The sequence below is a fragment of the Delphinapterus leucas genome, chromosome 20 (assembly GCF_059928025.1).
Source record: "Delphinapterus leucas isolate spDelLeu-1000000601 "Yukka" chromosome 20, BTC_Dleu_Yukka2, whole genome shotgun sequence".
Lineage (NCBI taxonomy): Eukaryota > Metazoa > Chordata > Mammalia > Artiodactyla > Monodontidae > Delphinapterus > Delphinapterus leucas.
In genome coordinates, this window is record NC_143148.1 from 2,890,280 (window position 1) to 2,958,874 (window position 68,595).

A 68,595-nucleotide genomic window follows, 5' to 3' on the forward strand; every position below is an offset into this window, starting at 1 on the left:
TATGTCTGCATCTCTCCCTTCCTGGCTTAGCTGAAGATCACTTGTGCTTGAGATATTTGCTAGGCTTGACGTATCAGTTTCTGATAAATTACAACAATTTTTCAACCTTTCTTGGGGGGCCAAGGAAATCTAAATATGGACTGGTCACTGGCTGATATTAAGAAATTATTTCATTATGTGATAATAATATTGTGGTTGCAAAGATTTTCTTTATTTCTTAGAGATGCAGGCTTAGGTATTTACCAGTGAAGTGAGATATGTCTGTAATTTACTTTAAAATAGACCTGAATAGATAGCTAGTGGGAAGCAGCTGCATAGCACAGGGAGATCAGATCGGTGCCTTGTGACCACCTAGAGGGGTGGAATAGGGAGGGTGGGAGGGAGGGAGATGCAAGAGGGAAGAGATATGGGGATATATGTATATGTATAACTTTGTTATAAAGCAGAAACTAACACACCATTGTAAAGCAATTATACTCCAATAAAGATGTTAAAAAAAACAACCAGACCTGGAAAATATACATATAGACATATTTTCATGACCTATTTTAAAAGCAAATATATGTTATAAAATGTGGTAAATTTCATTATTTAAAAAATTTTAGGTATTATATTTTTATGTTACCAAAATTATCATTATTATTATTTTGTGTGTGTGTGTGTGTGCAGCACGGGCCTCTCACTGTTATGGCCTCTCCCTTTGCGGAGCACAGGCTCCGGACGCGCAGGCTCAACGGCCATGGCTCACGGGCCCAGCCGCTCCGCAGCATGTGGGATCTTCCCAGACCGGGGCACGAACCTGTGTCCCCTGCATCGGCAGGCGGACTCTCAACCACTGCGCCACCAGGGAAGCCCCCAATATTATTTTTTAAAACACATCTTCGTTGGAGTATAATTGCTTCACAATACTGTGTTAGTTTCTGTTGTACAACAAAGTGAATCAGCCATATACATAAATATATCCCCATATCCCCTCCCTCTTGAGCCTCCCTCCCACCCTCCCTATCCCACCCCTCTAGGCGGTCACAAAGCACTGAGCTGATCTCCCTGTGCTATGCTGCTGTTTCCCACCAGCCAACTATTTTACATTTGGTAGTGTATATATGTCGATGCTCCTCTCACTTCTCCCCAGCTTCCCCCTCCCCTCCCCCGTGTCCTCAAGTCCATTCTCTATGTCTACATCTTTATTCCTGCTCTGCCACTAGGTTCATCAGTACCATTTTTTTTTTTTTAGATACCATATATATGTGTTAGCATACGGTATTTGTTTTTCTCTTTCTGACTGATTTCACTCTGTATGACAGACCCTAGCTCCATCCACCTCATTACAAATAACTCAATTTCGTTTCTTTTTATGGCTGAGTAATATTCCATTGTATATATGTGCCACATCTTCTTATCCAGTCATCTGTCGATGGACACGTAAGTTGTTTCCATGTCCTGGCTATTGTAAATAGAGCTGCAATGAACATTGTGGCACATGACTTTTTGAATTATGGTTTTCTCAGGGTATATGCCCAGTAGTGGGATTGCTGGGTCATATGGTAGTTCTATTTTTAGTTTTTAAAGGAACCTCCATACTGTTTTCCATAGTGGCTGTATCAATTTACATTCCCACCAACAGGGCAGGAGGGTTCCCTTTTCACCACATCCTTTCCAGCATTTATTGTTTCTAGATTTTTTAAAATTTATTTATTGGCTGCGTTGGGTCCTCGTTGCTGTATGCGGTCTTTCTCTAGTTACGGCGAGCCGGGGGGGCTACTCTTCGTTGTGGTGAGCAGGCTTCTTATTGCGGTGGCTTGTCTTGTTGCAGAGCATGGGCTGTAGGCGCGCAGGCTTCAGTAGCTGTGGCACACAGGCCCAGTGGTTGTGGCTCACGGGCTCTAGAGTGCAGACTCAGTAGTTGTGGCGCACGGGCTTAGTTGCTCCACGGCATGTGGGATCTTCCCGGACCAGGGCTCAAATCCGTGTCCCTGCATTGGCAGATGGATTCTTAACCACTGTGCCACCAGGGAAGTCCCTGTTTCTAGATTTTTTGATAATGGCCATTCTGACTGGCGTGAGGTGATACCTCATTGTAGTTTTGATTTGCATTTCTCTAATAATTAGTGATGTTGAGCATATTTTCATGTGCCTCTTGGCCATCTGTATGTCTTCTTTGGTGGAATGTCTATTTAGGTCTTCTGCCCATTTTTTAATTGTTTTTTTTTTCTGATATTGAGCTCCATGAGCTGTTTTTATATTTTGGAGATTAATCCTTTGTCCATTGTTTCACTTACAAATATTTTCTCCCATTCTGAGCGTTGTTTTTTTGTCCTGTTTATGGTTTCCTTTGCTGTACAAGAGCTTTAAAGTTTAATTAGGTCCCATTTGTTTATTTTTGTTTTTATTTTCATTACTCCTGGAGGTGGGTCAAAAAAGATCTTGCGGTGGTTTATGTCAGTGTTTTTCCTATGTTTTCCTCTAAGAGTTTTATAGTGTCTGGTCTTACATTTAGGTCTTTAATCCATTTGGAGTTTATTTTTGTGTACGGTGTTAGGTAGTGTTCTAATTTCATTCTTTTACATGTAGCTGTCCAGTTTTCCCAACACCACTTATTGAAGAGGCTGTCTTTTCTACGTTGTATGTTCTTGCCTCCTTTGTCATAAATTAGGTGACTATATGTGTGTGGGTTTATCTCTGGGCTTTCTATCCTGTACCATTGATCTATATTTCTGTTTTTGTGCCAGTACCATACTGTCTTGATTACTGTAGCTTTGTGGTATAGTTTGAAGTTGGGGAACCTGATTCCACCAGCTCTGTTTTTCTTTCTCAAGATTGCTTTGGCTATTCAGGGTTTTTTGTGTTTCCATACAAATTGTAAAATTTTTTGTTCTAATTCTGTGAAGAATGCCATTGGTAGTTTGATAGGGATTGCATTGAATCTGTAGATTGCTTCTCTGATCTTCCAATCCAAGAACATGGTAAATTTTTCCATCTATTTATATCATCTTTGATTTCTTTCATCAGTGTTTTATAGTTTTCTGAGTACAAGTCTTTCGCCTCCTTAGGCAGGTTTATTCCTAGGTATTTCATTCTTTTTGTTGCAGTGGTAAATGGGAGTGTTTCCTTAATTTCACTTTCTGATTTTTTGTTGTTGGGGTATAGGAATACCAGAGATTTCTGTGCATTAATTTTGTATCCTGCAACCTTACCAAATTCATTGATTAGTTCTAGTAGTTTTCTGGTGGCATCTTTAGGATTTTCTATGTATAGTATCATGTCATCTGCAAACAGTGACAGTTTTACTTCTTCTTTTCCAATTTGTGTTATTTTACTTCTTTTTCTTCTCTGATTGCTGTGGCTAGGACTTCTAAAACTATGTTGAATAAGAGTGGTGAGAATGGACATCCTTGTCTTATTCCTGATCTTAGTGGAAATGCTTTCAGTTTTTCACCATTGAGTATGATGCTTGCTGTGGGTTTGTCATATATGGCCTTTATTATGTTGAGGTAGGTTCACTCTGTACCCATTTTCTGGAGAGTTTTTATCATAAATGGGTGTTGAATTTTGTCAAAAGCTTTTTCTGCATCTATTGAGATGATCATAATGGTTTTTATTCCTTAATTTTTTTATGTTCTGTATCACATTGATTGATTTGCGTATATTGAAGAATCCTTGCATCCCTGGGATAAATTCCACTTGATCAGGGTGTATGATCCTTTTAATATGTTGTTGGATTCTGTTTGCTAGTATTTTGTTCAGGATTTTTGCATCTATGTTCATCAGTAATATTGGTCTATAATTTTCTTTTTTGTGATATCTTTTTTGGTTTTGGTATCAGGGTGATGTTGGCTTCATAGAATGAACTTGGGAGTGTTCCTCCCTCTGCAATTTTTGGAAGAGTTTGAGAAGGATTGGTGTTAGCTGTTCTCTAAATGTTTGATAGAATTTGCCTGTGAAGCCATCTGGTCCTGGATTTTTGTTTGTTGGAAGGTTTTTAATTACAGTTTCAATTTCATTACTTGTGATAGGCCTGTTTATATTTTCTAATTCTTCCTGGTTCAGTCTTGGAAAATTGTACCTTTCCAAGAATTTGTCCATTCCTTCGTAATTGTCCATTTTATTGGCATATAGTTGTTTGTAGTAGTCTCTTATAATCCTTTGTATTTCTGCAGTGTCAGTTGTGATTTCTCCCTTTTCATTTCTAATTTTATTGATTTGCGTCCTCTCCCTTTTTTTCTTGATGAATCTGGCTAAGGATTTATCAATTTTGTTTATCTTCTCAAAGAACCAGCTTTTAGTTTTATTGACTTTGCTATTGTTTTCTTCATTTCTATTTATTTCTTCTCTGATCTTTATGATTTCTTTCCTTCTACTGACTTTGGGTTTTCTTTGTTCTTCTTTCTCTAGTTGTTTAGGTGTAGGGTTAGATTGTATATTTGAGATTTTTCTTGTTTCTTGAAGTGAGATTGAATTGCTACAAACTTCCTTCTTAGAACTGCTTTTGCTGCATCCCATAGGTTTTGGGTCGTCATGTTTTCATTGTCATTTGTTTCTATGTTTTTTTGTTTTTTTGGTTTTTTTGCAGTATGCGGGTCTCCCACTGCCGCAGCCTCTCTTGCTGCGGAGCACAGGCTCCGGATGCGCAGGCCCAGCGGCCATGGCTCACGGGCCCAGCCGCTCCACGGCATGCGGGATCCTCCCGAACCGGGGCACGAACCCGTGTCCCCTGCATCAGCAGGCGGACTCTCAACCACTGCGCCACCAGGGAAGCCCTCTATGTATTTTTTTATTTCTTCTTTTATTTCTTCAGTGATCTCTTGGTTATTTAGTAGCGTACTGTTTAGCCTCCATGTATTTGTGTTTTTTACAGTCTTTTTCCTGTAATTGAATTCCAGTCTCATAGCATTGTGGTCAGAAAAGATGCTTGATATGATTTCAGTTTTCTTAAATTTTCTGAGGCTTGATTTGTGACCCAAGATGTGATCTATCCTGGAGAATGTTCCATGTGAACTTGAGAAGAAAGTGTGTTCTGCCACTCTCAGTTGGAATGTTCTATAAATATCAATTAAATCTATCTAGTCTATTGTGTCATTTAAAGCTTGTGTTTCCTTATTTATTTTCTGTTTGGATGATCTGTCCATTGGTGTAAGTGGGGTATTAAAGTCCCCTACTATTACTGTATTACTGTCGATTTCCCCTTTTAAAAGCAAATATATGTTATAAAATATGATAAATTTCGTTATTTAAAAATTTTTAGGTATTATATTTTTATGTTACCAAAATTATTTTTAAAGGTATTGAATACGGGCATTTATTGTATTTTATACCTTTCTGTGTAATTGAAAATCTCCTAACAAAAATTTTTTTTAAAAGGAGTCCTATGCTGCATTACAACACAGGACAATTCATTGGTCACACTCAGCCGAAAAGCATTCTTCATTCATAACTGAAAAATATTTTTCAGTGATCTCTTTTTCTGGAGCCAAACAAATCACAGTGAGATCAAAATAATCATAAGGAATTCTTTTAATAAATCTTATGCCCAAACTTTGTGAAATGATAACATCCACCTCCCTTGTCTAAGGACACAAGGGGTCTCAGATGATAATGGATAAAAGCAAGACGGAAAACTGTTCCACATGTTACCATTTGTGTAGAAAGGTGTACTATACAACTTTTTGGAATATTTATGTATATAAAAAATCCACATAAATATTTGCTTATATATGCATAGAATGTTCTGGAAATATACCAGGAAACTGTTCGGGGTGGTTGCCTCCAGGGAGAGGAACTTGCTGGCTGTGGGGGAGGGGGAGGATGGGGTAAGATTTTTATTTTTCTTTTACTTTATAAATTGGGGACATATGGATTACATAAAATAATTTTAAAAAATAATTTATTTTTGGCTGCGTTGGGCCTTTGTTGCTGCGTGTGGACTTTCTCTAGTTGCATCGAGCAGGGGCTACTCTTCATTGTGGTGCACAGGGTTCTCACTCCCGTGGCTTCTCGTTTTGGAGCACGGGCTCTAAGTGTGCAGGCTTCAGTAGTTGTGGCACGTGGGTTCAGTAGTTGTGGCTCATGGGCTCTAGAGGGCAGGCTCAGTAGTTGTGGCGCACGGGCTTAGTTGCTCCATGGCATGTAGAATCTTCCCAGACCAGGGCTCGAACCCATGTCCCCTGCATTGGCAGGTGGATTCTTAACCACTGCACCACCAGGGAAGTCCCATAAAATAATTTTGTAGAGGTCATGCCATGTGATTGACACTTGTCTTCCACCGAAACAGCAGATGGATTGCATTAGTGATTACCATGTTTCACTCTTCCCTGTAGCCACACCATTGGGTAGGCCCTTCCTAGGCTATTCCTGGCTTGGCCATGGGGCCTGCTTTGGCCGATGGGATTAGAAACAAACTTGAAGCTGTGCCTGTGTGTCCCCACTCTCATAAATCCCTGCTCTGTCCATGAGAGCACACCCAGGCAAGATGTGAGTCAGCTGAGCCCTTCTGTACCAGCCAGCCCCCATCCAACCCACAGCTGACCACAGATGCATAACTGAGCCCTTCATGTGTTACAGTGGGGTTTCAATGGCCATGCACCTGCTGTGAGCACACCAAGAGTGAGGGTGCTATGGCGCCCCCCCTTCACATGCCCCTTAAGAGTGGTGCTTCGCCCCTGTGGTGGGCTTGGGTTTCTTCCCCATACACCCCCAGCTGCACGCCTCTTGGGCTGGGAAGTGCAGCTTGGTAGCACAGACCCTCTATGTCAGTCTCTCTCTGTTCTGCCTGCTGCCAACCAGCTGCTGTGCTCTCCTCCAAGCTTCTGAGGCTCCCTTTCTGTCCCAGCTGAAAGAGCTTTGAAGGGGCTTCCCAGGGTGCAGGAACCTTTCCTCTTTCACAGCTCCCTCCTAGGGGCACAGGTCCTGTCCTGCTTCCTCCGGTTTGTTTGTTTTTTCTTTCTTTCGTCCTACCCTGCTACATGGTGATATTTCCTGCACTTCTGGTGTCTGAGTTCTTCTGCCAGCATTCAGTAAGTTATGCTATGAGAACTGTTCCACGTGGAGATGTACTTTTGATGTATTTGTGGAAGGAGGTGAGCTCCACGTCCTTCTATTCTCTTCTATTCTGCTATCTTGATTCACCTGCCTCCAGAGCTTTCTTTATCCCAGGAGCTGAGAACATTGTTGGCTCAGTGAATGACCTCACAAACAACAGCCAGGCATAATGCTATTATTACAGTCATCATCAAAAATTCTAAGGGCTACATGCTGTGTGATTCCACTTATGTGACACCCTATAATGTTATATAAGACAGGAAACAAAGCAGTGGTAGCCAGAGGCTGGGGGCAGGAGGAGGAGACTGACTACAAAAGACGTAAGGGAATTCTTGGGTCCTCTACATCCTGGTTGTAGAGGTTACATGCCTGTATGAGTTTGTCAAAGTTAGAATTCTACACCCAAAATGAGTACGTTTTACTGTATGAACTTTTTAAAAAATTTTTTTTATTTTAGTATAGTTGCTTTACAACGTTGTGTTCATTTCTGCTATACAGCAAAGTGAGTCAGTTATACATTTACGTATATCCCCTCTTTTTAAGATTTTCCCATATAGGTCATTACAGAGTATCGAGTGGGGTTCCCTGTGCTATACAGTACATCCTTATTAATTATCTGTTTTATATATAGTAGTGTGTATATGTCAATCCAAGTGTCCCAATTTATCCCCCTCTTTCCCCCGGTAACCATAAGTTTGTTTTCTACATCTGTAACTCTATTTCTGTTTTGTAGATAACTTAATTTGTACCTCTTTTTTAGATTCCACATATAAGTGATATCATATTATATTTGTCTTTCTCTGTCTGACCTTACTTCACTCACTATGACAATCTCTAGGTCCATCCATGTTGCTGCAAATAGCATTATTTCATTTCTTTTTTATGGTTGAGTAATATTGCATTGTATATAGTACCACGTCTTCTTTCTTTCCTCTGTTGATGGACATTTAGGTTGCTTCCATGTCTTGGCTATTGTGAATAATGCTGCTATGAACATTGGGGTGCATGTATCCTTTTGAATTATAATTTTTTCTGGATATGTGCTCAGGAGTGGGCTGCTGGATCATATGGTAACTCTATTTTTAGTTTTTTGAGGAACCTCCATACTGTTCTCCTTAGTGGCTACACCAGTTTACATTCCCACCAACAGTGCAGAGGGTTCATTTCTGTCCACACCCTGTCCAGCATTTGTTATTTGTAGACTTTTAAATGATATGGCCCCTGAATTGACTTCTTGCACCTGGCAAGTTGCTGCTATCTGGAGCTCAGCTTTCCTGGGCTCCTGCATTTACGGGAGTTCAGAAGCAGCCCCCACCCCAGTAAGCCCAGCATCTTAAGAATGACCATAGGGTTTCCCTGGTGGTGCAGTGGTTAAGAATCCACCTGCCAATGCAGGGGACATGGGTTCGAGCCCTGGTCCGGGAAGATACCACATGCCACAGAGCAACTAAGCCTGTGCGCCACAACTACTGAGCCTGCACTCTAGAGCCCACAAGCCACAACTACTGAAGCCCGTGTGCCTAGAGCCTGTGCTCCTCAACAAGAGAAGCCACTGCAATGAGGAGCCTGTGCACCACAACAAAGAGTAGGCCCCGCTCACCACAACTAGAGAAAGCCCACGCGCAGCAACGAAGACCCGACGCAGCCAAAAATAAATAAATAAATTTTTAAAAATACTTAAAAAAAAAAAAGGAATGGCCATAAAGCACTTTCTGAATATAGTGATGCTTTCCCCATGGCATGGATTCAAGGAAAGGCATTTGGCCCTGTCTCACGGAACCTAATGATAGAGTAAGAGAGAAACTAATAAGAAAGCAAATTCAGCATCCCCAAGTTTTCCCAGGTCTTTCCTGTGTATCAGGCAAGATCATTTCTGGTCGTTCAATGTCATTTAGTCATCAGTTAGGACTTAATAGATTGATTGCATTTGTCTACCCAGAAAACTATTGGAAAAGCAATAAGCTGCACAAATTAGCACATTGAATATGTAATTCCTGATGTGTAAACCTATAAATAAATTCAACCCAGCTCAAAATTTTATTCCAACTTTTGAGGCCAAGCACTATTAAAACCCATTCCTGAGGCCATTTTCTAGATTCTGATATGAATGTTGATAAATACTTTGGGGAGTCCTTCATCCATTTCCTAATCTCTTTTCTTATATCAACCTCTAGACCACTTGAGAATCAGACCTTTCTTTCTGTCTTTTCTTTCTTCCCTTCCTTCATCCCCCCATTCTTCCTTTCTTGTTTTTAAATCAGTGAAGCCATAATATTGGTAAGCTAAAAGGGAAATTGGTTAACCTTCATCCATGGCTATCTCAGGCAAATGTGAATTAGTTGGTATGTTTTTTGTTTTAAGGTTTCTTAGCGGCTTAGAGTTTCAAAATCTCAAAATTCTCCCACAAGTCCTCATTCCAATAACCAGGATACCAACTGTTCCTAATTAATATCAAACATTCTACTTAAGAGACCTGCCAAAATTGTGAATTAACCTGGCACTGTAGCTCATTCTTTGATAGTTAGCAAGCACAGCCTGATAGCTACAAGCAAGTCTTTCAACTATGTTACAAAAATGGCTGGTGTTCTACTCCATGCCTTAAAGCAAAAATTTTAAGAAACAAGCCCTTTTTTCTTCTTGCTTTATGCTATTCAGTTCCACTGTGAACAAATATCATACATATTTCTTGGACTGGCACTTCTTGTCCTCTTTGAATTCGTCCAAAGCAAAAGCCATCTAGGCCGCAGCTGATCAGCTGTTTTACAGTTGCTATGAAGGCATATTACTTCCATGGCACAAAATATGATTAGGAGCCTCACACTGCTTTGCTCCATTTCATCCAATAACCGTACTTTAATAATAATTCCACATTTTCTAAGGATCTTTTGCCTAAAACCCATTCAAGGTTACCAATTTCTATATTGGTAGGTTTCCTTGTTTGACAGCAAAAGAACTTAATCTAATTTTAAAATGAAAACAAGGGACTTCCCTGGTGGCACAGTGGTTAAGAATCCGCCTGCCAATGCAGGGGACATGGGTTTGATCCCTGGTCTGGGGAGATCCTACATGCCACGGAGCAACTAAGCCCATGTGCTACAACTACTGAGCCTGTGCTCTAGAGCCTGCGAGCCACAACTACTGAGCCCACACACCACAATTACTGAAGCCCGCATGCCCTAGAGTCCATGCACCACAACTACTGAGCCCACGTGCCGCCACTACTGAAACCCTTGTGCCTAGAGCCTTTGCTCTGCAACAAGCCACCGCAATGAGAAGTCCTCACACCGCAACAAAGAGTAGCCCCCGCTTGCTGCAACTAGAGAAAGCCCGTGCACAGCAACAAAGACCCAGCACAGCAAAAAATAAATAAGTAAATAAATAAATAAAATAAAATGAAAACAAAATGCTTGTGGGAAACAACCTACCAGAACATGAAACAGGTCAGCTCTAGCAAGCAGAGCAGCAGGAACTCAGGAGCCATCTTAAAATTGTGGCCAAAGGATGACTCATATTCAGCTTCCTCCTGAGTCCCAAGGAGAGAGTATATGACTGGATTAAAGTGAACTGTGTATAGCTGGCAATGCAAACAAAACCTCAGCAAATGACATCAGAACAGCCCAACCAACACAGCTGGGGGAAGGAGTCTGTATTTGTGTATGCATGGTTTCTATTTGTACTGTAGACAAAAACAACACATTTCATAATTTTAACTTTAAAAAGTTTATGTGTTTATAACTATGCCATATTATATAGTTATGAAAATTACATTCTCAATAAACTACAAAGCATTGTTTTGTGAGCATAGACATCCACCTCATTCTTTCCAGTGACTGTTTAATAATCTACTGAACTGATTTTCCACAATTAAGTAACAAATTTACTACTGCTGGACATTTAAACTGTTCCAAGTTTTTTACAATTCTGTAATGAATGTGCTTATGCATCTATATTTCTGCACCTGTGCTTTTCGAGAAGATAAGTTCCTAGATGTAGAATTGCAGCAGTGATTAATTACATTTTAAATACTGACAGGTCACACCATATTGCCTTCTAAAATGGCTTTCCACCTATTTACCCTCCCAATGTAATATAAAAATATGGTTTCTCACATCTGCAATCTTCATTTAAGATTTGCTGTTATACTGTGTATCTCATCTTATCAGACTTTGTCAGACTGTGTATCTTACCTTATCCTTGCTGCTTTCCAACAGCCCTTTTTTAAGGGCTATATGCTTCGTAATATATGGTTAAAATATATCTCAGTCTGGGGGCTTCCCTGGTGGCGCAGTGGTTGACAGTCCGCCTGCTGATGCAGGGGACACAGGTTCGTGCCCCGTTCTGGGAAGATCCCACATGTCACGGAGCGGCTAGGCCCGTGAGCCATGGCTGCTAAGCCTGCACGTCCGGAGCCTGTGCTCCGCAACGGGAGAGACCACAACAGTGAGAGGCCCGCATACCGCAAAAAAAAAAAAAAAATATATATATATATATATATATATATATCTCAGTCTGTCATGTGCCTTTTAACTTTGAATACAGTGTCTTATACCATGGAAAAGTTTAAATTTTTTACATGGTCCTATCACTCTGTCTCTCTTCATGACTTCTGGACTCTGTGTCCTGCTTACCAAAGCCTTCCTGAACTCAAAGGGATAGAAATATTCTACATTCTCTTCTAGAATCTTAATATTGTTTCATATTACATCTTTAATCATATTGAATGAACTTCTCTGTAAGGGGTTAAATGTGGATCTGACCTTATTTCCAGTTGGATAACTGTCAAGCACCATTTAAGTAATCCATCTCTCCCACCGACACATCAAAAATAATTACTTTTGCAATAAACTAAATTCATGGGTATACGATCTTTTTCAAAAATTTCCTTGTGATGCTTTCCTATTTACCATTCTACATGATTTTCAGAACAGAACTGTCAATGTAAAGATATCCTATAGGGATTGTGACTGGAATTGACTGTACAAACATGTTAACAATATTGAAACTTCCATCTGGAAACACAGATCTCCATTTATTCAGAACCTCTATTCTCCTTAACAGAGGTTAATAATTTCCTTCCTATATATAAAACCATGAGTAAATTCATCTATAATTTTTTTTTCTTCTGGGTTTGATATTAGGGTTGAATTAGCCTCATGAAAGAAGTATTCCAAATACTGCAAAATAATCCATTTCATTATTTTTTCTACACTCTAGAACAGCTTAATTATGATTTCTTGAAGGTTTAGAATTAATCTGTTAACCCAGGTGTCTTAGAAGAGGGCTACACTATTCAAGTTCTGTTTCTTCCATTTTAAATGTTAGGAATTTTTACTTTCTGCCTTGAATAAATATAGTCTTACATTCTTCCCAGTAAATTCTAGTTCTTTTGTTCCAGTCTTATCCAGAGTTCTAGACATTTCCTAAAACATATTCTATGTATCAGGTCACACTGAATTTCCTCATCAACAAAGGAACACAGCCTTATTTTGTGGTGATCTCAAGCTTTAAACATACTACTCATGCTAACCCTCATCATATACATTGTTTCAGTTCCAAAATTGTTATGATCTCCAAGTACATATACTGCCTTCCAGAGTTCACTGTTTAAAAATAACTTTCAAGCAGACTCTGAAGGATACTGAGCTAACATTATGGAGCACTTAGTCTGGGTCAGGCACTGTGCTGAGTACTTTGTATGCATCAAGTAGTTCAAAATTTCATAGCAAGGGTTTTAAGGGAGTCATAAAATTACATTTACATTTTGAAAATACCACTGTGGCAGTAGTGTGAAAAATGAACTTGAAGGGGACAAAAGAGGATGCAAGGAGACCAGTTATTAGACAATTGGAATAGTCCAGGTGAAATGACAGTGTTTTGGACTAGGACAACGAGAATAGAAAGATGTGGATGAATTCCAAAAATATTCAGCAGACATATCAACAGGACTTGGTGACACAGAAGGTGAGGAAGAGCTGGGGGCCCGAGATGACTCTACAGCATGAATTTTCTGATGATGAGCAAGGTGCGCACTTTGTCTGAAGACCTTTCTGCATTCCTTACATTCATAAGATCTCTCTCCAGTGTGGATTCTTCTATGTAGATTAAGGTGTCCAATCTGGCTGAAGGTTTTCCTACATTCCTTACACTGATATGGTTTTTCTCCAGAGTGAATTCTCTGATGAACGGTAAGGGATTGCCGATGGCTAAAGGCTTTACCGCACATGCTACATTCATAAGGTTTCTCCCCCGTATGACATCTTTGATGACAAATGAGCAACGATTTTGTTCTGTATGCCTTCTCACACTTAACACATTCGTAGGGCCTTTGGCCAGTGTGAAGTCTCCGATGCTGAGAGCGGGATGAGCTATCACTAAAGGCCTTCCCACATTCAGTACATTTATAGGGTTTCTCTCCTGTGTGAACTCTCTGATGTTGAATAAGGCGGGTAGTCTGGCTGAAGGCTTTTCCACATTCAGTACATTCATAAGGTTTCTCTCCGGTATGAATTTTATGATGCTGTGCAAGGTGTGCTCTCTGTTTGAAAGCTTTGCCACATTCCTTACATTCATAAGGTTTCTCTCCAGTATGAATTCTCTGATGAGTAGCCAGCTGTGAACTGATGCTAAAAGCTTTCCCACATTCTTTACATTTATAGGGTTTTTCGCCAGTATGAATCCTCAGGTGACTAGCAAGGTGTATGCTCTGCCTAAAGGCTTTCCCACATTCCCTGCATTCGTAAGGCTTCTCTCCAGAATGCACTCTTTGGTGCTGAGTGAGTGAGGCATGATGGCTAAAGGCTTTCCCACAGATATCACATTCGTATGGTTTCTCTCCTTTGTGAATTCTCTGATGGACAGTCAGGGATGAGCCATAGCTGAAGGTTTTTCCACACATATTACATGTGTAGGGTTTCTCTCCAGTATGAATTCTCCTATGCTGAATAAGTCCTATGTGATCACTGAAGGCTTTCCCACAGTCGATGCAGTCAAAGGGTTTCTCCCCAGTGTGATAATACCTCCAGTGACGGATAAGGGATGTGTTCTGCCTAAAGGCTTTTCCACATTCAATACATACATAGGGTCTTTTGCCAGTGTGACATCTCTGATGTCGTGCAAAGGATGAGCCATCACTGAAGGCCTTTCCACATTCCTTACATTTATAGGGCTTCTCTCCAGTATGAATTCTCTGATGCTGGGCAAGGTGTGCAGGCTGGCTGAAGGCTTTTCTACACTCCTTACATTTATATGGTTTTTCTCCAGTATGAATTCTTTGATGTTGAATAAGGTGAACATTTTGGCTGAAGGCTTTCCTACATTCCTTACATTCAAACAGTTTCTCTCCAGTATGTATTCTGTGGTGCTGGGCAAGGTGTTGACTCTGGTTGAAGGCTTTCCCACATTCCTTACACTCATACGGTTTCTCTCCAGTATGAATTCTCTGATGAACAGTAAGGGATGAGCTCTGGGTGAAGGTCTTCTCACATTCATTACATTTAAAAAGTTTCTTTCCTACATAGACTTTCTTGTGTTTTATTACCATGGAATTTTTAGAAAAGCTTTTTTTATCTGACTTGTGATTATAAATATTCTCTTCTATATTGTCCAGTGAGACAAATTTCCCAGATTTGTTATATTTGTGGTCTATTTCCACTGTAAGGGTTTCTTTATGAGTGATTGTTTCTTGTCTGATAAATGTCTCTTGGCTTAACCACTGCCTCTCAAAAAGATCTTCACATTTCCAATCTTCTCCAAAAGTGGGACACTCAAGTCCATAGCTTATAATTCTCTCCATTAATACATCATCACACACAAATTGCTTCAGAGGTAATTCTTGTGTCTCATATACAGATTCCCAATCTGAAAGATTCAAAAAAGCAAATGTTTCCTTTATCATGGGCTATAACAAAGGAAACATTTAACACGGAAAAGGTGAATTGAAAATAATGAATCCCACAAAATGTATGATACACAGGCGTGTCAACTGAACAAATATGCAAGCAGACCCTAGAGAATGAGACCTCATAGAGGAACATGGAAAAGGTGATTTAGAATATTAAATGTAGGATAACAAAGTCCTGAAGTAGTAATGCAATGGTAATAATATGTTATGCCTATATTAACATAACAGACTATAAATGAAACTTCCTCTATTCTTTCCCACTTCTGGGAGACTTGCATATATAGCTAGGCTAACTTTGTTTAAAAACCAATATCATCACATAACTACTGCCACTCAAAAATCTCTGTAGATTCCCAGAAATCACAAATACTTTGTGCTTTGTGACTTCTCTTGGGATTTAGGTAAAATCTTAGAGTCATCTCTTCATAATCAGAAAATAGTGTCCCTATGAACCATTTCCATGTGTCTTAATACAGTAAACTCTCTTCACTTCTCATAGATCCCTGAACTTCAGGCTGCATATTAAGGGATTTTTCCATTCACCTTCTCACTTTCACTAGGAAAAGTGGAAAGTAGGAAAAGTGTCACATCTTAATAGGGTTTTGCCATGTGTCTTTTTGTAGAAACAAGTCTTACAGTGATATGTGGGTTGATATCACTATTATTAATCACGTTCTTATTTCCTGCCACATAAGTACCTGTCTTGCCTTGTGAGCTAGAATATAAGCTTTGGGGAAGGACTAGATGAGCCTTACACACTACTACTAAGTCACTTAACATGCATCACAGAAACTCAGGCATATATAAGAAATTCTCGATAAATCTATAAAGAAGAAATTTGTATTGAAGAGGTGACACTAAGAGAAAAATTTAGGGGAGAGGTGATATCAAGAAAGGGCAAAGGAGAAAGTGCTTTCCTTTCCCATCTTGTCCATAGCAAATTATGGACTAATCCAATGCTCCCTAAATGGTTTCCTATTACATGTCAAGCATTAGGAACACTAGAGTAATTAGACAGTTGTTCTTGAGAAGTACAGAAAGTGATTAGGAAGACAAGGCCAACAAAGGAAGTAATCTGAGAAGAAGAAAATATGGAATATCAAATGCGAACCCATGTGGTAAAAAAGTAAAATTGGTATAAAAGTTCAGAGATGGGAGGGATCAAATCTACCAGAGAAGTTAAGAAAGACTCTGAGGTGTTAACAAGCTTCCTACCCCAGGTCATCTGTGGTATCAGAAACACCCAAGCTTCAAGAATTCTAGAACTGAGGCCATAAGAGTTCAGTGAACCAATCACCTACAGTTTTTCTTACATAGATGGGCTGAGGGGAGAAATACTAGAAAGAGAAAAACAGAAACCTGATGGCATCATCTACTCCTCCCTCAAATTCTTTCTTTTTTTTTTTTTTTTTTTCAAATTCTTTCTTGTCTGTGAAGGCTGCCTTCATCTCCAGCCTCCCATGAAGAGTCATGGTTGTCCCTTATCTTTTGGGCTTTTCTCAACACAGATGCTGAGATATCTTAGTCACTGAATTATACTTACATCTATACTGTGACTCAATGTCCCAGCAGATTTACAGGCTTCTTTATCCCCTTTCCCTCATCCTCTATCTATTCTTCACATGGCCAACTATTACCTCTTATCAGGAAAGTTCCTCTTTCTCTTTTCCTATTTAAGGCAGATGGTAGCTTCCTACATAACCAAAGTATAAAGTGTGTCTAAGCACAGCTTATTTCCCTCCTAATATTTGGGTATTTGGAGGATCCTAGAAGTCTAGGGTCCAAATCATCTCCAAATGTAAAGATCAAATACTGTTATAGAAGTGAAAGGAGAATTTCATAAAGGCATAATTATCACGTGTGATCCCAATATTCCCTTGTGTTTGTGAATTTTTGGTTCATTGGGGGAGGCATAAAATAAGCATGTACACCAGAAAAAAGTTAATTATAGGCTTTCCTAAGTGTTACAAAGAAAATAAACAGTGGCTTAGTAGAGAGTAATTGGGTTGGAAAAGGGAAAAGTTCACTATACAATGTGGTTAGGGACGGCCTCCAGTGAGATGATTTTTGAGCTCTGGCCTGATAGCCAAGCATGGACAGAGAGCTGACAGAGGAGTCTTCTAGGCAGAGAAAATAGGGAATTCAAAAGCCTGAGTCAGCAAAGAACTTGGTGAGTTCAGAAAAGGTGACCAGTGGGCTAGAGCAGTGCTTTTCAACTGTATGTCAGGCACTCATTGATAATGACATTTGTAAGACACATGGCACTGCTTATGATCCAGAGGCAACCAGACTTGGAACTCAGACTGCTGCTAGCCCCATGTGGTCTTCCAAGGCTTAGAGACTCAGGATATTGGCATACCTGTAACAAACTTGGAACATACCTGTATACCTTGCATAGTTTAGAAAACTCTGGGCTAAAGTATAGTGAAAAAACTAAAAAGTGATAGAAGATAGGGTTGGAGAAGTAGGAAGGAGCTGGTTACATAGGGGCTGATAGGGTTTGGATTTTTCCTATTTGCAGCAGGGTATGTTATGATTTTAGGTAGCATCTAATTTTAGAGTTAAGCAAAGATGTAAGGAGAGAAGCTTATATAAGTCTGTATGGCACAAGAAAAGAGGATGGGAAGGAGCTGGATAAAGATTTTTGCAAAATGAGTTATTAGAGAGAAGAGAGTCAAATAGAAGAGAAGATATTTGGGGAGCCCATGCTAAGTAGTCAAGTTTCAGTTTTTTCCCAGGCTTGAGTCAAGGCATGACTCAAGGCTTGAGATGTTTCTAAGAGCATAAGAAAGCAGGAAGTATCACCTTGAAAAATGGCTGAGCCATTACCTAGAAAGAATTCCCTTATCTGGTTCTTCCACACTCACCTGGGAATGGGGTTCTTCTCATCTCACTCTTCATCTCCCAAGGCTCTTTCCCTTGCTCCAATAAGGAGATGACATATGGCTTAGAGATACAAAGTCCTGCATACAAAAATCAATATGAAAATTGGCCATGTTTTGGGCATTTCAGCTGGTTCCTTAATTCTGATGGAATGACATTACAGGAATGAATAGATCAAGGGGTGACAGACTATATAAAGCTTTTGGCATAGTTTAGTGGGACTGCCAACAGTCAATTCTATAAAAGTTAAACCATTTTCTAAAGGGCCGGGGCAGAAATTCAGCCCAGCATTTTTGGAGGATCATCAGACAGCAGTAAGTGAGGTAATACAAGGGACCCCTAGAGGACAGGGTGTTCGACCCCTGGTCAGGGAACTAAGATCCCACATGCTGCAGGGCAACTAAGCCCACTCGCCACAACTACTGAGCTTGTGCACCTCAACTAGAGAGGCTGCATACCCATGCGCTCTGGAACCCATGTGCCACAACTACAGGGCCCACACACCCTGGAGCCTGCATGCCACAACTAGAGAGAGAAAACACACAAGCCACAACTAGAGTGAAGCCCATGCGCCGCAATGAAGAGCCCACACGCCTCAAAGAAGATCCCACATGCCACAACTAAGACCTGATGCAGCCAAAAATAAATAAAATAAATAAACAAATAATAAATCTTAAAAAAAAAAAAGAGGGGGCCCCTAGAGACAGTTTGGAGTTTGAGTCAGGTCAACTGCCTGATTAAAAAAAAAAAAATCAATATTCTTCAGAAGAATATAACAGAATCCAGAGTTTCCACAATGCATTATTTACAGTGTCCAGGATGAAAACCAAAATTACTACATAAAAGGAAGAAAAAATGAATCAGACTCAGAAAAACAATTAATGGAGACCTAACCTGTGATAACACAGGACTGATAACACAGAATCAGTAGACTAGGCTTTTAAAACAGTTAAAATATCTATATTCAAGAATGTAAAGGAAAATATGCTTGTAATTTCTCAGCAGCAAAATAGAAATTATAAAAAAGAACCAGTAAAAAGTCTAGAATTGAAAAATACAGTATCTGAAATACAAAAATTCTCTAGATGGGCTTAACAAGACATTGAAGAAGACATGGAAGGAATCAGTGAACTTGAAGACACAACAATAGAAATTATCTAATAAATCAATAGAAAAAATTAGTTGAAGAAATAATGGCCAAAAATTTCTCAAATTTGGTGAAAGACATATTTAGTTTCAAGAAGTTCAGTGAACCACAAGCAGGTTAAAAGCGGCCTCTAGGCTGAAGCCCACGCACCTAGAGCCCGTGCTCTGCAACAAAAGAAACTGCCGCAGTGAGAAGACCGGGCACTGCAACGAAGAGTAGCCCTCACTTGCTGCAGCTAGAGAAAGCCCAAGTACATCAACAAAGATCCAATGCCGCCAAAGATAAACAATAAATAAATAAATAAATGTAAAAAAAAAAAAGGGGGCCTCTGGAATTTTGCTGGTGGTCCAGTGGTTAAGACTCCGCCCTCCCAATGCAGGGGTTGTGGGTTCAATCCCCGGTTGGGGAACTAGAATCCCTCATGCCATGCAGCACAGCCAAAAAAATAGTAATATAATAAAAAATAAAGATAAAACACCCTCCTAGGGGAAAATGAGGAAAAAAAGGGGGGGGGCCTCTAGACAACAGAGAGCTAATCCAGCCAATGGTGGGCCCCAGGGTTGAGAAGGGTCCATTTTAGTTTCCCTAAGAACATCTGAAGCAATTTTCATAGTTTGTGCCTCGCTAGTTCATTTATTGCAAGTTAATAAAAATATACAGATTTTAAAGCAATATTCTGAATTTTTAACAATCCAGCTATACTCTTTGTGAACTTTGTTATGGTGGTAACAATACCATTGGACAGAGGAAACAAGGCAGCACAGGAGACCAGTGAGAGTCACATCACATCCTGTTCCCAACTGACTAAAGGGCACACTCATGAAATATCTGATACACACCAAATTCCCTTATTAAATCTGAAATTTTCATCAGTTCCTGAATACCCTCTTTATTTCCCAGATTCGATTCTGACCTACACACAGTAAAAAAAAAAAAAAAAAAAAAAAGTTTTAATAATTAAACAAAAACCAAAACCTAAAGAGTCCCTAAGGGTAATTCTGAACTATGAGAGGGGAAAAAATCCTCACCCACTGATACCAGGCTCTGATAGTTCTCCAACATCATACTCCTGTATAAACTCCTCTGAGCAGGGTTCAGCCATTCCCATTCCTCCTGGGAAAAGTCTATTGCTACATCCTTGAATGTCACCAAGTCCTGAAATGACACAAAGACATTCTTGATCAACCAATGCTCATGTCCACATGTGACTTCGAGTTGAAGTGTTAAGCTGTCCCTACTTTATGTGAGAAATAGCCCTTAGAGAAAAAAAAAAAACAACTTAAACATATAATATTAAACGCTAACCTAAAATAGTACTTATTGAACTAAAATGCTAACCTAAAATGCTAAACTGCATTGTATATGATGGTGCTAATCCATTTCTCAGCATGGGGAAATATGGACAGGTGGCCACAGGGCAGTAAACAAGGGCTTCAAGTAAGGACGTATACCTGTGGTTGAACCTTCCAAAACAGCAAAAAAAGAATATCTAAGTTGATATTTTGTAAATTTTACTCTATGGGATCCTAGTGTTTCAGGGGAAAGAGGCATTGAACTGACATGGCTGTGGTTTTTTTCTTACATAATAAAAATATATATCTAGAATGCAATTTTTTTGTGCTGTACCATTAAGAATTAATTAGCATGCCAGGCCATACCACAGTGACCTGGATAGCAATATGAGAAATCACCCAGCATAAGACTACAACACGGGCTTTCCTGGTGGCGCAGTGGTTGAGAGTCCGCCTGCCGATGCAGGGGACACGGGTTCGTGCCCCAGTCCGGGAAGATCCCACATGCCGCGGAGCGGTTGGGCCCGTGAGCCATGGCCGCTGAGCCTGCACATCCGGAGCCTGTGCTCCGCAACGGGAGAGGCCACAACAGTGAGAGGCCCATGTACCACAAAAAAAAAAAAAAAAGACTACAACACATCAACTTGTGTGCTGAATTTGAGTATAACAAACCAATATATACTTAGACAATATCAAAATGAAATAATTATAATTTTTAGTTTCATAAAGACTTAATGTCCAGTTACCATCACCATCAGGTTGAGACAAATTTTTTTCTGTTTTTTTTAAACTGAGGTATAGTTGATTTACAATAAGTTTCAGGTGTACAACATAGTGATTCACAATTTTTAAAGGTTATAATCCATTTGTAGTTATTATAAAATAGTGGCTATATTTCCCTTTGTTGTACAGTATATCCTTGTGGCTTATTTATTTTACACATAATAGTTTGTATCTCTTAATTCCATACCCCTATCTTGCCCCTCCCCCCAGTAGCCACTAGTTTGTTCTCTATATCTGTGAGGCTTGTGACAATTTTTTTTAAGTATTATGGGCATTTTCATCTTCACATTTATTTCCACTGAAAATAAAAATCTTTGTAATGCTGTGTTGTCATTTGCAGCAACATGGATGGAACTAGAGGGTATTATGCTAAGTGAAATAAGTCAAAGAAAGACAAATACTGTATGATCTCACTTATATGTGGAATCTAAAAAACAAAACAGAAACAGACTTTGTATAGATATAGAGAGCAAACTGGTAGTTGCTAGAGAAGAGGGGAGTACAGTATGGAAAAGTGGAACAAAAAAGAGTAACCTTACAGTGCAGAAACCTGACAAATACTACCTCAACCAGGTAATCAAGGTATAGTAATAACTCAGGTTGATAGTATGAACCCTTGATATATGATGAAAATGGAACTCTGTGATCTTCCTTCTAAAAACACATTACTCCAGTCTAACCAGGAAAAAAACATCAGGTTTGAGAGATGTTCTGAAAAATACCAGAGAACCTCTCAAAACTGACAAGGTCATCAAAAAGAAGGAAGGTATGAGAAACTGTCACAGACAAGGAGACAAAACTACCTAGAAGATAGAACTACTAAATGTAATGTGGTATCCTGGATAGGATCCTGGAACAGAAAAACGATATTAAGTAAAAACTAAGGAAATCTGAACAAAGAATGGACTTTACTTAATAATAATGTATCAATATTGGTTCATTAATTTTAACAAATGTCCCATACTAATGTAAGATGTTAGAAACAGGGGAAGCTCAGTGTGATGCATAAGGATCCTCCCTGCTATCAGCAAATTTTCTATTATTAAAAACAGTTTATTTTTAAAAATCTATTTTAAAAAGTAAATCCTATAGGGAGTTCCCTGCTTGCCTAATGGTTAGGATTCCAGGCTTTCACTGCATGGCCTGGGTTCAATCGCTGGTCGAGGAACTGAGATCCTGCAAGCCACACAGCGCAGCCAAAAAAAAGTAAACCCTATCAAAAGGAAGACATCAAAGCTTTAAATTTGGGCTTCCCTGGTGGCGCAGTGGTTGAGAGGCCGCCTGCCGATGCAGGGGACACGGGTTCGTGCCCCGGTCCGGGAAGATCCCACATGCCGCGGAGCGGCTGGGCCCGTGAGCCATGGCCGCTGAGCCTGCGCGTCCGGAACCTGTGCTCCGCAACCGGAGAGGCCACAACAGTGAGAGGTCCGCGTACCACAAAAATAAAAAAAAAAAAAAAAAAAAAAAAGCTTTAAATTTTCTCTAAGATTTTTAAATATACAAAGTCCAGCACTTAACTCAAAATAATGAGGCACATAAGACAAAATTAAGAGGAAAAAAATCAGAAAATAAAAACTCACAGAGGGACTTCCCTGGTGGTGCAGTGGTTAAGAGTCTGCCTGCCAATGCAGGGGACACGGGTTCAAGCTCTGATCTGGGAAGATCCCACACGCCGTGAAGCAACTAAGCCCATGCACCACAACTACTGAGCCTGCGCTCTAGAGCCCGTGAGCCACAACTACTGAGCCCACGCGCCTAGAGCCCGTGCTCCGCAACAAAGAGAAGCCACCGCAATGAGAAGCCCATGCACTGCAACAAAGAGTAGCCCCTGCTCGCCGCAACTAGAGAAAGCCTGCACACAGCAACAAAGACCCAATGCAGCCAAAAATAAATAAATAAAATAAATAAATAAAGTGGGAAGAAGAGGGGGCTCTATGCCTCATCACACTCAGTTTTATTTACCCATTAGGCAGTCTGAGTTAAGGACAGTGCTCTCTGGGAGAAGTGGGAACCAGGCCCTTAGATAAGACTGTTAATCAGGGAATTTTCAAAAGGAAAGCAGCTTTACAAAGTCCTAGTAAGACTGCTTTTCAAGAAGGAGAAATGAAATAACTAACCTGAGGCATGGCTTTCACTAGTTCAACTGTCATTTTCGCCTCCTTTTCCTGGCTTTTCTCTTGGGGAACAGCACTGTCCTGGAAGGGTAAGGCTGAAGGGAGAAAAAGGAGAGTGAAAAGATGAGGCCTTTGCACTCCCAGAATCACCAGCCTAAAAACTCTATCTTCTCTTTCTTCCTCCCAGCCTTCTTTGCTTCCACTGCCCACATAACTGGGAGATTATGGGCAACCGATGGCAGTTGAGATGTATAACTTATAACTCTGTTTCTCTTATGCTCAAGGTCCTAAATTTAATCTTTTTTCTAAAAGTTGCTTTCCCATTCTTTGGTCTTATTATGAATAAAAATAATGAGATGTGCTAGGTACTCTGCATAGATTATCTTCTCTCACCTTATTTTTAAAATGATCCCATGAAATAGCTGTTTCCTCTATTTTATATTTTGTAGGTAAAGGTGGACTCTTTCCCTTCCTGCGTCCCTGCTTCATGCTTTGATACAGTCTTCAGTTTGAAAATCTGACTCCTAAATGCCACCAGAGGCCAGGGTTATCCACCTTCTCCTGCCAAACCCCCAGGGGCTTTGCTTTCCTCTCACCCTGGGACAGTGGATCCTTTAGCACCCAATTCTGCCACCTTCACTCTCATCTCTGTCTTCAACCCCTCGGTTTCCCCTCCTTTTTGTCACCCAGAACTGAGGGTGTCTCCTGCTTCAGTCAGGAGCTCCAGTCACCCCACCTCTTGCTTCTCACTGGAACTCTTGGACTGGGAGCAGGGAATTCTACTCCAGGATCCTTATCCTGGCAACACGCAATTCCATAAAGCAACACACACAAAGAAGCCAAAGCTATCAACCTTCCAAGTAGTCTCCCCACACACACCACAGTCACACAGGGCCAGTTACAACCATACAGGGTAACACACAGACACTGACACAAGACCTCACATACCTTCTGATTACACAGAGGACACAATCGCAAGCACCCAACGGAAGGCACATCATATGCAGTCACATATATCACAGTCTCAGAGAGGCCATGGGTACAAACACACATGGTGATACACAAACATCACACATATACCCCCGATCTTATTCTCTCACACACACCCATGGCTCACTGCCCCTCGGCTCTGTCTCACTCACACCCACACTCTCCGCAACCTCACAGAAGCTATATTTGCAAGCCTTGTGGTGACAATCCATGGTTCACAGTCTCTCTCCTACTCACTTTGGTGTCACACACATCACTAGTTTTCCTCTCTCTCTCTCTCACACACACATCCTTAATGGTCTCTGTTTCAGAGACACACGGATTTCTCACATAGATACACAAACACTGCAATTGCTATCTCTCCCTCACACACACAATACACACTGGGGTCTCCCTCACACTCGGACACACACGGACTGTCATACAACCTCACACGCTCACACCAACATGCTTTCGGTCTCTCTCACACACACACCCGCCCCCACGATCTCTCCCTCTCAGCCTCTAACACTTGCTGACCTCTCACACTCGGGCACACCCGTTTCCCTCACACACACCAACATGCTCTCGGTCTCTCACACTCACAGTCAGGTCTCTCTCTCTCTCACACACACACACCCGCCCTCAACACGATCTCTCCCTCTCAGTCTCTCCCGGGGCCCCACACCTGCTGACCTCTTACACACAGGCACATCCGTTTCTCTCACACCCACACCAACACACCCCGCTCGCACTCTCTCTGTATTTTTCACAGTCCAGTCTTGTCTCTCACACACACGCCTTTCCAGCCGCCCCACAGCCCAGAGCCCGGTTCGAGCCGCGGCCTCGGCGCAGCCGCGCGGGCCTCTGGGAAATGTAGTCGGTCCGGGAGAGACGGCGCAGCGGTGCTCAGGCCAGGGCTTCACGGCCGGGTCCGAGCCGCTTGCCTCGCTTGCCCTGCCCCGCCCCGCCCTCGGGCTTGGACACCCGACCACCCAAAACAACCCAGAGGCCTCCCCCCGGAAGCCAGCCGCACTCACCCGAAAGACTTCAGAGCCGACGCCCGGGAACAGAGTGCGCAGGCGCCGAATCTCCCAGGTGGGCGGAATAAGGGGAGGGGTTAGACTCGAGGGGCGTGGAACGGGGCGTGGTTTAACGGAGAGGGGCGTGTTCTTAGGCTGTAGAGAATGGGAGGCGGAACCTTAGCGTCAGAGCGGGGGTGCCTGCGCAGGTATGTGACTACGCTCGAGGGTCTTGGCCCAGGGTTTCAGCAGAAAGACTACGATCGGGGGTCGGGGCCCAGGGTTTCGGGGGGCGTGGCGTGGCTGGGTGCGAGTGTACGCAGGCCCGTAGAATGCGCACTCGCCCCTCCCGCGCCTGGAGACCAGAAGTGTCCCTAGTTACGGGGTCTAAGCGAGGTGCGGCGGAGCCCCTGGTGTGCTCCTGTGTGTACCTGTGATTTGACGCTGTCTGTGTCCGTGTGACCGCCGTGTCGCTCCGAGTGCGGCCCTCTAAGCCTGTCTGCGGGAACGTGATTTTCTTTCTGTGCTAAGTTTTATGGCAGCAAGATCAGCGAGGGAACCCCGAATGGGCTCTATCACCTCTGTGATAACAGCAAATTATTACACTTCTCACCTGCAAAATGGGAATGTCGTTATTATCACTGTTCAGAAGTAGTGAATATGAGACGCACGTCTTTGGACCAGATCACTGGGATTGAACCCCATTCTGCCCCTGACCAGACTGTAAATGGTTCGTCGTATGGGAGACTAAGAAAAACGGTAAGTTAGTAGCTGCCTTGGAAGTTGAAGTAAATAAGGAAAAGCCATTCAGGGGGATATAGCAGAGGAAAAAAAACCCCACAAAATCCCCCGACCTCTCAGATCTTACTTTCAAGTGAATGGAAACAGACCACCAAAGAATGAGTAAAATAAATAGTATATCGAATGTTGAAAAGGCTGTGGAGAACAAAGGGAAGAGGAATAGAGAGTAGAGGAAATTAGAATATTTATTGTCAAAAAATGAGTAGTCAGGGCATTGCAACCCTTAACCACCATTCAAACTTTCATCCTGAATTTCAACATCGGCTCATTTGGGGAAGGGGGCGGCGGGAGATTCTTTACGTTGAATCTACTGTTATATTCTACCATTTCGTATTCACTTTGTTTGTAGTAACACTTTTATGTAGTCTTTCGGTTTGTATTTTCTCATTTTTCTATTTGAACTCAGAGACACCTTAAGTATTACCCTCCACCAATTCTGCCGTGGATATCCAAAATATTCTAAGACCATTTACTGAATAAATAGTCTTATTTTCCTGCTGATTTGAAATGTCCAATTCTGGTGTATCGTAAATCTCTATACGTGAATCCAATCCATCTATTTATGGACTCAGTGTCTGTTTCAACCCTCACACCCCCCTTTGCTCTACGGAACAACTATCACACTGTTTTAATAGTGGGAACTTTATACTTCTGTGTTTGATAGTGGGTACCACATTTCCTACGTAAGGGTTCACCATTTGCAAAGTTGTGGTATTTATTCTTGTGGATTCCTCCTTTGTGTGGATTTTAAAATTGTCTTGGAAAATCTCCTAATAAATACTATTGGTACGTGGATTGGAATTTTAGTGAATTTATAGATTAATTGGTGGGGGAACAGACATCTTTGAAATTAATAATTTTTCCTTTCAGGAATATAACGTTCCATTTACCATGTTGTTTTCACTCTCCTTTATTAATATTTTATAGGTATATATTTCATTCCAGTCTAGTATTTTTTTCATACTAAATCTATTCCTAAGGGTTATATTGGCTTCATCACTATTGGGAAGGATTTTTTTTTTGTTTTATTCTGATTACATTTTTAACTGGTTACTTGGGTAAGATTGCTTCTTCCTCTGTTCTAGATCAGACCGGGTTTTTAATCCGCTTGTCAGTTCCATTATTTTGTTTGTTGAATCTCTTGAATGTCTAAGCTGTACAACCATATAACAATTTTTTTTTCTTTTTCTATCCAACATTTACCTCTTATTTCTAGATTTAGTGTGTTGGCAAGTTTCTCTGATATAATACTTGTCATGGTAATTATGGGCCTCTTTGTATTGTTCCTGTCTTGACCACAAATACTATCAATATTTACCATTAAAAATCAGGCTTCCTGGGCTTCCCTGGTGGCGCAGTGGTTGGGAGTCCGCCTGCCGGTGCGGGGGGCGTAGGTTCGTGCCCCGGTCCGGGATGATCCCGCGTGCCGCGGAGCGGCTGGGCCCGTGAGCCATAGACGCTGGGCCTGCGAGCCATGGCCGCCTGGCCTGCACGTCCAGAGCCTGTGCTCCGCAACGGGAGAGGCCACAGCAGTGAGAGGCCCGCGTACCGCAAAAAATAAATAAATAAATAAAAATAATAATATTGTTAGGCTTTTGAATCAAACTAAGAGGTTTTATTCCATTTTGAAATTGCAGACAGTTTTCTCTGGTTTGGATGAAATTTATTTGTTGGAACCTACGGAGATGATCATTTCCTCTTTAAATTATCCAATTTCTGAGCTGTGTTAATAATGTGAGCAATCATTTATTCCTGGGATGTGCCTTTTTTAGTTATGGTGGGTTACTCTTCAATGAAGTTGGTAGATTAAATTTGTTAACACTGCATTTGGAAGTTCTGCATCTATATTGATAAATAATATTGGTCTATAGTTTTCTTGTTCGATGCCATCCCTCTTGGGTTTTTATGGGTACATTTATGTATGTATGTGATAATATTTACAAAAGTGTCTGGAATCATTCAGACCAAAGTTATTTTTAGTTACTTCTTGGGAAGAATCTTCAAACGGTAAAGACTTATCCAAAGGAAATTTTGCTCCATTTATTGTATATTAGTATATTATTATATAGCATATTATAGTTCTCCACTGGGGCGATATCATCCCCAAGGGGGCAAAAAATGATTTTTTAAAAAAATTGATTCTTGGTGGGGGAAAAATATTCCTTTATTCTTTAAAAGAAACAGACATACATAAACATATACATAAACATATACAGTACTTCTGTGGTATTAAAATTTCATGGAGGTGGGAATGATTAGAAAAAGAAAAGTCTAAAAAAGGTTTCTTGGGAGGACAATACTGAAAAACAGTTTGAGAAGACAGTGATCTCTCTCTCTATATTTTGCTCTTTCATAAAGTAATATGTTCTTGTTTTATTTGAATCACTAGAAAATTTAAATTATTGAGTAAGAAAATATCAAAATTAAACTAACCCTCTGGTCAGGTGATTCAGATTTACAGCCAAGTTTGGAATTCACTGTCATCAGAGATGCATAAGACTCCTGGATCTAGGATTAGGCAGGTTGTTGGGAAAACAGGCAGAAACATAAAAGGCATTGTAGTTCTTTGATATAATACTTTGGGTGTGGGGCCCTTAGGAGAACTCTGGTAGAACTATGATTATCTTAAAGAAGGAAACCGGTGATGAGATACACAGGCGAGAGTAGGAGTTTTCCACCCAACACTGCGTTTGGTGGACTCAGAATTTAGAATATCCATGTTGTTGACGTCATCAAAGTGAGCCTTGGCAGTTGGGAGACAGAGGTTCCTAATGAAAACGGTATGGCATCCTAGAAGAAAAAAAAAAAAAACGCATCAGTTAAAAAAAAAAAAAAAAAAAAATCACCGTGGGAAATGCTGTTTCGCAGTACGGCAGCGCCACCTTCGGGACAGAGGCCCCAGGTGCAACGGCTCTATGTCCTGGAAGCTGAGATTTCTCTCTTGGAGGCCTTGTGAGTCTCCCCTTGACATCCGCATGCCTGAGCAAGTCGACGAATGATTAGCAAGCAAAGGACCCCACTGGCTTCGCTGGCCAAATGAACATAGTATATTCAGGGGTGTAGCCGACATGGCCCTGGCGTCATCTCACTTTTACACGAAGGGGTGACAGCCACCCTTTCTGGGAAATTCTATCCCTATCTCTGCCTCCTAAAGATGCACTAGCTCGAGGGGCCTTTTTTCACAGAGGTTCCTCTGAGACTCCTGGGCCCAATTTGTTGATATTTCGGCCAAGAAGAAGGCTGATGGTAGCTGCTGATGGTGGCAGCTCTCCAGACCGATGACAACCTCAAAGAGGGAGAATAAAGGTCAGGTAGCAGAACAGGCCAAATGAAAAGCCATCAGCGTGCCTTAGACAACACTCTAAGGACCAGGCCTCACAAAACACTAAGAATCTAGAGGAGCAACGGCCTACTTTCTACCCAAACAGGAGAGAGAAGAAAGGGCAACTGATTTTATTAGTAATTGTTACATACTTTACTTAAAAAAAATTTTTTTTGAAGTATAGTTGATTTACAATGTTGTATTAGTTTCTGGTGTACAGCAAAGTGATTCAGATATATATATATATTATGTATACATGTATTTTTCATATTCTTTTACATTATGGTTTATTACAGGATATTGAATATAGTTCCCTGTGCTATACAGTAGGACCTTGTTGTAATTTTTACATACTTTAAAAATCACAGCAGTTGGCTAAGACAGGGAGAAATAGGTCATACTAGTTGTCTCACATTTTAAGAGATACGATATGCAAATTGATGCAAAACAAAGCTTACGACTGTTAAAATAATCCTGGGATCTTAGATAAGGACTTTCCACTCCCTAAGAACCAGAAAATATATTTCATATAAAACCATAGTTCCTGGGGACCTCCCTGGTGGCACAGTGGATAAGACTCCACGCTCCCAATACAGGGGGCCCTGGTTCGATCCCAGGTCAGGGAACTAGATCCCACACGCATGCTACAACTAGGAGTTCACATGACGCAACTAAGGAGCCCGCGTGCCGCAACTAAGACCCGGTGCAACCTAATAAATAAACGTTTTTTTAAAAATTGTCATCATTTATTAAAAAAACCAACAATACTTCCTATAAAATCTCTACTGAGATTGTGTCCAGTGCAGATGGGGGTCCCACTTAATAATCCAGGAAGATAAGATATTCATGGTTTTATTTTATTATTTTTTTAAAGATTCTTTTTTGATTTGGACCATTTTTAAAGTCTATTTTGAATTTGTTATAATATTGCTTCTGTTTTAGTTTTTTGGCCACGAGGCATGTGGGATCTTAGCTCCCCAACCAGGGATCAGACCCGCACCCCCTGCATTGGAAGGCAAAGTCTTAACCACTGGACTGCCAGGGAAGTCCTTAATGGTTTTAAAATACTGTCAGTTTAACTCTAGTCAACAAATATTCTCTAGGCACATGTTGGATCCTGAGAGTTCAGAAACCAATAAAATAGAGTGTCAGCCCATAAGGAGTTCATGGTCAAGCTAGAAACACAGATAGGCAGGCACTTTGTATTAGTCAGGTTTTTCTCCAGAGAAACAGAGTCAATAGGATGTAATATAGACATAGAGATGTGTTGTAAGGAATTGGTTCATTTGATTACAGAGGTTGGCTAACCCAAAATCTGCAGGGTGGACTGGCAGGCTTGAGACCCAGGAACATTGATGTTTCAGCTCCAGCCTGAAGGCCATCTGCTGTAGAGCCAGGAAGAGCTGATGTTTCAGATAAAGTCCAAAGGCCACTGTGAGAGAATTCTCTCTTGCCCAGGGGAGGCTGGTCTTTTTGTTGTATTCAGGCCTTATTATGGAGGACAATCTGCTTACTCAAAGTCCACCAATTTTAAAGCATGATTTTTTTAAAACATAAATTTATTTATTTATTTTTGGCTGCGTCAGGTCTTTGTTGCTGCGCGCGGGCTTCCTCTAGTTGCGGCGAGAGGGGTCTATTCTTCATTGCAGTGCACGGGCTTCTCTTGCTGTGAAGCACGGGCTCTAGGCACGCGGGCTTCAGTAATTGTGGCATGCAGGCTCAGTAGTCGTGGCTCGTGGTCTCTAGAGCACAGGTTCAGTAGTTGTGGCACACAGGCTTAATTGCTCTGAGGCATGTGGGATCTTCCCGGACCAGGGCTTGAACGCGTGTCCCCTGCACTGGCAGGCTGATTCTTAACCACTGCGCCACCAGGGAAGTCCCTTCACCAATTTTAATGTTAATCCCACGGGACTTCCCTGGCAGTCCAGTGGTTAAGATTCCACACTTCCACTGCAGGGGCATGGGTTTGATCCCTGGTTGGGGAACAAAGATCCTGAATGCTGTGCAGCACAGCCAAAGAAAAATTTTTTTTAATTTTCTAAAATGTTAATCCCATCCAAAAACACCCTCACAGAAACACCCAGAATAATATTTGACCAAATATCTGGGCCCCATCCCATGGCCAGTTTTGCAAATTACACGTTCATACATATAGACAATGTGAAAGAGAGGTGTGGGTGTAAAAATGTATCTAAGTTTTTCAACAAAATATGAAAAGTGGGCTTCCCTGGTGGCGCAGTGGTTGAGAGTCCGCCTGCCGATGCAGGGGACACGGGTTCGTGCCCCGGTCCGGGAAGATCCCACATGCCGCGGAGCGGCTGGGCCCGTGAGCCATGGCCGCTGAGCCTGCGCGTCCGGAGCCTGTGCTCCGCAACCGGAGAGGCCACAACAGTGAGAGGCCCGCGTACCGCAAAAAACAAACAAACAAACAAAAAAAAATTACATTTCTATATACTAGCATTAAAAATCAGAAATTGAAATTAAAATACTTATTAAAATAGCACCAAAAAATGAAATACTTAAAAGACCTGTACACTAAAGACTACAAAACACAGTTGAGAGAAATGTTGAAGAAATACAGGTATGTTTATGCATTGGAAATCCCAATATTGTTAAAACATCAGTTCTCCCAGAATTCATTTGTAAATTTAACAACATCTCAATCAAAATCCCTGTAGCCTTTTTAATAGAAATCAATAATCTGATTTGACCATTCATATGGAAATGCAAAAGTTGAATAGTCAAAGCAGTTTTTATTTTAAGTGTTTTTTTTTTTAATTTATTTTTTGGCTGCGTTGGGTCTTCATTGCGCATGGGCTTTCTCTAGTTGCAGCGAGCAGGGGCTACTCTTTGTTGTGGTGCGTGGGCTTCTCATTGTGGTGGCTTTTCTTGTGGCGCACAGGCTTCAGTAGTTGTGGTGCGTGGTCTCAGTAATTGTGGCATGCGGGCTCTAGGGTCCACAGGCTTCAGTAATTGTGGCACACAGGCTTAGTTGCTCTGCGGCATGTGGGATCTTCCCAGATCAGGGATCAAACCTGTGTCCCCTGCATTGGCAGGAGGATTTTTTTTTTTTTTTTTGCGGTATGCGGGCCTCTCACTGTTGTGGCCTCTCCTGTTGTGGAGCACACGCTCCGGACGCGCAGGCTCAGCGGCCATGGCTCATGGGCCCATCTGCTCCACGGCATGTGGGATCTTCCCGGACCGGGGCACAAACCCGTGTCCCCTGCATCGGCAGGCGGACTCTCAACCACTGCGCCACCAGGGAAGCCCGGCAGGAGGATTCTTAACCACTGCACCACCAGGGAAGTCCCAAAGCAATTTTGAAAAAGAGTAAAGTTGGAGGGCTTACATTACCTGACTTCAGGACTCATAAAGCTACAGTCATCAAGAGAGTATTGGCATAAAGACAGAAAAAGGTTAATGGAACAAACTAGAGTCCAGAGATAAACCTGTACATATATGGTCAATTGATTTTTTTTTGAAAAAGAGCAAAGGCAATCCAGTGGAGAATGGAAAGTGTTTTATCAGTTGATGCTGGAACAACTGGATATCTATATGCAAAACAAACAAACAAACAAAAAACAACCAACTTTGATCCATCTCTTGAAGCGTATACAAAAATTGACTCAAAAATATGATAGAGCTAAATGTAAAACCTAAAACTACAAAACTTTTAGGAGAAAATATTTGTGGCTTTAGGTTAAGCAAAGGTTTCTTTTGATATGACACCAAAAACACAATTCATAAAAGATAAAAATGATAAATAATGACCTCATCAAAAATTAAGAATTTCTACTCCTCAGAACATACTCCTAAAATGAGAAGATAACAGCCTAGAGAAAATTTGCATTTCACAAATATGAAAAGGGATTTGATCTGGAATATATAAAGAGCACTCAAAGCTCAAAAGAAGGCAAACAAATCAACTTTAAATGGGCCACAGATTTGAACAGATATTTCATTAAAGATTAACTGATGGCAAATAAGTACATGAAAACATGTTCAATGTTAGTCATTAGGGAAATGCAGATTAAAACCACAGTGAGATACCACCACGCATATTAGCATACATAAAATAAAAGGAATGTCCACATACCAACATTATGATACGGAATAAATGTTGGAAAGGATATTGTTTGTAGGCATGTCAAGGTATATGTTAATATAAAAATATACTTGGAAGGAATAATGTCAGTGTATTAAAGTATTTCACATAATTATACAAGATTATATATGAAATTGACTGATTTTATTATAACCACTTAAACATTCTGTTGGTATAGTGAAGAAGAACAGTTGTCACAAATCAAGAATAACTGAAACATAATAACTGATTGCTGTAATGACTTCATTCTGATCTTGTCAATTATCCTAAAACCTAACAAAAGTTGGAAATAGAGAATATTGCTTTCTCTCTGTTTAGAAATTTTCACAGAATATATATGGTTGGAAGACTAAAGCAAAAAGAAGAAAAATTATATTGATGTCGTTCACGATGTAACAGAGGAATTTAAGAAGCATATATTTCAAGGACTATTAACATTATTTCCTACAAAACAAAAACAAAATAATACATTTTAGGACTGCAAGCAGTTCTTTCAAGATTCATGCTTAAAGATTTCAGAGATGCTTAAATACAAACTTTAAAAATAAAGCAAAACAGTGATATTATGAAATCTTCCTTTTTATACTTGACTGAAGGAAACCTCAAAAGTAATGTTGTCATTTGGATATAGAGGAAGACATAGTTAGAACTGGTCTTCTTGAGACATATGTTAAACTTGCTTAGCTAAAGTTTTGTTCAATTCTCTTCCAAGGACAGCCTTTACAAACATTTGTATAAGTTATGTAAAAATTGAGAAATGTAACTTGCTACTCATTTTTTAAAATTTCCATTTTAAAGAAGGCTGAGTAAAAGAAGACATTCCACATTTTCTAAAGAAAATGCATATGTTCAGGTGATTCTAAATTATTCTTATTTTTTGTGGTTAATAATTATTTTTAAGTATCACATTCTGATTCTACCTATGTCATCATGCCATTCTTCAATGCAAGGATCAAGTAATTTTTAAATATTTTCCTTTTAGTTAATCTGTGTAAACTGTGGAAGGATAATCAAACTTGGAAATAGATATGTTCTTCTAAATTCCTGAAAAATAATCTTCTAGTTTAAAAAATACTAATGAATATATTACTGGTTTAAAAATATTTCCATTTTAAAGAGAAAAAACTAAGATGTATTAATATGCTAGTTCTTATGACTTTTTAAATTTAAATTCACAATTAACGTAGAAAACTACCTGGCTCTCATAGGTACTCAACATTTTTTTTGTAATTGGGAGGTTGAGGACATCTGCAAATCTTGGTTTCTGTTTATATATTGAAATTATGCAAGATTCAGAAAAGGAGTTGATGAAATCTGCATGTTTTCAAACTTGGAAATTTGTATCATATTTTCTATACACTTATAGTTTGGTAAATCTTTGCTCCTAACAACTGATACTACAGTTTAAAAAAAAAACACTTAAGTGAATTCCCTATAAAATCTGTCCTTTTCTAATATTCAGGCAACTCTGGAAAACTTAGGTTTGTCTTTATAGGAAGTGAAGTATATCTAAATTTGAAATTTATTGGTATCAAAAATGTAAAGCATTCAACCTTATTTTTGAATACTCTTTGTGTGTGTTATTACATCCTCTTTTTTTTGTTTGCTTGTTTACATCCTCGTTTTTAACAATACTGTAGCATACTTTTACGAAATTTATAAGTGCTTATATTTTCTTTTCAAAGAAAAGGTTTCAAGGTTAATAAAACCTACTTCTCTGTTTAAATTTCAATTAATTTTTTTTCTTAATGCTGTCTGTTGGTGAGTTATGTTCATTTTCTACCTTCTCGAGGTCTCTGGTTCACTTATTATTGACATTGTTTGTAGTTTTCTTATCTATAAATGCATTTAAAGTAGTAACTTTGAGTATAGATATGGTCACATCCCACGGGTTTTGTTTTATACTGCTCATTCACTTCATCTTGCTCTCATTGTTTCACTGAAGGAGAAAATATTAGGTAGTATGTAACATAAATATTTTGTTAATGTCTAACTTATTACATTTTTACCTGGGCTATAGCCCTATATGATTGTTTACAAACTTCTCCACACCTTCCTCAACTTGATAGTTAAATGTTTAACTGTTGTTTTTAAATGTGTGGTGTTTTATTCACTGTGTATTTTCTGATGCACAGTAAATGATGAATGGGGATTTTTTTTTAACTTACATTCTTCAAATATGAATTTTCTTTAGCCATAAGAGACTTATGGCTAAAGAACTTCCCACATACCTGACATTCACAGGATTACTTTCTCTTTTGCTTTCTTTATGTAAGTTAGAATTAGCTTAAACTAAAGGGTTTCCAAAATTTCTCTACTTTAATGGTTGCTAGCCAGCATGGATTTTCCAATTACTAATGATTGATAGGTAGTGTTGGGAAGCTTTGCTACATTATCACATTAATATGGTCTTTAATGTTGAATGTGATGGTGATGAATCTGCCGATGAATGTAACATGAGTTGAACCAAAAAGCGTTTCCACATTTCACAAGGTTGTACATAATTACCTGATGTTCCTTGAGGGATGAGACCAGTGAAGTCTTTGCTTCACTTATTTATGGGGATTTTCCATAGCATGAATTCCTTAAAGTTGAGGAAGAGGAGAGTGCCCGAAGGCCTTCCCACATTTCTTACATACGTTAGGTATGAATTTTCTTATGTCGAGTAAGTTGTGAGCACTGACTAAAGGCTTTCCCACATTCCTTGCATTCATAAGGCTTCTCACCGGTGTGAATTATCTGGTGTTGTTTAAGCTGTGAGCCCTGCCTAAAGGCCTTCCCACATTCATTACATTTATAGGGTTTCTCACCAGTATGAATTCTTTGGTGGTGGTTAAGCTGTGAGCCCTGCCTAAAGGCTTTCCCACAAACCTTACATTTGTAAGGTTTCTTACCAGTATGGATCCTCTGATGTTGAGGAAGATATGAACGATGGCCAAAGGCCTTTCCACATTCATTACATTTATATGGCTTCTCACCAGTATGGGTTCTTTGATGTTCATTAAGTTGGGTGATACCTCTAAAGGCCTTTCCACATTCCTTACAGACATAGGGCTTTTCTCCAGTATGAATTCTCTGATGTTTAATAATCAGTGATAAGTAACTGAAAGCTTTTCCACATTCAGTACATTGATAGGGTTTTTCACCAGTATGAGTTCTGTGATGTACGTTAAGTTGTGAGAGCCGAACAAAGGTTTTTCCACAATCCTTACATTCATAGGGTTTCTCACCAGTATGAATTCTCTGATGTCTGGTAAAGAGTGAGACAGAACCAAAGGCCTTTCCACATTCGGTACATTCATAGGGTCTTTCCCCACTATGAGTTCTCTGATGTTGAGGAAGATAGGAACGGCGATGGAAAGCCTTCCCACATTGCTGACATTCATAAGATTTCTCACCAGTATGAATTTTCTGATGACTAAGAAGACATTTCTTCTGCCAAAAGCCTTTTCTACATTCATTACACACATAGGGTCTACTTCCAGGTGGAATGTTATGAAGCAGGTTATGGGATGTTTGCTGTGTCAAAGCAGGTATTTCTTCATGAGTGATTATGACTTGACTGGAACGTCCTTCCTCATTTCTGTGATATGTTTCAAATGTGCCTTCACATTCCCAGTCATCTTGGAAACTGGGGTTCTCAGGATCTTTGTTTATAAATTTTTCCATTTTCTCCCATTGGGATACCTGATCTGAAAAATAATGAAAAAGCAGAGATGCTTTAGTGCCTGGTGTCAGTTAGAGCTTCTTTAGAAGAAATAGTTTTAAACTGAAAATAATGCTTATGGAAAAAGTAAGTGTTCCATACAGCTCCCAAATGTGACTACGCAGTTCCTGTTCTCCAAAATCCCCAGAGTTCCTGCTTTAGCCGGAAGGATCCAGCCAATCAGCAATGCATGCCTGAAACATTGATGGGATACTAGGTGGGCTCTGACCTGGAAGAGCTGCCCCCCTGGCTGCAAGGACCAGACACAACCTCATCAGGGCAGCACGCAGGATGAGGTTGGGTGCCCTTGGCCAAGGAGCAGTGCACAAGCCCAAACCAGGAGCAAGAACAAGACAGCAGCATATATTGAGAGAGAACATAAGTATGGCTTAAAATGCATCAAGAGATCAAGGAAGAAACAAAAATCTTAACTGCTGAAAGGAAAACAAACCAAGCAAAGGACACTGACAAAAACTAAATAGAAATTTTAACAATTGAAAGTACAGTGACTGTAGTTAGTTTTGTCAACTGGCATTCAGTATCCATTCCCACCTCCTAGTTGGCCTTCCTCTACTTAGGCTGGGAAAGTAATTTTCCAGCTCCTGGCACTGAAGACTCTGAAGGGAACTAAGTTTCCACCCTTTAGGCACACTTGTGTGAAATTCAGATGATAGAAGCAACATTTTCTGCTGCTTTGGCTATCAAAAGGTGGTTGCTGGCCTCTTCACTCCAGTTTAAAAGTACGTGTGGCAGCAGTGGTGGTGGCTTCATCGCCTTACTTTCTGATCCCAGATCATAGCTAAGGCAGTGTGCACTTGCAGGTGGTGGTCCTAGTGGCAGCTCCTGTGTCTCTACATCTTGGCTGTGGCTGAGGTAGCACATCTTCCAAAGATTCAGTGTTGCCACGTTCTGGAAGGCATTTCTGGAGAGCCAGCTCCTGTTACCCTTCTAACAGTTTTTAAGCACCCATTTCCCATATTTTATATCTATAAATACCTTCCTAATTTAAAAAAGACACACACATACACAGTCTTAATACTGATCTTAAGAAATTAGGAAAAAAAAAAAACAGGATTTCAGGAGAAGATAAGCCAGAGCAACCCTTCCAATAAAAACACATTTAAAAAATAAAACTTACACCAAAAAATCTTTATCAAAGATCTGAAAAAAATAGCCCAGAATTACCAGGCAAAAATCTAAGGAAACTTGAGCTACCAGCTCAAAGAGTACTGAAGCTGGTTTGCCCTGAGTACCAATCCTAATTTTAGTTCAGGTGATCGTGTGTGTGTGTGTGTGCGTGTGTGCGTGTGTGTGTGTGTGTGTCTTTTTTGCCCAAACCCATGTCAGGTGTCTTAGTCCATTTGGGCTGCTGTAACAAAATAGCACAGACTGGGTAAGTTATAAACAACAGAAAATTTTTTCTCACAGTTCTGGAAGCTGGGAAGAATGAGCTCAAGGTGCTGGCACTCAGTGTCTAGGAAATCAATTCTTATGTTGAGCCACCATATTTTGGAGTCAAGCTAAGTTTGCAGCTTAGCTTGAGCCCTAAGACAAAAGTAAAGTCAGTTTAAGATCGCATGTGAAAGGAGCCTCATTTTCTCTGTAAACCTTTGAGAAAAGAGTTTAAAAGGAAAACCTTTGAAAGCCAAACAGGTGAGGTTTGTTTGTTTTTCCTTCCTCACTCAGCTACTAGGCTGCTGTCTCTTCACCACCAACAGCTATTCCCTTGTTCCAACAATCGATCACACTTGGCTGAGAATTGCTAAACTTTCCATGTAGGAAAATGAGTGGGACCTGGTCATGCTATTGCTATCCAAATGCCCAATCCCTTGAGGGTACATGGATACAGCAAAGTAAAGAGAATGGCTTGAAAAATCAGGAAGGTGAAGTTTCAGAAGTAACTCAGACCTATTTCCAGCTTTACAAATCTCAAACTGTTGCTTCCAAAATGCAGTCAAACACTTTAGCACTTCCCTGGAGGGTCAAGATGGAGGAATCATGATGCTCAGGTGATAGTGAATTATGAGAGGACGGTCTTAACCAACAGCTGAGACTCCTGTCGTTCTCCAGTTTGTACACATCCCTCTGGGTGGCTATGTGTGGGAGGAGAGGGAGGGAATTAGCCACCCACACACACTCTGCTTAAGCGGAGTTGATGGCCACATCTTTGTGGCTATCCTGATAAGAAAAACCAACATTTTTAGACTTTGAGAGCTGAGTGACAACATGACCCTAAGGGGACGGGCAAATTTGCCTCGGAAAGGGAAAGAGGGCACTATAAAAAAAATTTTCTCAGATAGCCTTAATGTATTGAGTCCAATACTAGTTAAATAAATTACCTAACACCCATGAATTTACTCATTTAAAAAAGTATTTGAATGTAATCAGCAAATTTCTTTCTGACAGTGCAATTTAAATACAATTATTTTTTGAGAACACATACATCATTGTGAATGTTTAACATTACCACAGACATTTTCCCTTGTTCTGAAAAATTCTTCAAACATAATTTTTATTAACTGTAGAGTAATCCACTACATGAATGGACATGAGATTCACATGTAAGTCTATGACTTGCCCAGTCATTCTTGATTGTAGGGCACTCCTTTTAGATAAGACCTTAAGGTCTTTCCCAGAATCTGCTTCTAGACTAGTGGTTCCAAATTTCTGAGAGGTGGTATACATATATTGAGTCTAAACAGGGTGAGACTGCTGGAGTTGGAAGGGCAGCTGCACCAGTATCCTTAACTTCTCCATGCCTCAGTTCTCTAATCTTTAAATGGGATAGGTGACATTATGTACCTCAAAGTGTTGCTGTGAGGATTGACTTATGTGCTTACTATATTATAGTGCTTGCTACATAGTGATTAGCAAATATATATATATATGTATATATAAATCTGTATGTATATATACACACATCTATAGCTACAGATCTTCCTCAATTTACTATGGGGTTATGGCCTGATAACCCCATGGTAAGTTGAAAATATTCTAAATCGAAAATGCAATTAATACACCTACTGAACATCATAGCTTAGCCTCGCCTACCTTAAACGTGCTCAGACCACTTATATGAGCCTACAGTTGGGCAAAATCGTCTAACACAAAGCCTATTTTATAATAAAGGGTTGAACATCTCAGGTAACTTATTGACCACTGTACTGAAAATGAAAAATAGACTGGTTGTAAGTATATCCATTGTTTACCCTCATAACCTCCTGGCTGCCTGGGAGCTGCAATTTGCTGCTGCCTAGCATCATGAGAGCATCATAGAGCATAGCACTAGCCCAGGAAAGGGTCAAAATTAAAAATTCAAAGTAGAGTTTCTACTGAATGCATATCGCTTTCACGCCATTGCTAAGTGAAAGAATCCTAAACTGAACTATCGTAAGTTGGGGACCATCTGTATATATAGGGTGACATCTATATCGGCATATATCATATATTTATCAATGGATATCAGTCAGTCAGTCTCTTTCTTTCTCTAAACTCACACACACACTCTCTCTCTCTCCCTGAACTAACTCTAGTCAGGCTCCTCTAGGCCCCAGTCTTGGGCTCTGTCCTTCACCCATTTAGTCCAGTTTTAGGAAGAATTCCCCTAGGTCAGTTTATCAAGAACACCACCACCCGCCCCCATCCTTAACATCTCATCACTCTCGCCAGCCCTCAGCAAGAACCCTATTAAGTCCTTTTAGCCAGATTCTCCCTCTTACCCTTGATGGTTCTTTTTTAGTAACCGTATATCCAGTGACACCGCCCCCGTTCACTATAAATCCCCACTTGTTCTTGTATTTGGAATGGAGCCCAGTTATGAACAAAGGTCTCTCGCCCTATGGCAATAATTCCTGAATAAAGTTTGCCTTGAGAAGCTTTCGATTCTGTCCGGCTCTGGTATTTTTTGACAATATACTGAGGAAGGCTCAGATAACTTTGGGAATCCATACAACTACAGTCCTATTCCTAAGAGAAAACGCAAAAAAAAAAAAAAAAAAAAAAGCAAAACTGCACAAAACCTTAAGTGGTTTGTGGGGTCTACGAATCCCAGATCAAGTATCTTTAAGGAAAAGACGCTGGGATCTATTTGTGGCTGGACACATTCCCTGCCGCCATGGTCTCTGAGAAACGTAGTCCAGAGGCAGGATAGCCAGAACTTGGTCATCCCATCACCACCCCCGAACCCCCAAAGTACCTTCCCCGCCACCCATAAAGAGCTCGGACCCGGCCCCGGGCGGAGCCGAACGTCGACCCGCTCTAACGCAGAAACAATCGCCCGGAATTAAAACGCGCGAAGGCTCCGCGGACGAACCCGCTTATAAATTCCAGGGAGCGTGGGCTCCTCAGTTGGACAAGAAGAAGGCATCCGAGAGCGGCCCCGCCGCAGTGCCTTCTGGGAAATGTAGTCCAGAGCCGGAGGGCCGGTCGCCCGAAGAATGCTGGGAAGACAAACCCGGACCGTGATTGGGCCCCGGCCGCAGTTGGCTTTTGGGAGTGTAGTTCGGCGTGTCGCTCTGGTCAAGCTGGAGCCCGGTCTTCCATCTCCTCAACCTTGGCCTCGTCTGACCGCCCAGAACCGAATATTTCTCCGTGAGTTGTGCCTGTGGGCCATGACCTGTCCTGCGTACTTCTCCGGGTATGAGCTGTTGGGCAGCCTGTTTGTGACAGAGGGGAGGCTGTGGGTCTGTGACGTGAGAGGTTTGGCCCAAGACGGTGCCAGTGACTGAGGGTGGGGAGAGGCAGGTGAGTGGATACACCTGCCTCTGCGTGGGTGGCGGATGGGATTCTGCGACGTGGAGCGTGACCGTGCGAGGAGGGCTTTGAATGTGACGTGTCTTTGTGTGTGACCGCAGGTCTTAGAATGTGTGGCCTTGGTTATGTGTGAAAAGTTGGTGTGACTCTCAACCTTCCTTCAGTCTATCAGTGTGACCGGAGTTGTTCAGAAACTGTGTAGGTTTAAGAAAACATGAATGTGGGTTTCTGTTTGGTTGCCTGTGGGATTGTGATAAGTGCTTCCAGGTTTGCTTTCCCCCTTTACAAATAGGGTAATAACTCCAAATTTCTTATTACCCTGAAGTTCTGCAGCAAAGCGCAAACAACATAAAACATGATAAAAACATGACTTTTACATTAAATAAACTCAAAATTATTATACAGAAAAATTCAAAAACAGCCTAAAATGTTAAAACATGAAGATGGGTTTGTTCAAAACAATTTCTTATCAATAGTATGGTACGGCCTGTCTTGGCTCTGCCCCAAACACCACAGTTAGTCATTTCCCTTTGCTGATTGTAATGTACCTGCAGAAATTCAGGAAGCCTTGGACTGCAGAATTAGCGTTACCCATCCTGAAGCGCTCATCTACAATATGCATGGCCTGGTCTGCCCACTCTCTGAGGAAGGATGCTTTCCCTCAGAAGGTCTCGAAGCTTGCCCAAGGCAACAGTTTCTCCCTGAGCCAGACCCAGAACTCAGAGTTTCTATCCCTTAATATAGTTTTGTTTTCATCTGGCCTCATGGCTTCTGTGATGTCATGAAGCAAATGTCTGCTATCTCTGATATTGCTTTCTCTAAAGAGTTTACCACCTTGATTCCACCCATATGGGGCTGGAATAAATAGAGGAACATTTCCCTGTAGGCCTTGTATTTCATGGAAGGAAATTTTAGAGTCACAGAGATCTGACTGTAAATACCAACTCAACCACTCACATTCTACAAGTCACTTGTAGTTTGTGGTTTTCAGCAAGTCACTTTTCTACATCTGTCTTTATTTTTTCTCCTACAAAGAAAATCTGACTGCAAGGTTATTTTGAGGAATTACGATTACTGATATTAAAAGTGATGTTAGCATAAAGAGGTTGAATCTCACACTTTAGTTGTTACTGCATCCCTTTTACATCTTCGAGTTTTTGAATCATGAAGATATACTGCTTATTCAAAATATTAAACATTTTTAAGCAGAAATAAAATAGAACAATTGAGAATAAACAATATTTAGAAGAAAATTACCTTGGGCTAAAAAAAAGACATGAGATATTTAAATATATCCTGCTAAGTTCCCGAATTCTAAGGATAGAAAGAAACTCTTGCCAAATGCTGGGATGGAAGCAGTTACTGTGGTAGGCAGAATTATGGCCCTCCAAAGATGTCTATGTCCTAATCCCAGGAACCTGTGGGTATGTTTTTACATGGCAGGAGGGAATTAAGTTGCAAATAAAATTAAGCTTGTTAATCAGCTGACCTTAGGACAAGATTATCCTGGGTTGTCCAGATGAGCCCAATATAATCACAAGGGTCCTTAAAGGTGAAAAGAAAGGAGGAGGCAGAAGAGTCAGTGTCAGAATGATGCAATGTGTGAAAGACTCAGCTGGCTACTGCTGGCTTTGAAGGTGGAAACGGGCCACACCAAGAAAGGTGGTGGGTAGCCTCCAGAAGCTGAAAAGGCTAGGAAATAGATTCTCCCATAGAGCCTCTAGAAGAGAACACAGCCCTGTCAAGACCTTGGTTTTGGCCCATTGAGACCTGTTTCAGACTCTGACCTCCAGATAATAAATGTGTGTTGTTTTAAGATGCTAAGTTTTGATAATTTGTTACAGCAGCAACAGGAAATGAATACATCCCCATAAGCTAAGAGAAACAGACTAGCATTGGGTTCCTCTTCTAGATCAGAAGCCAGAATTCAGCGAAGTGACATCTCTGGATTACTGAGAAAAAAACTGTAATCCAAGAACATTCCACTAACCAAAAATATAACTTGTGAAGGTCCAAGGAACTCTTTTGGACATATAAGGATTCAGAGAATACCAACTAACATTTATTGAGATAAATATAAATACTCAATAAAATAGTCTAACCAAATTGCATTTGAAATAAATCTGTTACCTCAAGACAGGGGAAAACAGTAAAAAAAACAGTGGCCAGCAATGAATGTTACTCTGAATACTATATTTAAGTTTAAATGGAAATCATGAATGGGTCTGGCAGTAAGTAATATAAGCATCAAATACAGTGAGTCCCCTACATACGAACCTTCAAGTTGCAAACTTTCAAAGATGCAAACATGCATTCAATCACGTTAGTTCATGTGTCTGGCGTACATTGTCATGTGTATGCATCCTCTCCAAGTGGTTGTGCTTTTGTGTACTTTACTATGCAGTACTGTGTAGAGTACAGTAGTACAGTATCTTTAAGCCCAGGATGTCTGGAAGCATAAAAGCAGCGGTGATGAAACTGGTAAGAAGCGCCAGCTGTTGTACTACAATACTTTTCAAGGTACTGAACTGGAAGATTAAAACTGTTTTATTTTTGTGTTTGTTTTTTATGTATTATTTGTGTGAAAAGTATTATAAACCTATTACAGTAGGTACTATATAGCCGATTGTGTTAGTTGGGTACCTAGGCTAACTTTGTTGGACTTATGAACAAATTGGACTTACGAACATGCTCTCAGAACAGAACTCGTTCGTATGTAGGGGACTTACTGTAAATAAGAGTAAAACTAGTAAAGCTATGAGTTTTCATTAGGTTAGTAAAATGGAGGAAATGTTAAAGAACAGGCTGTGAAGGAAAGGAAAGAGAAAGCAAGGATGGTCTCTTCTCAGAGGACAGTAACAAAGAAAACTAATGATGGGCTAGAAAGTATAATAGTGCTCTCATTCTGCCCAATAATGATTAAGAATGGGGAGATAACCACTACCCTAAGCACAGTGGGAAGTTCCAATTTAGCAAGAGAAAAGGAACATAAGGAAAGGAAAAGACCAAGAAAACATAAATAGTACAAAGTAAAATGAAAGGAATAAGATGAAGTTATTACACTAAATAAAAATGTGGGGCTTCCCTGGTGGCGCAGTGGTTGAGAGTCTGCCTGCCAATGCAGGGGACACGGGTTTGCGCCCCGGTCTGGGAAGATCCCACATGCCACGGAGCGGCTGGGCCCGTGAGCCATGGCCGCTGAGCCTGCGCGTCCAGAGCCTGTGCTCCGCAACGCGAGAGGCCACAACAGTGAGAGGCTCGCGTACCGCAAAATAAAATAAATAAAAAAAATAAAATAAATTGAATTTCCCTACAGAAAAAGAAATTTGTATTTTGAGTTATTAAAAAATTAGCTATATGTTTTTTTATAAGAAATAACTAAAATGACAGAGGTTGAAAATAAATGGATGGGCAAAAACATGCCAAGTAAACAAGGATAAATCATTATTATTAGTGTTATACAGTATGGAAATAAAATACCAAAAGGATTATACTAGGCCAAAGTTGGCAAACTTCTTATCTAGAGGACCAGATAGGAAATAAATAGGCATTGTGGCCACAGTCCTTGTTGCAACCACTCACCTCTACTGTTGTAGACAATATGTAAATAAATGAACATGACTGTGTTCCAATAAAACTTTATTTATAAAACAGGCAGCAGGCCAGATTTGGTTTGTTGACCCCTACACTCAGCAGAGTAGGATATTGTTTAGTGATAAAAGTATGACTCTTAAATAGGGGTTAAGTTATATGTCTTTATAGGTCAAACAACATAAAGTAAAAAATCTCTGGATATTCAAGATTGTGGTTAAAAAATTCAATTTTAGGAAATTCTGATCCAGTATACCAAATTATATAAGAATGTGGAGAATTTTATCATTATAATCTACTGCTTAAATAGAATCTAGTATCCAAAAAAAATATACATTATTTTTCAATGTTATGGAACACATACAAAAATCAATCCTGTACTTAGCCACAAAGAAAAATGCTAAATACAAAAAAGTAGATACTTTCAGGCCACATTTACCAATCATAATAAAATAAAATTTGAAGTTACATCACTTAGGATGCTTTCAGCTCAAGTTTACAAAATGTCCAACTAAAAGTAACTTCAGCAATAAAGGTTTATTTTTCTTAGATAACAAGGCATCTAAGAGACAGTTCCAAATTGGCCTCGTAGCTCAGTGTTAGGGTGCTGGGTCAGCTTCTTTGATGTCCTCTCTTTTCTGCTGTTGGTTCCAAGATGGCTGCAGCAGCTCCAGGCATCAAGTTCTCAGAGGAAAATGTTTAAAAGCAAGAGATGAAAGAGGAGGGAGTCTTCCTAATGTATTTGTCTCTTCTGAATGAGGAAGATCTTTCCCAGAAGGCCCTGTAGATTCCTAGAACATACTGGCCATACACTGGAACATCTGGGCCATCTTGAGCTGCAAAGCGGGCTGAAAATTAGCATGTGACATCTGCAGCTTCTAAGACAAGACACAAATGCTCCCAACAGGAATGGGAATTGGGTATGGCTGCTAGGTAGGCAACCAACCCCTTCTGTCTGTGATATTATAAAAGATAATCTACAACCTGGAAACTAAGAAACAGCCTCCTAAATTTAGTTTACTCTTGGATCAGAAAGAAATAAAATATGAGATTATTGTAGGATAACACTTTCTATTTCATCATTTTCTGTTTTTGTTTTCTGTTCATTTATTCATCATCAGGGTGTTTGGTATTCTCTTTTCTGGCTTCTTAAATAGTACATTTAGTATATTTGAGTACTATCTTTCAGGTTTTCATGTTTTGCGTATACTTAAAGGCCATAAAAGTTCCTCTGAGTAACTTCAGCCACATCACACATTTCTTGACATGTAAAAACTCTCATTGTCATTCTGTTCATTACCACTGATGGTAACTGCATGACTTAGTTTCTTGTTAACCCAAGAGTAATTCGGCTGTTTTTTTTTTTCTTTTTAATTTCCAATAAAATTCACACTTGGCTATTGTTAAAATTATTACACTGTGGTGAGAAAATGTGATTCTGGTGTGTGTTAGAGACAAAATTTTTTCCAACCTTTTCATCTTTGACAATCATGGTCTAAAAAATTTGCATCTGTATAATTTTTCTTCAATATGAATTTTATTACTCAGGATAAAGGACAACTCTGAATAAAGGAATTTTCACTTGCATTACATTCTTCATGTCTTTCTCCAAGACAAAAAGAGTAAGTTGTGATTAGCCTAAGCTAATGGACTCTTCCCATTATTTCCATTCATATGGTTGCTTGCTAACATAAATTCTCTGATGATTAATAAGGGATAAGTGCTGATGGAAGGTTTTTCTACATTTATTAAATTCACTTGTGTTTCTCTATTATGCATTCTCTGATGTTGAATGGTAGTTGAGTCATGATTTAAAGTCCTCCCACATTCCTTATATTCATAGGGCTTTTCCTCAGTATGAATTACCTGATGTTGAATCAGTTGTGAGCAATGGCTGAAGGCTTTCCCACATTCCTTACATTCATATGGTTTCTCACCCGTATGAATTCTATAATGTACAGTAAGATGTGAGACCCGTTTGAAAGCCCTACCACATACCTTACATTGGTAGGGTTTCTCTCCTGTGTGAATTCTCTGATGTTGCTTAAGTTGTGAGTTCACCCTAAAGGCCTTCCCACATGCCTTACATTCATAGGGTTTTTCACCAGTATGAATTCTCTGATGTCGAATAAGAGTTGAGCCTTGATTAAAGGCCTTCCCACATTCTTTACATTCATAGAGTTTCTTGCCAGTGTGAATAGTGTGATGTTGAATCAACTGAGAACGATGACTAAAGGTCTTCCCACATTCCTTGCATGCATAGGGTTTTTCACCAGTATGAATTCTATAATGTACTTTAAGATGTGAGATCCGATTGAAGGCCTTGCCACATTCCTTACACTGATAGGGTTTCTCACCAGTATGAATTCGTTGATGTTCAATCAGCTGTGAGCTTCGACTAAAGGCCTTTGCACAATCCTTACATTCATAAGGTTTCTCACCAGTATGAACTCGCTGATGTTGTATGAAATTTGAACCAGAATTGAAGGCCTTTCCACATTCCTTACATTCATACGGTTTCTTGCCAGAATGAATATTCTCGTGTTGAATTAGTCGTGAGCCATATTTAAAGGCCTTCCCACATTCCTTACATTTGTAGGGTTTCTCATTAGTATGAATCCCTTGATGATTAATAAGGAAGTCCTCTTGCCAGAAGTCTTTTCTACATTCATTATATCCATAGGGTTTTTCTCCAATATGAATTTTCTGATAAAAAGTAAGAGATGCTTGCTGGTCAAAAGCAGACATTTCTTCATTATCGATTATCATTTGACTCAAATGTCCATCTGGATTTCCCTCTTGCCTGTCAAACTGACTTCTGCATTCCCAATCATCTCGGAAACTTGAGCACTCAAAACCATAACTTGTAAGGCTTTCCATTATCTGCCACTGGGGTGACTGTACTTCATAACTGTGCTGCTTTGGAGATAATACCTTAGTATCATACCTGGACTCCAATACTGAAAAAGAACAAAACAAGTATGTATTTGTTTTTTCCTTTTCCAGAAAAAGTAACTTCTATAGTAAAAACTGGAAAGTTCAGACTCAGGATAATATCTGTAAGCTCTTGAATGTGACTAAGAAATTAGAAAATGGAGTAGAACAGAGAAAGAGGAAATACCATAAATAAAGATGAATGAGGTAATCAGAGAGATTATAAGAGTAGTTCTAAAATGTTAGTGTGGATCAGAATCACCACTGAACCATGGTTTTAAAAAATGAATGTTTCTATGAAACCCTAGAAAAGACACATATGAGTAACAGAAAGCAAATCATTTGTTGCCAGGGGCTGGGGGGTATGAGCAATTGTGTGGGAAAGAGCATAGGGAACTTTTCAGGGTGATAAATATGTTTTCTATCTTGTCTGTGGCAGTGGTCATGTAAGTGTATACATTTGTCAGTAGCCATTAAAATATTGTACTTAAGATGCATGCATTTAATATAAATTATACCTCAATAAAGTAGATTTTTAAAAATGATGGAGAGGGGTGACTGGATACTTCTCTGGCCAGAAGAACATGACGGTGCATCTGCTTGACAGGGGATGTGGTGGTATAGGAGGGCTATTTTCACATGTCCACTGGAAGGTGTAATAACACAGCTGTGGCCTTCTGCTGTAATGCTTTCTGTCTCTGAAGTTTAGCTGAACACCGTAGCTAGAGCTAATGTCAGCTGGACCAGTCTCTCCTGGACTTTTCCACTGCCTAAAAGTGTCCTTGGAAAAAGGAGGGCCTTTTTCCTTGTTTAGAAGATTAGGCCCAAATTTAATAGGGGTGGCCTCTTCCAGAGCAATATTCTTTGCTGGTTATTCAAACTGCGAGGAAAGGCTGAATGGCGTATTTGATCTTGATTCTACCTGGTACATGATTTCCGTACAGTGGCCCGTTTTACTGCAGTCACAGAAATCAGTCCCATTTGGTTAATAAAGAATTGGTTTCAGCTTCATGCAAGGAACTATGGGGAAAAGTGAATAGGTGCTTTTGAATGTATTCATAAGTTATACACAGAAGGCCAAAGGGGACTTTATAGGGGCACGTCTGCTTCCTGTGGTAGCATATCAGAGACCACTATTGCTTTTTTTGTGAAATTATTAAGCAAAAACTACTGGAATAAAAGATTACTTTGACAATGCAAGATGATGAAAAGTCTGTGAAAGAAGTATCAATTTTCTGGGAATGATGCTGCTGTCACCTCAAAAATTTGCACCACGTGAAGTTGTAAGAACAAAAAGAGTGAAAAGAGCAAAAAGTAGAGGTATTTTTTCAGACACCATGTTTGGTTGTTGAAGAGGGAAACTCTCTTTACGGGTCTCTTTATTGTGCTCTAACAACTGTGCTAAGACAGATTCCAAACACATCCATTATAATGGCTACCTATGAACTGGTGGTCCATCTACTCAATGGTTAGCAACATCTGGCTGCCATCCTATAAAGAAGGGACCAAAAGATTGCAGTGGACCAAGGAATATTAAAGCCAGCCTGGTGGACAGAAGAAAATTAGTTTGGGAATGTAACTATGCTCTAATGGAAATCTGGTTTTAGGAACTAAAGTGATAACACATTACTTGGTCTTTTTGGCAATGTGAAAAAAACTGCTGCCTCTAAGGACATGACATTAAAAGCACTCCTCTCTCCAAAATGCCATATTTTCTGTCACAGACATCAGACACAGTTGAGTTTTGCTGATTTATGGCGGTCAGAGTACAGTGTTTATTCCATGAGCACTTTGCACTCATCTGGATTAAGCCATCTCTAATCATATATTGTGCTATAACTATACAAAGATAGTACTAATTTTCTAATTTCTGGCTTCTGTTCTACTTCTTGTAAAGTTGCAAAATAGCAACAATAATAATGAGGTCCTCTGTATTATTTTTATATTTTCCTGATAGGATCTGCTGCAGTTTTTTAGAAGCTGATTATTTAGCATTAGTAGTTACTGTTTTTAACAACAAATGAAATAATGTCTAAAAATCTTATGTATAGCCTTAGCATTAAAATGTTTTGGTTTCCTCATATGGAAACTCAAAGGATCCCAAATGGCCAAAACAATCTTGAAAAGGAAGAACAAAGTTGGAGGCCTCTCTCACTTCCTGATTTCAAAGCATATTAAAGAGCTACAGTAATCAAAACAGTGTGGTACTGGCATAAAGGAAAACATAAAGACCAGTGGAACAGAATAGAGAGCACAGAAGTAAACCCATATACATATTGTCAAATGATCTTCAACAAGGATGCCAAGACCACACAATGAGGAAAGGACAGGCTCTTCAACAAATGGGGCTGAGGAAATTGGATATCCACATGCAAAAGAAAGAAGCAGGACCCTTACTTTATACCACATTTAAAAAAATAACTCAAAATGGATTAAAGACCTAAACCTAAGACTTAAAACTATAAACTAGAAGAAAACATAGGGGAAAAGCTTCATGACACTGTATCTGGCAATGGTTTCTTGGATATGGTAACAAAAGCACAGGCACCAAAAGCAAAAATAGACAAATGGGACTATATCAAACTTAAAAACTTCTGTGCATCAAAGGAAAAAAATCAACAGTGAAAAGGCAACCTACAGAATGGGAGAAAATATCTGCAAACCATATAACTGGTAAGAGGTTAATAGACAATATAAAGAACTCCTAAAACTCAACAAAAAACACAAATAACCTGATTTTAAAATGGGCAAAGGACTTGAATAGACATTTCTCCAAAGAAGACATATAGATGGCCAACAGGCGTATGAGAAGATGCTCAACATCACTAATCATTTGAGAAATGCAAATCAAAACTATAATGAGATACTGCCTCACAGCCATTAGGATGGCCACTATTAAAAAAAAAAAAGTGTTGATAGGGTGTGGAGAAATTGGAGCCCTTGTGCACTGTTGGTGGGAATGGAAAATGGTGCCGTCACTATGGAAAATAGTATAGTGGCTCTTTAAAAAGTTAAAAACAGAATTACCATATGATCCAGAAATTCTACTTTTGGGTATATATCCAAAAGAATTGAAAGCAGAATCTGAAAGAGATACCTGCACACCCATGTTCACTGCAACTTTATTTACAATAGCCAAGAGGTAGGAGCAACCCAAATGTCCATTGACAGATGAATGGATTAAAAAATTGTGGCATATACATACAGCCTTAAAATGGAAGGAAATCCTGTCACATGCTACATTATGGGTCACCCTTAAGGACATCACGCTAAGTGAAAGAAACCAGACACAAAATGCCACATATTGTATGATTTATGCGACATATCCACAATAAGCAAATCCATAGAGACAGAAAGCAGATTAGTGGTTGCCAAGTGCTGGGGGGGAGGGGGAATGAGGAATGACTGCTTAATGGGTATGGGTTTCCTTCTAGGGTATGTCTAGGAAAAACACACTTCTCAACACCATTCTACTCTCCATACTTCACTTCTGACACTTCTGGTCACCAAATGTGTGTGGGTTTTTCGCTTACACCAAGCAGCCCTCCATCTCTCTGGTAGATACTGATTGGGCAACCTACAAATTCAATTCCAACACTATCTTGCTGCAGATCTCACAGATTAAGGGCTCAGTCTCACAAGACTGCCCCTACCAGCGCCCCACCCCCCATAAATGGAAGTTCCCACAACCCCCTCCATGGGTTTTAATCATTTGCTAGAATGGCTTGCAGAATTTAGGAAAACAGTTTACTTACTATATTACCAGTTTATTACAAAGGATGTAACTTACGACTAGCCAGACAGAAGAGATGCATCGGGCAAGATGTGGGGAAAGGCTGTGGAGCTTCCATACCACCTCTGGGCACACCACCCTCCCAGCACCTCCATGTGTTCGGCAAACTGGAAGCTCTCTGAACCCCATACTTCAGGGACTTTTATGGAAACCTCACTATGTAGGCATGATTGATCAAATCATTGGCCATTAGTGATTAACTCAACCTCCAGCACCCCCTTTCCTGGGGTTGGGGGTGGAGCTGAGAGTTCCAACCCTTTAATCACATAATTGGTTCCCCTCTCAACCAGACCCCATCCTGAAGCTATCCAGGAGACCCCAGCCACCAGTCATCTAATTAGCATATAAGAAGACACTTATGACTCTGGAGATTCCAAGGGTTTTAAGACTTGTGTGCCAAAAAAACAGAGATGAAGAACAAATATATATTTCTTATTATAAATCACAATATCACAGGGTGATAAAAATATTCTGAAACTAGATAATGGTGAATGTACTAAATGCCAATGAACTATACACTTTAATAAGGTGAATTTTGTTATGTATATTTTACCATAAGTTAAAAAAATTTTTAAACCATTTTCCATAAAAACTATAAATGACCACAACTGGCTCAAGAAATGCAACACTTGAATGTTAGATTCAGTATTCAGTATCAGGAGTTCAGTATTAGGAAACCTATTCATATAATGCAGATTTTATAGATGGAAAGAAAAAACTAAAATATGAAAAGGCGGATCTTCTTTAACCTAAGAAAATACCCCATCTCATTCCTATGGCTGATATTATGCTTAATGAAAGACACTAAAAATATTCCTATTAAGGCCAAGAACAAGATTAGTACGTAAAACCCCTCTTAACAGTGTTCTGCGGGTACTACATAATCAGCATCCTAATCAGGCAAGAGAGAACAACCTGCAAGGTATAAAAATGTAAAAAATTATCACCATTTGCAGATGATATAATTGAATACTTGGAAAGCTCAAGAGAGTTACATAAGAAACTGTCATAAACAATGAGAAAATTCAGTAAGTTGCGTTAGCTACAAAATTCATCTGAAGATGTGAATGGCTTCTGTCGTATATAAAAAAATAACCAGTTGGAGTATAAAATGAATGCCATATTAGTCTATATTATAGATTATGCCAGTAACAGCAATAAATATAAACTACCTAGGAATAAATGTAATAAGACACATATAAGATCTATATGAAGAAAATGTTAAAACCTTGATCAGGGATGGACATAAATGAAAGGAAAATCCTGTCGTGTTCTTCAATAGAAGATTCCGCATAATAAAATCAGTTTTCTCCTAAATTAATCTATAAATTTACAGTGATTGCAGTAAGAAAAATTGCATGATTTTATTTTTTTTGAAAGCAAATATTCTGATTCTAGGGTTTGGATAGAAAAGTAAATGAGACTAGCCAGGAAAACTCTGAAAGATAAGAACGAAGAGGTACTAATTGTACCAGATATTTAAAACATTTAAACTCTTAATAAATTAAAATCATAATGGTATAGACACATGGTTAGAGAGGGGCTAGAACAGAAAGTTCAAAAATAGATCCAAATACAGAGGTGATAAAGCAGACAACAAAGGTGGCTTTATACATTAGTGGTGAAGAGATAAATGCTATTTCAATAAGTGGATAATAATCTGGAAAATAACATGAAATCACATCTTACACTGGACAAAATTCCATATGGGTCATAAATTTCATCATAAATAAGCTAGAAAAATATCACAGGAGACTCATAACCTCAGAGGGTGAAGTTCTCTTTAAATATGACACAAACCCACATATCTAAGGAGTAAACAAATTGAGCACCTCAAACAAACACATGCTGTCAAAACTCAAACGACAAAAGCAAAAAAATCTGTTCTGTGACATTTCAGGTGTGGTAGGCAGAATAATGGCCTCCCAGAGATGCCCATGTCCTAATTCTCGGAACCACGAATATGTTAGGTTAAACGGCAGCACACAGCTTCTCTCCCCATGTTCACTCCACCCCTGATCTCACTCACTCCAAGGGGTTAACTACCACTTCAACGTGGATGAACCTACCACATCAGTAACACTTAGTTCTTAGCTTCCCATTTGAAATTCTCTTGAATGCTGCAGAAACTGTTTATGGACATGATTTTGGTCTCGTGTCACACTGTAACTTTGGGTCTAATCAGGGAAGATTTTGTCCCCTCAGGGGACACTTGGCAATGTCTGGAGACATTTTTGGCTTCACAAGTAAAGGGAGGCCAGGGAAGCTGCTAAACATCCTGCAATGCATAGAATGACACCCCCTCCACCCTGGCCCCAACAAAGAATTATCCCACTCAAAATGTCAATACCACTGAGGTTCAGAAATCCCCCATCCAGAACAGGAGCACCCCAGGCAGAAGGGACAGCAAGGGAAGAAGCCTCGAAACAGGAATACGCTTGATGTTTCAAAGCCAGGATGCATATACTTGTATTGTCTGCTTTCGTGCTCCCATGGCAGAGCTGAGTACTTGCGACAGAGCCCACAGAGCGGGCAAAGCCTGAAACACTTAACTGTCTGGACCTTTAAACAAGACATTTGCCAACCTCTGTTAATGTAACAGCAAAGAGGCTTGTGTGGCTATAACCGAGTCAGCAACATGGAGGGTGGTAGGAAATCAAGTCAGAGTGGAGGCCGCAGGGCAGATTTTCTAGAGCAACTTAGTCCAACACAAGTTTCTGTGATACTGAAAATGTTCTATTCTATTCCAGTACGGCAGCTACTAGCTACACATGGCCACTCAGCATTGGCACTGTGGCTAGGGCGACTGTGAAATGGAATTCTATGTTTCATTTTAGTTAAAATTTAAACAGCATGTGTGGCTGATGGCTACAGTACAGACACAGAGCCTTCTAGGCCATGGTATGGGTTTTAGGTTTCCTCTTGAGTGATGGGAAGTTGTGGGCAGGTTTGTTTTTTGTTTTTTGTGGGTTTTTTTTGTGGTACGCGGGCTTATCACTGTTGTGGTCTCTCCTGTTGCGGAGCGCAGGCTCCGGACGTGCAGGCTCAGCAGCCATGGCTCATGGGCCCAGCCGCTCCGCGGCATGTGGGATCTTCCCGGACCGGGGCGCGAACCCGTGTCCCCTGCATCGGCAGGCGGACTCTCAACCACTGTGCCACCAGGGAAGCCCTGTGGGCAGGTTTTGAGCAGAAATGTGATACACCCTCACTGAAGTTTTGAGACGGTCTGGCTGCTGTGTGGAGAATGCACTGTAGTGGACAACAGTGCAGGCAGAGGCACAGGGAGGAGGCTACTGCAGTAGTCCAAGTGGTGCTGGGGACATGGGTGGTAGCAGTGTTGTTTGTTGGTAAGAAGTGGTTAAATTTTGGATATATTTCAGGGCAGAGTGAACAGGATTTCCTGACTGACAGACTGAATACATGTGTGAGACAGAAAAGTCAAGGGTGCTTCAGCAGTTTTTGACTTGAGCAATTAGAATAGAGTCCCCTGTTACTGAAGTGCAGAAGAAAGGGGGAAGAGTATATTTGTTAGGAAGGATCAAGGACTCCCTTTTGGACTTAAGCTCAAAGTGTCTGGTGAACATCCAAGTGGAGTTGATAAGAAGGCTGTAGGATAGAGGTATCTGGAGTTTTAAGGGAGAAGCTGAACATGAAGGTAATAATTTGTGTTGTCCAAAAGAACTTTCTCCAGTGATGGAAATATTCTGTATCTGCATTGTCCAATACTGTAGCCACAAGCCACAAAATTGCTATGGAACATTTGAAATGTGGCAAGTGCAACTGAGGTACTGAATTTTAAAGTGTATTTAATTGCAGGGAATTCCCTGGCGGTCCAGTACTTAGGGCTCCATGCTTTCACTGCCAGGGGCCCAGGTTTGATCCCTGGTCCAGGAACTAAGATCCCACAAGCCACACGTCATGCCCCCCACCCCAAAAGTATTTAATTGTAATGAATTTAAATTTCGATGGCCACACGTGGCCAGTGGCTCCACATTAGACAGCACAGGTGTGAGTGGTACGTATAGCATGGTCATGGAGAAGGTCCTGGGGAATGGAAATAAACAGAAGAGGCCCAAGTCTGAGCCCTGGGGTGCTCCAGCTTTTACAGAAAATGAGAAGATCCAACAAAGGAGGTTGAGGATGGTTAATGAGGTAGGTGAGAACAAGAGGTAGTGATGACCCAGATATACATAAATGTTTCAGGAAGGAAGGAACAACCACTTTTGTCAAATGCTGACGATAAGCTACGGAAGATGATGACTGAGACCAGACCTCTGAGTTTGGCAACTTGGAAGGAAATTTTTCTAACTCAAAAGGACTGCCTCCTCACCAGCCAGCTAGACAGTTATCTGCAGTGGGCTCTCTCTCCCCACACATGCCTCACTCACCTGGGCACTGGCCTCCTGTCGCTACTTTCTCCACCATCCAGGGCTCTCTGCCTTGTTCCAGGAAGGAGATCACATCAGGTTTGGAAATGGCAAAACCTGGATGTGAGAAGAAAACATGCCATGCAGTTACGGTGCGGGGCCCCAGAATTCAGACCTAGGGCCTGGTTATCGAGCAGGAGAGGCAGTTGCAGGACGGGCCAGGGGAATATGTGAGTCACCTGAAGGCTGAGGAAGATGTAGCTTCAGGCCATAGAGCTACCCTTTAACCAATCAAAAGACACCCCAAAATTGGTAAGAAGGAAGAGATGTGCCCAGGGGTAACCTCCAAACTGACCACATCGCCTTACCCAGTGAGACCAGGTTGCTATAGATCTCCAACATCACATCTCTGTACAAATCCCTCTGAGCAGGCACCAGCTGTTCCCATTCTTCTTGGGAGAAGACTACGGCCACATCCCTGAACAAGTCTGAACCCTGGAACAACAGGCAGGTATGTTATATGTGTATTTCAAGGAAATGTTTTTCACTGGGGTGAGAGGAGATGGAGGAGGTCTCTGCAAGAACGGGGTGTTCTGGTGAAAAAGAAGGCTGGGGCTGGAGGCCTTAGATGTGAACAAGTGACAGGAAAAGATGAGCACAGGTAAAAGAGATGTTCAAATATTCTTGAACTTCCCTTTTTACTACAAACCAAAGCTCTTGTACTCAGTTCTGGGATGAAAATTAAAATCCAGCCAAATGGAGTTTCTCAGTTGTAACAATATAATCAAGCACACTGCTTACTCTGTCCTTGGTATATGATAAATTCTCAATGTGAAACCTATCATTTGTACTTTTATGGAGTAACAACAACAAAACCCAACAATTTTTGGTAGACTTTCCCCAAAATGTTTTATTAAAAAATATTTTGTATCTTAGAAAACAGACCTTTCATTTAAGTCAAGAATTGCTTCAAAATGTAGGCTCATGATTATGTGAAAGCGTATCACAAACATTTTTCCTTATGAGAAAAATCTTCAATGAAGATTACTTTATTAGCTGTACAATTTTCTATCAAGTGAAATAACTGACTCAACCATTCTCTTCCTTTGGATGCAGAGGTCTCCAAGGTCAGATCTCTTAAGGCTGTTCCAAAACTATGACTACCCAGATTCTGAACATCTATCCATCTGTCTATCTTTCAGTCCTCAGCTCTGCACTTTGCTTGCTTTTAAACTCAAGAAGCTGATGGAGAATAACCAAGATTCCAATGCTCTGTTCAACTCCAAACTGAACCTTAATTCTGGCATCTTAATCTCTCCTAGATTCCCAGCTAAACTTCAGTTACACACCCAGTTGTCAATACAGGAGATGTCACCCCCCACACTGAAATTGAGACCAACCAATACCAGCTTCCCTGCTTTTTTGTGTGTGATCCCTCATCAGTAACCATCACCATTTCATCAAACCTCAGTTCCTATAAGGGATGCTCTCATTTTGTGTAAGGAAATGGATTTCTTCTCCCTCTGGCCTCCCAGCAAAATACCAAGCAAACAGAAGATATGGAATGCTATATAGAATGAATCCGTGCGGGCACTGATCAGAGTGGATGGGGCTATGGGAGAGGGTACTAGCTGCCTGGTCTTTTTTTTTTAATTTTTATTTTTTTTAAATTTTTGGCTGTGTTGGGTCTTTGTTGCTGCGTGCGGGCTTTCTCTAGTTGTGGCGAGTGGGGGCTACTCTTCATTGTGGTGCGAGGGCTTCTCATTGCAGTGGCTTCTCTGGTTGAGGAGCACAGGCTCTAGGTGCGTTGGCTTCAGTAGTTGTGGCACATGGGCTCAGTAGTTGTGGCTAGCGGGCTCTAGAGTACAGGCTCAGTAGTTGTGGCGCACGGGCTTAGCTGCTCCACGGCATGTGGGATCTTTCCAGAGGCCAGGGCTCGAACCCGTTCCCCTGCATTGGCAGGCAGATTCTTAACCACTGTGCCACCAGGGAAGCCCTGCCTGGTCTTTTTATTCCCTAAAATGGGAACCTCTGAGAACCAGATTCTTGGATGGAACCCAGGTGGGAAGCTTCAGGATAAGGAAAGCAAATACTTATATGATTTTAAAACTCACAAGGGACATGACTGTCAAAATTTCATGGGTTGACGGGTCCTCCTCCTGGTTTCTCTCTTAGGGAAGGGCAGAGTCCTGAGATGGCAGAGCTGAGGGAGGAAAGAGCAAACATGAGAGGCTAGGCTTGCTTCACAGCTCCCAGAATGCCACGGTGACAAATGCCCGCCTCCTTTACTCCCCATCCCCCCAAATTAGAGGGAGCTGGGACAAACTGTGGCCTTTACCCAGCTCCACCCTGTTACTGATGCAAATCTGAGGTGGGGATGCTCAGACCTGGTCCAGTGACTAAGGATGGTGTCCCAAGGACAAGGAAGGCCGTCCTTAGGCCAGGGAGCAAAGCCTGCCTGATCTGCATCAGCCCAGCCCACAATGAAACATTCCCAGAACCAAAGCATTTAACTGTCTCATTCCCACAATGTAACACCTTTGGAAGTCTCCCTGGCTCTTACCCTAACTTCCTAACTCACAAAGAACCTTACAGCCATACCTAAGGCCTGGCAGACACCATTTTGTGGACCCTGCCTGAGTCAACAAATGTTTGCAGTGGGCAAATTAGATGGAGCAGGTCCCGTACTCCATTATCATCACATAAACGTGCCCCTGCACAGATATATAACAGTGAGCAAAACTGTGTGCACAATATTTGCTGAAAAAACAGAACCAAAGATTAGTACCTAACAGTTCACAAGTAGGCAAGTAGTTGAATCATTTTTGGCACAGCCGTATTATGGATGCCAAGCAACTATCAAAAATGATGTGGAACAACATCAACTGACAAATATATTCACAACTGGACCCTTTGTACAACAAGAGAACATTCAGCAAAAGAAGTCAAACCCACCCACCTACTGACACACAGGTTAACCACCCCCCCCCCAAAAAAACACCCACAACTGGAATGGAAAACAACCAAGTGTTAACAATGATGCCATTTAACCACTTCCTGAGTTCATCAGTAAAACCTCAGTATTTTATAAAAGAGCTTAGGACAGTGCCTGGCATGTTACAAATATTTAATTCTAAGTAATGTAATGTGTAAATGAAATAATGATAAGTGTTCCTTAATATCATGTAGTAGGACTTTTTCCTTATGACCACTTTTTTTTTAAGCATTATTTGTATTATCTATAAATAGTCTATTACAGCGGTGGCTAGTGATTTACTCAACCACTTCCCCACGGTTGGACAAATTTTCAACAAGATCCTCTAAATTGTCTCCAAGTTGCTCCTTCTAAACTAGTGGTTCCAAATCTTCTGGGGTCTTGCAACTCGTTGACAGTCTCATGAAACAAGACTTCGCCCCAGATCTTTTAAAAAGCACGCGTAAGAATAAACGCAAAACATCCGTAAGTATTTTCTGGAGGTGGGGACTCCCCCAACAGACACACCCACCTAAGGGGTCTATGGACCCGGGCTATGAGCCCTGATGCCGACAGGGGGCGCAAGCAGGGCGCGCGCCGCGGGGGACGATGGGAAGTGTAGTCCAGAGCCGGGAAAGCCGCAGACCAACGATGAAGCGAGACGTTCGGGTTCTTCCCAGGCCCGCGACCCGCCCGGCCGCGGCGCTCAGTCCTGCGTGGACTCCGGAGCGCTTGGCAAGCTCCGAAGACCCTCACCTGCCGCCTCCTCGGGTCCAGCTGTCCCCGTGGTCGCGCCCCGCGCAGCCCCAGGTGCGCTTCCCCCTCCGTACCGGCGGACTCGGGAGCCGGAAGACAGCGCAGACGCACAAAGCCCCTTGGCTGATGTGTCGCGATTGGGCCAGCGCCGCAGTCTCTTCTGGGAAACGTAGTCTCCAGGCCTAAAGGCTGAACCAAACCGCAAGGCCGCGTCTCGCGATGCTTCGGGTGGGCGGGGTGCTTGTGTGCGTGGGAGGCTGTCGGGGTTACGGCAGAGCGTGTTGGGTTCCCTGAGTCGTAGGGTGAGGGTCGGTCTGTTGGGCCCGTTGTCTGCGTGTGACTGTCTCGCTGATTGCAGGTGAGTGTGTGTGACTGTGACTGGGCGCGCCGTGTTCGGTTCTCACCCGGTCGTTCAGTGTGTGACTGGGACCGTTAAACGCCAGGTACACGTTTGCGTGTGGCTGTGTAAAAGTGGTATATGACAGAATTTTTCTCGTCTATTGTTAAATCATCTTTGCCGTGGAACAGCCATTTTATTGAAAGATTTGGAGAGAGGAAAAAGCCCGAGAGTTCATTTGGTAACTAATTTTAAAACATTATGTCGAAATACTTGTAGATTATGAAGGAGAATGCAGAATCAGCAAAAATGTTTTAAAGGAGTTGTCAAGGAGTTTCCTGTTATGAGATGACATTTTCCGGCTAAGGCCTCTAGTGCTACAACTTTGGTTTGTGAAAGCATGAGAAGCTCTGAACTTCACCCATCCCGGGACAGCGTGTTCCAGTATGGTCGGAAGTCCAATGTCCTGGTTGCCGGTCAGACCATGTTATACCTGGTCTGTGAATGAGGAAAACATCCCTATCCAAGGTGGTACATTTGTCCTTGACCCAGGCCCACAGTCCAGAGACCTTTTCTCTTGATTTCTCTTCGAACATGTACTCTTGTGTCTCACTTCTTGAAACATTTTTTTGAGATTTGTGCACATCCATGTTGCTGCATATTGGAGGATGTCTTTTTCTCTAAATTAATTTAGAAATGTAATTTAAACCCAGTAAGAATACCAGTACTGTTTCTTCATTGGAAATGGACAAGTTGATGCTAAAGTTCAAATGAAAAACTAAACATACAAAAATAGCTAAGAATACTCTGAGAAAATGAAGCTATTGTGTATGCTAACCTGATCAGATATTAAAGCATTCTAAAAACTTCTATAATTATACCTGCTGTGTGGTATTGGCTCATGAATTGTCAGGTGGAAGAGACTAGAAAGTCCAGAAATATCAAATACAGAGGGAAATCTACTCTGTAGTAAAGGTGGCAAATCATTGGGATAAAAATGAACTTTTTAATAAATAACCTTGTGGAATAATTGGATAGTCAGTTGGAAAAAAATAGAATTGTATTTTATACAACTAGTATAATAATTATATTTGTAAAATATAGTTATTATTGTATTATTGTATAATTATTATACAATTACTATACAATTTTATACATACCTCTCACATCATGCAAAAGAATAAACTCCAAATTGATCAGAGTTCTAAACTAAACCATGCAAATAGCAGACATGTACAGAGGTGAATTCTACTATAACCTGGATGTGTGGAAAGACTTTCTAATTTCGACTTAAAAATCCAGACTTAATAAAAGACTGCTGCACTTAAAACATAAAATTAAAGCACTTACGTAAGGCAAAATACACCACGAACAAAGGCAAAAGACAGATGGCAAAATCTTTACAACTTTATAAATCTCAGATAAGGAGCTAATATTCCTAATATATAAAGGCAAAAAGCCAGAAAATGCAAGCAATCTCTGAACTCAACTTAGTAGATTGTTTTTCCTAATAGCGTTGGTGTAGTGGTTTCGAAACTGTTTTGTGTGCATCATAGGATTGAGCAAATGAATAAATATATAGATTTTTTGGGAGCCAGTGTTTTACTGTGGGAAAAGAGAGACATAAATAAAGGATAATGGAAGGTAAGGAAGAACGTTGTGATGTTGGGTTGGGGTGAACTCATGATTAAAAGTGTGTCTGTATACCTCACCCAGATCAGTGTTAACACCCATAGTGAGGGCATGCTGATATCATTTACTTTTGCTAAGATGTGGTGGAAATGACAGTTTACCTCTATGGTCTTCCTCCCCAAAACGCATAACCCCACTTTGATGAGAGAACATCAGACAAATGCCAGTTCAGGGACATTAGACAAAATATCTGACTCAAACTCCTCAAAACTGTGGAGGTCATTGAAAATGAGGAAAGTCTTAGAAACCATCACAACTAAAAGAAGCCTAAGAGGACACAACTACACTAAAAATAATGTATCCTGAATGAGATCCTGGAACAGAAAAAGGACATTAGATAAAAACTAAGAAAAAATAAAGTGTGGACTTTAGTTAATAATAACGTATCAATGTTGGCTCATTGTTAAACAAAAAACAGACTAATGATAGGGGAAACTGGGTGCAGAGTATGTGGGAATCTTCTGTACTATCTTTGAAGTTTTTCTGTAAATCAAAAACTTCTAAAATAAAGTTTATTTAAATTAATTAGTCTTACTATTACTTAAAAAAAAGTATTTATGTACTTATGTATTTTCTATGTTTCTATTTGGTGAATGGGCCTGGAAGCAATGATGCCTCAGTAGCAATAAGCAGATCTTGGTCTTTAAATACAATTCTCTAATAAAAGGAACCAAAGCTTCTTGGGGTAATGTCTGAGTCCAGGACGATAGCAGGGAAAGTACAAGATGAGTATGGAATATCTTCTTGTGCCAAAAAGTAGGGAGATGCTCAAAAAATATCACAGAGGATTCCCTGCTCACAACTGTGATGGTGTGATAGTACTAAACTAGGTAACATGTAGGAAACAAGTTTTTTCATATATTGGACAACTGGAAGTGCAAGACTTTGATCCCCAAGAGAGGGAAGAATAAATGAGTTCCTACAGCTGCAATGGCTTTCTCCCTGGAGACATATTCCAGACAATGCAGGAAGGAGGAACGCAAGCACAGCGCAACAGATTTACTAAAGTGAGACAACAGAACTTGGGGAAACTGAAGTAACTGGAATTTGCCGAGCAGAGCGTGGAAGAGCAAGGAAGAGGAAGGAGGGAGATACTCTGACAAAGAGCTCCAGAAATATGCATGAGTCTCCCTGAGTTTTTGGCTGAAAGCTAAGCTGCACATAGATCTATTTAAAGTGAAATTCTAGAACATGAAAAACTGTAGGGACAGAAAGTAGATCAGTGGTTGCTTTGGTCCAGGGGTCCAGGGAAAGTCAGAAAAGGAATAGAAGGGGAATTTGGGGGATGATGGAAACCTCCCATATCTTTATTGAGGTGATGATTGCATGGATGTATATGTTTGTCAAAGCTCTTTGATGTATATTCTTCAGGATTCAGCTTGAAGGGGGCTTCTGTGGGCAAAACCAGGACAATTGAAGCATCAATATAATTAGAGTAGCAGTATGACTCAAAATATTTCATATGTCCATACTAAAATAAATGATGAATTAATGAGATGAGAAAGAACTTACAGAATTCCAGCTAGTAAATGTAGAAGGAATGATAGAGTTAGAAAATATCTTTCAACCATCATGGTAGTAATTGATTCTGGCAGAAATCTCATTGATTATAAATCTGTTGCTAAAGATTGACGATGAACAGGATATTCTTGTAGTCTCAAATTATCTCCCCACAGATAACTTGCTACAAAAACAAAAATACTTTAGCGTGATCACAGTTAATCAAATGATTTGAATTTGCAACTGTCTTCTGGACTCTAGGTTCTCGAGGTGTGAAATTCAAACTTGCTGTGCTCAGTCACTTCTTGATTTAATATAGTAACCAGATCTTGTCTCTAAGATGTTGATGTTTTGTTTATCATGAACTTTTTTTTTAATTGAGACCACCAATGGGTCTTTTCCCCCCCGCCCCCACATTTTATTTATTCATTATTTTTGGCTGAGTTGGGTCTTCGTTGCTGCGCGCGGGCTTTCTCTAGTTTCAGAGAGCGGGGCTACTCTTCGTCAGGGTGCACGGGCTTCTCTTGTTGCGGAGCATGGGCTCTAGGAGTGCGGGCTTCAGTAGTTGCAGCACGTGGGCTCAGTAGTTGTGGCTCGTGGGCTCTAGAGTGCAGGCTCAGTAGTTGTGGCGCACGGGCTTAGTTGCTCCGCCACATGTGGGATCCTCCCGGACCAGGGCTTGAACCCGTGTCCCCTGCATTGGCAGAAGGATTCTTAACCACTGTGCCACCAGGGAAGTCCCTATCATGAACTTTTATTTATTTATTTATTTTTGCGGTACGCGGGCCTCTCACTATTGTGGCCTCTCCCGTTGTGGAGCACAGGCTCCGGACGCTCAGGCTCAGCGGCCATGGCTCACGGGCCCAGCCGCTCCGCGGCATGTGGGATCCTCCCGGACCGGGGCACAAACCCGTGTCCCCTGCATCGGCAGGCGGACTCTCAACCACTGCGCCACCAGGGAAGCCCGAACTTTTTACATTGATCTTTATTTTAAAAAATATTTCATTGATCTATCACGTTTTTTGATTTCTGGGGTTTTTTTTTTTTGGTGCCCCATTAAACGTTGTGCTTGAAGGAGTGCTTCACTCACCTCACTCTAGTTGTGGCCTTGGCTTAAGCATGTTTGGGAGAGGTTGAGGAAAGGAAGGATGGAAGAACAGATGCGCTGCGGCATCTAAACTCTACCCTATTCTCAGGTTCCTGTCCCTTCTGTTCTTCGAGAAAAGTTGTTTTCTTCTCACCTCTTTGAAAAACTCCTTGGCCTTTGAAAAGCTGTCTGATTCCAACAATCCCAAACTAATCATTCTAAAAGCTGCGCTTTGTGCTTCACATACACTGACAGTGTAAAACAGATACTATTTTCCTCATTTTGACTATGAAGTAAATGGAGATGGACAAAGGTTAAATGACTTGCTAAAGGACACAGAGCTGGTGGAGTGGAGGAGTTGGTATTTCCACCAAACCAGACCTTAGTACCTGTGGGTGGAGGAGATGCTGCCTCTGCTTTCTGAGGGATGAGTGAGCCAGTGTGGTGGAACCTTGGAGAAAGCATCTTCAGAGACAGAAGACATTTGCTTCATGATGTCACAGAAGCCATGAGGCCTCTTGGAAACAGAACCAAAGAGACTGGAGCCCTGGACTCTGGACTGGGACCTGAGGGAGACAGAGTGTGAAGGTGCCCAGAAGAGAAAGTCACTGGGCCATTCAGGCTTGTGCTGGTTATTCCAAGAAATAACCACAAAGGATAGGTTTCTGGTCAGGGCTGTAGGGTAGGGAATGGAACCACAAAGCCATAAGGCTGAAGGTGAGGAGCCTCAGGCACCCAAGTGGGGACAGGTTGTTTGTGGCCGGCCAGTATAACAGACCAGAGTCTTAACCTCTGTGGAGGTAAGATTGGGCGTTTGGTTTGGAATGTGATAGTTTGAAATGTCTGCTAGGTATATAAGTAGAAATATTGACCATGACTTCAGGGGAGATATCTGGACTGAAATCTTAAATTGAGAAATATTTTTATCGGGTAGCTGTTTTGTATTCTGTTACATACTGAAGCATATCAGTTTTTCCCTTTCTACCTGTTATTTTGCTCAAAAGTTGTTTCCTTACTCCTAAATTATAAATGTCTATCTTTATTTTTCTGTAGAACTTTATGGGAATATTTACAATGCATTTATTTCCATCTGTTTGGAATTTGTTATGCTGTAAAGTGTGATGAATCAAATACTATCTGTAAAATCTGTACTTTGAAGATTTATTAAAGTTTTCTTCATGACTAATTATCAATGATTAATATAAATATTACATGGTTATTTTAAAAGTATGACTAAAATTTTTCTTATAGTTCTTCATCTCTTTTTCTTAATTTTAATACTCCTGTTATATTTTGGGTCATTTGGATTTGTTTTTTATTCTCTGATGTGGTCTTTCATAGTTTTAATTTATTTGATTTCTGCATTAGTTACCTATTGTTGTATAGCAAATTACCCCAGAACTTAATGGCTTAAACAACAGTCAACATTTATAATCTCCCACAGTGTCTGTGAGTCAGTAATTTGGGAGCAGCTTAGCTGGCTGTAGTCAAGATGTCATTTAGGGCTTCAGACAACTAAAGGCTGAACTGGGACCAGAATATCTGCTTCCAGGTGTCTCACTCATGTGACCGGTAAGTTGGTGCTGGCTTTGGGCAAAAGGCCCTAGTTCCGGGAATTGCCTGGCAGTCCAGTGGTTAGGAGTCCACACTTTCACTGCCAAGGATTCAGGTTCAATCCCTTGTCAAAAAGAGGCCCCAGTTCTACTCCATGTGGGTCTCTCCATAGCACTAAGTGTCTTTATGACATGGTGGCTAGATCACCCCTAGAATGAGTGATTCAGGAGCTGCAATGACTTTTATGACCAAGTGTTGATGAAAAAATTAACGGTTGATCTAAGAAAGAAATGGAAAATTTTATTCAAGCCAACCTGAGGATTATAATTGGGGAGACACTCTTTCAGAAAGCTCTGAGGACTGTTCCACCCGTTAGAGGTCAAAGCACAGTTATGTAATTTTTTTGAGACAAAAGGTTATATGTATTATACGTGTCATTATATCAGATGACATTGACTGCTTACACAATCCAGATCTACACGTACAAAGCAAGTCATCAGTCATGGGTCATCATGCCCCTTATAAGACTGAGAAGGAAGGCTCTCTCCTAAGGAGTTTTGACCCTTTATGAGATAAGAAGGAAGGTTATCTCCTAAGGAGGTCTGGTTAATGCAGATGCACAATTCACAATAAAGGGGAGGGAGGAAGCCCAAAAGGGCAAAGAAAAATTTTGTTTTTAAATTTTTCTTGGCTTGCCATAAAACGTGAATTTTTATTTCATCGGAAGTCGCACACCACCATACTTTGTTGGTCACTTAGACCAGTTCTAACTGAGTCAGTATGGGCAGAGACTACACAAGGGCATGAGTACTAGGAGGCAAGTATCACTGAGGGCCATTTGGGAGGCTGACTACCACAGTTTCTTTCAAGTGTTCACCTAAAAATGTACAACATGAGAGTTGTGAGTTTAAATTTTATTCAGTCTTAACTGGATAGCCCGAGAGACACTCAGTAGCTCTGAGTGAACTCAGAGCTCCCAAGAGGTGTAGAGGAGGAGCCCCGGTATATGTATGATTTTGAGGGGCTAGGATATACATGCAATCAAGCATACATCCTGGTAAAAGATTACTGCTGATCACAAAGAACAGATATCTCACATAAATGATTTCAGTGCTTTTCTGTGTATGGGAAGATGCAAGAGTCTGGGGTCATTGAAATGCTTCCTGAGATACACATCTTAACTGTCGTAAGGGCCTGTTTTGCCAAAGCACTGAGTGTCTCATACTGGTTTTTCATCCTCATTTCTCCTCGGGGTGCACTGTTGGTGGGTGACTGCAATGGGTTGAGACTTAACCCTTGTATAACTGGATGATGAGTGATACTCTTTGTTCCTTTTCTGTTCACACAAGAGTACATGAATGTCTTGATGCCTCTCCATTCTATCAGATCCACAGCTGCCTTGTCAACCACTTCCCAAGAGATTACCCTGTACACTCTCTTGTGCCAAAATACATACATAGTAACTCTAGCTCTCCCCTTCTATAAACCCTCAGCTACATTCGTGGTTTTGCTATATTCTTTCTCTCCATGATGGGACCTGCCATTATCACATGAATGAAATCAGCTGTGGGGAGGCCATATCTTCCAGGGAATGTTTCTGGAACAAGGAATGGAAGAAACAACAGAGTGGATTCTAACCCTATCTTAGCTACTCCCTCCCTGTATGACCATGACCATGGACACCTCCCATAACTTTTCTGACATACAATCTCTATAAAGAAGGAAAGGAAACTCTGTGGGTTTTTGGTTTGTATACTTTTGTTGTGTTTTTCTTTTTCATTAATAGCAGTTATTCAGAATTAACCCTGTGTTTTGCTGTTATTACTGACACACTATATATGGTTCTCAGATTGCATCTCTCTCGCTGGTAGAAAATTCAAACATAGTTTCAGTATTTCAGTATTTTAATATTTTAAATATATATTTATTTGTAAAGAAAGTTTTATAGGTAATGCAAATTTGTGTCCTCTAATTATTTGAGAAGGTCTTTAATTTCCCTCAAATTGTCAAGTATTTTACCTAGATCTCTTTTCACCTTTGGCTATTGTCTTCATAGCTTCTGTTGTTATCTTCACATATGTCTATTCAGTCTATGATTATATGACCTTATTTCAGAGGACTGTGTTTGTGTTTAAGCAGACTTATGGAGTTGTGCAACTAAACCACCTGGCACCTCTGT

At 40.6% G+C, this 68,595-nt stretch overlaps 3 protein-coding genes and 1 pseudogene across 5 annotated transcripts in view; 2 read left to right on the plus strand and 2 right to left on the minus strand.

The window, feature by feature from the left end:
• Positions 1 to 8,358, plus strand: part of SMIM17 (small integral membrane protein 17) — a 36,051-nt gene extending 27,693 nt beyond the window's left edge. Inside the window, 1 exon segment of the mRNA XM_089902028.1 lies at positions 6,315 to 8,358. Coding sequence (XP_089758154.1) covers positions 6,315 to 6,449 — 135 coding nt within the window. The 3' untranslated portion in view covers positions 6,450 to 8,358.
• Positions 5,711 to 25,330, minus strand: ZNF471 (zinc finger protein 471). Of its 2 annotated transcripts, XM_089901950.1 has the most exons (5): positions 25,164 to 25,330; positions 23,158 to 23,249; positions 19,994 to 20,120; positions 17,803 to 17,898; positions 5,711 to 14,892 (listed from the first exon to the last, which is right to left on the minus strand). In XM_089901950.1, exons 2-5 carry the CDS (start codon positions 23,188 to 23,190, stop codon positions 12,872 to 12,874), a joined length of 2,277 nt encoding a protein of 758 aa, XP_089758076.1. In that variant the 5' UTR covers positions 23,191 to 23,249; positions 25,164 to 25,330; the 3' UTR covers positions 5,711 to 12,871. The 2 variants fall into 2 exon arrangements, with proteins under 2 accessions (XP_089758076.1, XP_089758077.1); XM_089901951.1 differs by lacking the exon at positions 25,164 to 25,330 and having other exon boundaries at positions 23,158 to 23,293.
• A 7,441-nt stretch (positions 25,331 to 32,771) lies between these two features.
• ZNF582 (zinc finger protein 582) lies at positions 32,772 to 60,409 on the minus strand. Of its 2 annotated transcripts, none has more exons than XM_089901991.1 (5): positions 60,023 to 60,409; positions 58,631 to 58,719; positions 56,885 to 57,011; positions 56,538 to 56,633; positions 32,772 to 37,065 (listed from the first exon to the last, which is right to left on the minus strand). In XM_089901991.1, exons 2-5 carry the CDS (start codon positions 58,637 to 58,639, stop codon positions 36,014 to 36,016), a joined length of 1,284 nt encoding a protein of 427 aa, XP_089758117.1. In that variant the 5' UTR covers positions 58,640 to 58,719; positions 60,023 to 60,409; the 3' UTR covers positions 32,772 to 36,013. The 2 variants fall into 2 exon arrangements, with proteins under 2 accessions (XP_089758117.1, XP_089758116.1); XM_089901990.1 differs by lacking the exon at positions 32,772 to 37,065 and adding an exon at positions 37,072 to 48,382 and having other exon boundaries at positions 60,023 to 60,396.
• LOC115802563 (solute carrier family 25 member 36 pseudogene) lies at positions 41,534 to 50,481 on the plus strand (annotated as a pseudogene).
• Positions 60,410 to 68,595: the final 8,186 nt, after the last annotated feature.

Excerpts from the sequence above, each read along its gene's own strand:
- ZNF471 (XM_089901950.1), bottom strand. The coding sequence starts at position 23,190 with ATGACAGTTGAACTAGTGAAAGCCATGCCTCAG. Across the intron at positions 20,121-23,157 it reads TAGTGAAAGCCATGCCTCAG|GACTTGGTGACATTCAAGGA; the intron begins GTTAGTTATTTC and ends GTGTCATTTCAG. Across the intron at positions 14,893-17,802 it reads GAGAAGAACCCCATTCCCAG|ATTGGGAATCTGTATATGAG; the intron begins GTGAGTGTGGAA and ends TGAATCTTTCAG.
- ZNF582 (XM_089901990.1), bottom strand. Across the intron at positions 56,634-56,884 it reads TAGCAACCTGGTCTCACTGG|GTTTTGCCATTTCCAAACCT; the intron begins GTAAGGCGATGT and ends TCTCACATCCAG. Across the intron at positions 48,383-56,537 it reads GACAGGAGGCCAGTGCCCAG|TATTGGAGTCCAGGTATGAT; the intron begins GTGAGTGAGGCA and ends GTTCTTTTTCAG.